This window comes from Heptranchias perlo, chromosome 31 (assembly GCF_035084215.1).
Source record: "Heptranchias perlo isolate sHepPer1 chromosome 31, sHepPer1.hap1, whole genome shotgun sequence".
Taxonomy (NCBI): Eukaryota; Metazoa; Chordata; class Chondrichthyes; order Hexanchiformes; family Hexanchidae; genus Heptranchias; species Heptranchias perlo.
Window position 1 is genome coordinate 981,670 of NC_090355.1, and position 72,089 is coordinate 1,053,758.

Genomic DNA, 72,089 nt, shown 5'->3' on the forward strand with positions numbered 1-72,089 from the left:
AGGTTCACCAGACGGATTCCTGGGATGGCAGGACTGTCGTATGAGGAGCGATTGGGTCGACTCGGCCAGTATTCACTTGAGTTTAGAAGAATGAGAGGGGATCTCATAGAAACATATAAAATTCTGATAGGGCTAGACAGACTGGATGCAGGAGGATGTTTCCCCTAGCTGATGGGGGGGGGGGGGGGGCGCGGAGGGGGGGTCCAGAACGAGGGCTCATAGTCTCAGGATACAGGATAAGACATTAAGGACTGAGGTGAGGAGAAATTTCTTCACTCAGAGGGTGGCAAACCTGTGGAATTCTATACCACAGGAGGCTGTGGAGGCCAAGTCACTGAATATATTTAAGAAGGATATAGATAGATTTCTAGACACAAAAGGCATCAAGGGATATGGGGAGAGAGCGGGAATATGGTATTGAGATAGAGGATCAGCCATGATCATGTTGAATGTCAAAGCAGGCTCAAAGGGCCTACTCCTATACTCTATGTTTCTAAATATTGAAAAGCTGCAGCTCCAGTTCCTGAGGAAACCTGAAAACAGCCAGCTGCATCAATTGCAGCCTCTTAATGCTTATGAAGTACACCAAAATGTAGAGGGTGATACCACCAACAGAATAAGGCAACAATGGGGACTATTACCCAAAGGTCATGTTATCATCTGACCATTAACAAAAAAACATGAAAAAGCAAGAGAGCAGGAACAGACTTCCCGATTCATGGCTATGATGTTTCAGGAGATCACCAGCCTGAGTAGCAAGGACTATCTCATAATGTTGCATGTTAAATCAAAGCTATAGACAATGGAAATAAAGCTCAACCAATTGGTTGCATGCCACACCATATTTACAAAGAAATGAGCCTTAATGCCAGCAAGCATGAAGATTATTCTCCAATTAGTCTGTGTCAAAAGGTAGGTACATTTTTTTTTATTTGTTCATGGGAAGTGAGCGACTCTGGCAAGGCCAGCATTTATTGGGGTGGTGAGCCGCCTTCTTGAACCGCTGCAGTCCGTGTGGTGAAGGTTCTCCCACAGTGCTGTTAGGTAGGAAGTTCCAGGATTTTGACCCAGCAACGATGAACGGCAATATATTTCCAAGTCGGGATGGTGTGTGACTTGGAAGGGAACGTGCAGGTGGTGTTGTTCCCATGTGCCTGCTGCCCTTGTCCTTCTAGGCGGTAGAGGTCGTGGGTTTGATGATGCCATTGAAGAAGCCTTGGCGAGTTGCTGCAGTGCATCCTGTGGATGGTACACACTGCAGCCACAGTGCATCAGTGGTGAAGGGAGTAAATGTTTAGGGTGGTGGATGGCTTGGCAATCAAGCGGGCTGCTTTGTCCTGGATGGTGTCCAGCTTCTTAAGTGTTGTTGGAGCGGCATTCATCCAAGCAAGTGGAGAGTATTCTATCACACTCCTGACTTGTGCCTTGTAGATGGTGGAAAGGCTTTGGGGAGTCAGGAGGTGAGTCACTCGCCACAGAATACCCAGCCTCTGAACTGCTCTTGCAGCCACAGTATTTATGTGGCTGGTCCAGTTAAGTTTCTGGTCAATGGTGACCCTCAGGATGTTGATGGTGGGAGATTTGGTGATGGTGATGCCGGTGAATGTCACAGGGAGGTGGTTAGAATCTCTCTTGTTGGAGATGGTCAGTGCCTGGCACTTGTCTGGCACGAATGTTACTTGCCACTTATCAGCCTAAGCCTGGATGTTGGCCAGGTCTTGCTGCACATGGGCACAGACTGCTTCATTATCTGAGGGGTTGCGAATGGAACTGAACACTGTGCAATCATCAGCGAACATCCCCATTTCTGACCTTATGATGGAGGGAAGGTCATTGACGAAGCAGCTGAAGATGGTTGGGCCTAGGGCACTGCCCTGACGAACTCCTGCAGCAATGTCCTGGGGCTGAAATGATTGGCCTCCAACAACCACTACCATCTTCCTTTGTGCCAGGTATGACTCCAGCCACTGGAGAGGTTTCCCCGATTCCCATTGACTTCAAATTTACTGGGGCTCCTTGGTGCTACACTCAGACAAATGCTGCCTTGATGTCAAGGGCAGTAACTCTCATCTCACCTCTGGAATTCAGCTCTTTTGTCCATGTTTGGACCAAGGCTGTAATGAGGTCTGGAGCTGAGTGGTCCTGGCAGAACCCAAACTGAGCATCGGTGAGCAGGTTATTGGTGAGTAAGTGCCGCTTGACAGCACTGTCGATGACACCTTCCGTCACTTTGCTGATGATTGAGAGTAGACTGATGGGCGGTAATTGGCCAGGTTGTATTTGTCCTGCTTTTTGTGGACAGGACATACCTGGGCAATTTTCCACATTGTCAGGTAGATGCCAGTGTTGTAGCTGTACTGGAACAGTTTGGCTAGAGGTGCGGCTAGTTCTGGAGCACAAGTCTTCAGCACTACAGCCGGGATAGTGTCGGGGCCCATAGCCTTTGTTGTATCATTCTTCACTTATGCTCGAGTGTGATAGAACTAGCACATAGACTCGTGGCCCTCTTTGGATGATGTCTGGTTCAGACAATGCTATCTTTCAGGCAAAAATGAATCACAGCACCATATTATAATTGGCCTTTTCCCATCTGAGTTTGTGCAGCACTGGTGGTGCCAGTCTGTTTGGCATCCAAGAATACCAAGGCCCAATAGCACCAGAGAACAAATTGGTACTTTCTAAAGAGATCCATTTGAATCCCTCCAATTGGGTTTCTGCCCCTTCCACAGCACAAAAACAGATCTAACCAAAGTCACAAACAATGATCTGTGACCATGGTGCAGTATTCCTCCTTGGCCTCTTCCCAGCCATCGACTATACCATCCTCTTTAATGCTTGTGCTCCATTGTTTAGCATCATCGTTCCATTCCTCTGCAGCCACTGTCAGATTGCCTATCCAACATCCAATCATGAATGAGCTGCAACTTCCTCCAGTTAAACACTGGGAAGACTGCAGCCATTGTCTTCAACCCCTGCCAACAACATTCCCCTCAGCCACCATCCCAAGACTCAACAATACTATTCACAACCTGGATGCCCTGTTTGACCCTAAGATGACCTCCCAAACTCACATTCTCTCCATCACAAAGACCATCTATTTCCATCTCCATAACATCACCCACCTCTACCCCTATCTTAGCCCATCGGTTGAAGCTCTCATTTATGCCGGTCATCTCCAAGCTCAATGACTCCAATGGTCTCTTGACCAGCCTCCCATCCTCCATAAACTGCAACTCATCTAAAACGCAATATTCATCAGCAAGTAATATGACCCCCATCGCCACCTTCTCACTAACCCACATTGATCACCAGTCAAATTTAAAATTCTTATTCTAGTTATTAATTCCCTCCCTGGCTTCACTTCTTTCCATCTATATAGCCTCTTCCAGCCTTTATAACCACCTCACTATTCATGATGCCAGGCTCTGGTCCATCCCCTACCATCAGCAGCTGTGCTTTCAGCTTCTCAACTCCCACTTTCTGAATTCAGTCCCAATCTCACCCCTCCTAATTTCTTCTTTGATTTACCCCACTACACTGTGCAACAGGAAAATGCATGGGGAAGTGTACCTCCAATATCACAACAGTCAAAGTGAAATGATTCCTTATACTTTATTTTTTGCCTACACAAAAGGGCCAGGTCACCACAGCAACGTGCAAATAGAAGAGTACGGTAATGCTTGGTTCTGATACTAATACACAACATAGTAGATTATAAACCCATTCAGCTAATTGTTGCTCAGGGCAATTTCATTTCTGAGTGGAAGGAGGAGGATGAATAAAACTTTTTTCACAGCTTCCTGAGTCATTGAAATGCATAAAACATTTTTAATTATTGTTTGGTTCTGAATCACAAGCTGCAACTGCTGACAGTGTCTCTTACTAGGCTCTGCTAAGAAGAATCTTGATATTAAAACTGAGCTGTAGTTCTGCACTAATTAAGTAATCTGCAGCATCTTCTATCTAAGGGGCTACATCTGACACGTCATCCCATCTGGGCTCGCCACAGATCCGATTGACCCGTTGCACCTTTCCAGCATTTCGGTCTTCATTTTAGATTTCCAGCACCTGCAGTTTTTGTGCAGGATATCGCGACACCGTAACACAAGTCTGTACAAGTTTTATTGCGGTCCCGAGGTTGAACACGGTGCCGTTCTGTTTATAGTCGAAGGTGCCGAGAGCTACAGCGTGCCTGGCCACTCCAGGCCCGAACTGCGCCAGCCACCATCACGCCAGTGCGCGTGCGCCGCAGCTAAACCCCACCCCCCCTCGCGCCATTAAACTCGCACATGCGCACAAAGACTCTGCCAGCGCGCGCCTTCCAACGGTCGCCCAACTGAATCTTCGGCTTCACTGGTTAATCGGAAATTTAACGGTCAAAACGCCGCCCTCTCGCGGGAACCACGCGATCGTCCGCTCGGCTCCTCACAGTAACGGCCCTCAGCCCAGGTCGCCCATCGGTGCGATAACCCTCCCATCCACATCAGGCTTCGACACTATTATCGTAATTCATCTCTCGGTGCGCAACCCCCCCACTCCTCCGCCCCGGGTAACTGCAGGGACTTTGGCCCGGAATCTCTGGGCGACTCTCTGGGCGCTCCGCCTTTCTGGACTATGCTAGCGCAGCTCCCTCATCCCTGTGCGTCGACAATACAGACCTTGGCTCCAATCTGGTTACCACACTGGCCAGCCTGGAGATGCACGATCTCTCTCATCTTACCAAGTCTACCTTAACTACCCCAACAACTTCAAAGAACAAACGGCGAAACTGCGATCTTTACGCTTGCGCCACGCTTTATATACCCCCTGCGTCATCGCCGCACTTTCGATTGGGCGGTTCAATACATTTTCTTTCCATTGGTTTAGCGCCATGTCAATCAAACGAAACACCCGCCCATTACGTGGAAAATGTACCCCCGTGGGTTCAATCCGATACTCACCTTTGATTGGCTCTGTCCGGAGTCAGCGCGCGGAGCCTTGGCCGGTCCACGTGGTGAATTGGGTGTGGCGTGAGTCACGTGTTGGGTGTGGGCGGTCGCGTGGTAGTTAAAGGCGCACCGCCCCTGTACACTAGTGTTTCACAAACCTTTATTCATGTATTAAAAACATATTATGCACTTGCTGCCAAACACATTAGTCAACCATGCACTGGGCTCTAATATCCAGATTGAAATCGAGACATAGTTCCCATATCTCTCCTCCCTTCCCTCCCCAACCCAAACATTTTTTCATGAAAACGGTGCCCAATAAAAGGCATGTGCCAGATTGCTATCAAAGATGCTTTGCACGTTTTTAGTTGTTTCTGGTGCCCTGTCACAATACTTTGACAATAGGCTTTGATTTAGGGTAACCCTCAGGTGCCTCCCAGTCTGAGAGAATTTGCAGGCCTCTCCATGTCACTTGGTAATTGCCTCACTTGGGCTTGTTGCCAGCTGCCTGGTCTGTCTCGCGAGCACACTTTCTACAGTTGCAGTTATCCATCTTTCTCTTGTGTCGCTTGAGTGGTCCATGTTTCCTGAGCTGCACATGGGCACTGAAGATCATAAGCATGTTCAAACGAGTTAAAATCGACCCATCATTTGTCTTTCTCTCTGTGTCTAACAGCTACTAGTAATTAGAATGTTTCCATTTTCTAACTGTTAAAACAGAACACGTGATATTAGAGATAATTCTGTCAACACTACACGGGTAATAATCAGTGGTAATAGGAAGCAGTTTGCTTCAAAATTCAACCAATGTTTTTGAAAAATAAACTCAAATTACAAAGGAATGACACTGTATCTCCCTCATCTAAATTCGGAAGTTTATAGAACACAAAATGGAAGTGAGAACAGGTGTGTAACTAATCTTTTTTTCTCACTCATCCACACACACCCTGTTTAAAAAGTCTGTGTAAATAAAAAACTCAGTATAACCTTTACCTAAGTTTTTGAAATTTGTCCTGTAGCGTTTCTTCAAGTAATATTTAGAAACAACTGATCATAAACTGCTAGCAACTAAAGAAAAATATTCCATCAGTACAGCTGATACAATGATACTGGTGAATCCTGGGAAATTATATACACTGCACATGCTCAGACTGCTCAATCCAAATTCAGCTCACAGCTCTGGACAAAATAGGGTTTTGGGAGAGGCTGTGGCCTTCAAGTAAAAATTTTAAGGAAGACAATAAAAGACAATTAAATGGATACTTTTAATAATGTTATTGTGAAATACAATTTTTTGTTTTTTTCAAATTTTTGTTTCAACCCTATTTTGGACATTAGAAATTTCAGTTAAGTGAGAAAAAAACAGGAGTGAAAATTTTTCATATGAAAAACATTCAGAACAATTTGTGACAATGACAGGATTTACATATGTAAGGAGTCGCACAACACCAGGTTATAGTCCAACTGCTTTATTTGAAATCACAAGCTTTCGGAGCTTTGCTCCTTCGTCAGGTGAAGTGAAGAGTTACATAAAGGCACAGCATATATAGTCAGAGAACAATGCCTGGTGATTACAGATAATCTTTCTAACTGCCCTTTATCACACCTCGGCAGAGAGATAATCACAGCAATCAAAGGAGTGAATGGTGTTCAAACAGGTTAGTCAGGGAAACATTACATCCAAGAATACTGAGGTGGGGTCACCAGGGGTCAAATGTAGCAGATGCTGGGGTTTGTATTAAAAACAGATAACTTTTTTTTGCTGGAAATCGCAGCAGGTCCGGCCGCATCTGTGTATGGAGAACAGGCCAACTACGACTTGAGTCTGGATGACTCTACGTCAGGTGGGGTTACGTGTAGCGTGACATGAACCCAAGATCCCGGTTGAGGCCGTCCTCATGGGTGCGGAACTTGGCTATCAATTTCTGCTCGACGATTTTGCGTTGTCGTGTGTCTCGAAGGCCGCCTTGGAGAACGCTTACCCGAAGATCGGAGGCTGAATGTCCTTGACTGCTGAAGTGTTCCCCGACTGGGAGGGAACCCTCCTGTCTGGCGATTGTTGTGCGGTGTCTGTTCATCCGTTGTCGCAGTGTCTGCATGGTCTCGCCAATGTACCATGCTCCGGGGCATCCTTTCCTGCAACGTATGAAGTAGACAACGTTGTCAACCTCACGATGCTCCACTTCTCCAGCTTCCACCCTAACCACATCAAAGAGGCCATCCCCTATGGACAGGCCCTGCGAATACACAGGATCTGCTCAGATGAGGAGGAACGCGATGGACACCTACAGACGCTGAAAGACGCCCTCGTAAGAATGGGATATGACGCTCGACTCGTCGATCGACAGTTCCGACGGGCCACAGCGAAAAATCGCATAGACCTCCTCAGAAGACAAACACGGGACACAACCAACAGAGTACCCTTCGTCGTCCAGTACTTCCCCGGAGCGGAGAAACTACGCCATGTTCTTCACAGCCTTCAACATGTCATCGATGACGACAGACACCTCACTAAGGCCATCCCCACACCTCCACTACTCGCCTTTAAACAGCCACCCAACCTCAAACAGACCATCATTCGCAGCAAATTACCCAGCTTTCAGGAGAACAGCGTCCATGACACCACACAACCCTGCCACGGCAACCTCTGCAAGACATGCCAGATCACCGACACAGATACCACCATCAAAAGAGAGGACCCCACCCACCAGGTACATGGTTCATACTCCTGTGACTCGGCCAACGTTGTCTACCTCATACGTTGCAGGAAAGGATGCCCCGGAGCATGGTACATTGGCGAGACCATGCAGACACTGCGACAACGGATGAACAGACACCGCACAACAATCGCCAGACAGGAGGGTTCCCTCCCAGTCGGGGAACACTTCAGCAGTCAAGGACATTCAGCCTCCGATCTTCGGGTAAGCGTTCTCCAAGGCGGCCTTCGAGATACACGACAACGCAAAATCGTCGAGCAGAAATTGATAGCCAAGTTCTGCACCCATGAGGACGGCCTCAACCGGGATCTTGGGTTCATGTCACGCTACATGTAACCCCACCTGACGTAGAGTCATCCAGACTCAAGTCGTAGTTGGCCTGTTCTCCATACACAGATGCGGCCGGACCTGCTGCGATTTCCAGCAAAAAAAAGTTATCTGTTTTTAATACAAACCCCAGCATCTGCTACATTTGACCCCTGGTGACCCCACCTCAGTATTCTTGGATGTAATGTTTCCCTGACTAACCTGTTTGAACACCATTCACTCCTTTGATTGCTGTGATTATCTCTCTGCCGAGGTGTGATAAAGGGCAGTTAGAAAGATTATCTGTAATCATCAGGCATTGTTCTCTGACTATATATGCTGTGCCTTCACTTCACCTGACGAAGGAGCAAAGCTCCGAACGCTTGTGATTTCAAATAAAGCTGTTGGACTATAACCTGGTGTTGTGCGACTCCATACATTTGTCCACCCCAGTCCATCACAGGCATCTCCACATCAGGATTTACATAGGCAGTTTCAATTCTAAATGTGAACACAGAAATTTATAATGGGAATATTGAGAGAAGTGTGACAACAGGTTCTGTAGGCAGGAATTGCATGAAGACATAAAAACGTTAATAAGATACCAGTTGAACTCTCGTAGTGATACACATGGGAAGACCAAATGTAGTCTTCAGATGATGCAAGGTTAGCGGGTGGGTATAATTGGACATGGTACCCAGATGTAATTCAGTTCTCAATTTAGTCATGCATTCCATCTTTATTTTGGTATTTTATTCACTGGATCAAAAAAGGATTGAACAGGTTACTTTCTAAATGGTAAAAAGTTAAAAACTGTGGATGTCCAAAGGGACTTAGGGGTTCAGGTACATAGATCATTAAAGTGTCATGAACAGGTGCAGAAAATAATCAAGAAGGCTAATGGAATGCTGGCCTTTATATCTAGAGTACTGGAGTACAAGGGGGCAGAAGTTATGCTGCAGCTATACAAAACCCTGGTTAGACCGCACCTGGAGTACTGTGAGCAGTTCTGGGCACCGCGCCTTCGGAAGGACATATTGGCCTTGGAGGGAGTGCAGCATAGGTTTACTAGAATGCTACCCAGACTTCAAGGGTTAAGTTACGAGGAGAGATTACACAAATTGGGGTTGTATTCTCTGGAGTTTAGAAGGTTGAGGGGTGATCTGATCGAAGTTTATAAGATATCAAGGGGAACGGATAGGGTGGATAGAGAGAAACTATTTCCACTGGTTGGGGATTCTAGTGGGGGGCACAGTTTAAAAATTAGAGCCAGACCTTTCAGGAGTGAGATTAGAAAACACTTCTACACACAAAGGGTGGTAGAAGTTTGGAACTCTCGTCCGCAAACGGCAATTGATACTAGCTCAATTGCTAAATTTAAATCTGAGATAGATAGCTTTTTGGCAACCAAAGGTATTAAGGGATATGGGCCAAAGGCAGGTATATGGAGCTGGATCACAGATCAGCCATGATCTTATCAAATGGCAGAGCAGGCACGAGGGGCTGAATGGCCTACTCCTGTTCCTATTATAAAGTCCTATGTCCAAACTTACAATGGAAACTTGTCATGCGGTAATTCCATCCTCTGCTACCGTAAGGACGTCATTAAAAGAAAGAACTTGCATTTATCTCGGGACGTCCTAAAATGTTTTACAGCCAATGAGGTACTTTTGAAGTGTAGTCACAGTTGAAATGTAGGGAATTCAGTAATTAATGCACAAGAAATTACATGGTTGTTTCCATTATAAATGTAGACATTGGAATTTATATTGGTAAAAGTTTACAGGAAGTGCACATAGACATAAGATTTGTAATCTATTTCCTGTGGTATTGCACACGAATATGGTTTCTCTTACCTGTCTGTTGTCTTCGTGTTGCCATTTCTGGCTCTCCCCTTCTGTTTCTCTTCTAACTGCTCTAATACTTTCTTCCTCGCGCCTTCTTTTTCTGCTTCTCTTATGCTTGTGTGCTTTCAGATGGGAGGTTGAGTGGTGTGGTGGGGAAAAGGGCAACAGCTGACTTTGGAGTGGGGTTGAGGGAAAAATGTGGTCCTCAGTGATTCCATTCCCACCCCCTCACTCCCATTGCATCCTTTACCCCTTCTCATTCCCTTCCTATCACCTTTATTTACTGCCAATACTACTCCTAACTCTTCCCTTTTGAATTACCTACTCAACCCATTACATCAAATCTCCAGCACAAAAACAGGCCATTCGGCCCAACTAGTCTATGCTGGCATTTATGCTCCACACGAGCCTCCCCCCTATTTCATCTAATCCTATCTGTATACCCTTCTATTCCTTTCTCCCTTGTGTGTTTATCTAGTTTCCCTTTAAATGCATCCATGCTATTTGCCTCAACTTCTCATGGTAGTACCTATCATATTCTTACCACTCTATGCTCCCCTCCACCCTGCTGCCACTCGCCTCACCCTAAACCCTCCAACCACTTCCCCCATGGCCAAATAGAGAGGCCAGAGGACCCCTCACCTTGTTTCTCGTCTCTCTATTTGTTTCCTTCAGACTTAGATTGCAAAATTCAACTTTTAAAAAATTCAAATTTGAATGAGAAACACTCTGTGTTTCTAACTATGTTTCCCTCCCTCCCTGTCTCATCAGTGTTAATTACCTTTTCTAAGTGTCAGCAAAACACAGGTGAGATAATGAAATGGCTTCAAAATTTACCTTTTTTTTTAAAGATTAAACATTAGCTTGAGAATGACTCGAAAGACGCTCACTGAGTTCAGTGTCACTCGGTTTAACACATTTTCTGAAGTTTATAGCTATGTGTGTAATCAGTAGTCATATTTTCCTCACGCTCACATTCTGTTTAAAAGAAACCCAATACAAACTTTACTTCAGGGTTCGTATGGCCTACTCCTGCTCCTATTTCTTATCAAGTTTTTTAAACTTGTCTTTCAACTTTTCTTCAAATAATTTGAAAAACAGACCAGAAACTACTGGAAGCTAAAACATATTCTATCAGTCTGAACGACTAATGCATCCTGCAAAATTGCACATGCTCAAACAGCACAACCCAAATTCAGCTCACAGCTCTGAGTAAAAATATGAAGTCCGAACCTAAGCTTTTGGGAGAGGATGAGGGCCTCAAGTAAAAACTTTTTATGAAGGCAGTAAAAGACACAAAAGACATTTCAATGGATACATTTTAATCACAAATTATGTCATTAAAAATATATATTTTGTATAAACTGTTCTTTTGGACAAAGAAATTTCAGCTATTGAGGAAAAAAAATGATGGATCAAAAATGTTCATGACAAATGTTTAGAAAGCATTTTGAATGGCCTGTGGGAAAAGTCACCCAGTGACCAGATTATGTAATTGCAACGTGATGAGTTTACATTGCAATTTCCATTATAAATGTAGATATGGGAATTTATAATGGAAAAATATAATAATATAATATATTGTAGGCAAGAAGTGCTTGCCGACATAAGATTTTTATTAAGATATATATGGATATAGAATAATTTTTCAAATTATTCTATAATGTTGTAATGTTCCCTACATTACAACAGTGACTACACTTCAAAAGTACTTCATTGGCTGTAAAGTGCTTTGGGACGTCCTGAGGTCATGAAAAGCGCTATATAAATGCAAGACTTTTTCTTCTTATATCTATATAAATCTCATTAAAAGGTTTGGGATCATTTCAAGGTTCATCTATCATCCTCTATTGCTCTGTATGTCTGTACCAATTGTAATATAACTAAAATATCTTCATTTAGTTACCTTACATTTTATAGATCTTCAATTTGGCCACGGATCATCTGGAGGTTGGGGATCTCTCATTAGATAATACAAACACATTGGGTTCAAACTTTAAAAACAACACTCCAAACAAAACTGCATTGCAATTATTTAAATTTATTCCCTTTCAAAAGTAGCATTTGATATCAAAACAAGAAAGTGCAGAATGGCAATAGAGGAAATGCACTTCCGAAGCTTTGCAGATAATGCACAATATATAGCTTAATTTTCTTCTCCGCCTAATTCTTCCTCTTCAGCTTCCTCTCCAGATGTGGCATCCTGGTATTGCTGGTATTCAGATACCAGGTCATTCATATTACTCTCAGCCTCAGTAAATTCAGTCTCTTCCATACCCTCACCAGTGTACCAATGCAAGAAAGCTTTCCTCCTGAACATGGCAGTAAACTGCTCAGAGATGCGCTTAAACAGCTCCTGGATGGCTGTTGTATTGCCAATGAAGGTGGCAGACATCTTGAGGCCTCGAGGTGGGATGTCACAAACAGCAGTCTTAACATTGTTGGGAATCCACTCCACAAAATAGGTACTATTTTTATTCTGTACATTCAACATCTGTTCATCCACCTCTTTCATGGACATACGGCCTCGAAAAACAGCAGCAACGGTCAGATAGCGGCCGTGCCGAGGGTCACAGGCAGCCATCATGTTCTTGGCGTCAAACATCTGTTGGGTAAGCTCAGGTACTGTGAGGGCACGGTACTGCTGGCTACCACGGCTGGTCAAAGGAGTAAAACCTGGCACAAAAAAGTGCAGTCGGGGGAAGGGGACCATGTTCACTGCTAGTTTACGCAGGTCAGCATTGAGCTGACCAGGGAAACGTAGACAGGTTGTTACACCACTCATGGTGGCTGACACAAGATGGTTCAAATCACCATAAGTGGGAGTTGTCAGTTTGAGGGTACGGAAACAGATGTCATAAAGGGCCTCATTATCAATACAGTAAGTTTCATCAGTGTTCTCCACAAGCTGGTGGACAGATAGGGTGGCATTATAAGGCTCTACAACGGTATCTGATACTTTTGGCGAGGGCACAATACTAAAAGTGTTCATGATTCTGTCGGGGTATTCTTCTCGGATCTTGCTAATAAGGAGTGTGCCCATACCAGCACCAGTACCACCACCCAGTGAGTGGGTGAGCTGAAAGCCCTGGAGACAATCGCAGCTCTCAGCCTCCTTTCTCACCACATCCAGAACAGAGTCCACCAGTTCAGCGCCTTCAGTGTAATGGCCTTTGGCCCAGTTGTTACCAGCACCGCTTTGACCTGCAACAAACGAGAGCAAAATAAATTCTCACAGCTCTTCACAACAATCCATCATATTTCTATATATCTGCATTATATGATTTTTTTGTGAATAATGGTCACATTTGAGTGTTGGGGAAAGGCACCCAGTGTTAGCATTAACTGCTCCAAGGTCAGGTATACCATGGTTAGATGCAGAGTAAAGCTCCTTCTACTCTGGCCCAACAAAGTTCCTTAGCTCTAATCACAGAAGAGCACCCCAAACCCATAATCCCGTTCCTCTCTCAATGAGATTATCAGTTGGTGCTGAGTTTAAGAGCAATTTTGTGTTGTAGGGCAATGATCACTAGGAACTGGACTGAGACGGCCAACACTCATTTCATGTAGAAACCCATCATCAGTAGAGTTTCATTCCATCAGACTGGGCTGAATTTATCCCTAGATGTGAAAAGCCAATGTTTAACCCACTGCACCACCCAGTCCCCACAACAAATCTATATCCACATTAATAAAAAAAAGTGCTGTAACCTTTGAGCCAGCTTAATCACATGACCATCCTGATTGCTCTGTGTTTGATTGACAGCTATGGATAAATGCTAGTAAAAATAGCAAGGCAGGAAATCACCAGGCTTCAGTGCATACAAGAAGCTGCACAAATACTGAGGAATCCACAACTCAGTAGTGAGATTGGAGTTTGTAACAATAATGACCATGTGTTAATGTTGCAAGCCGCCCTTCCCTTTGCCAGAATCACCATCATTTGGCACTAGGCTGCCTCCAGGGGTATCTAGGGAACAACAGCTGCTCCTGAATTGTTATACTCTTACTGTGGCATCACCCACTCTCGATGGTGATATGGTGATGTGGTGAACATGTGCTGAGCACTTATAAAGGTTTGTTTCGTTGTACATGAAATGCAAGAAAGGCAAAGCAACTGTAGCAGAGACAATAGCAGAGCAGAGATGAACACAGAAATAGCCCTGGACCGAGAGGGTGTGTGGTACAGAACAGAGAAAGCTGCAGTAGCAAGAGCATAGTAGAGCTAAGACAGACACAGCAACAGTCCTGGGCACACAGTGAAGGGCTGGGATGTAGAGTAGAGAAAGCACATAACCTGCCTTAACCTGGGAACGGCAGTAATGCAGCGGAAGATGCACTAAGCATATTGCAGAAGTTTAATGCCACCCTCCCACACTGCTTGGACATATTGGCCTGGAATTTCCTCAGCTGTTCTCCAGCAGGAGATTGGGAGTAGCCCCTGGAAATCCAGGGCCAATTTAGCCAGCTCTCTCTCCACATTTGCCTAAAGAAATGTACTGCACTGCAAGGAGCACACAAACATTTAAATATTCACATATGGGAGTTAGCATGAGAAGAGTAAAATAATAAAAATCTGCTGTAATGGATTTACCACAAGCAATATTCTGCTACCTGCATTCAGAGTAAATTCCACTCTGAGGTGTACGTCACAGCAGCATTATAGAGGTCCCTGACACTGCACATTGTTAGAGTAAGTTTTAGCTGCAATTGCTTTCTTTCACTATGTTGAGTTGACCATACAAATCGGTTCTCTATTTTGTAATGTAACATCTCACTAGGAATTGACTCACTACACATTTGTAGTTTAGTTTGCTTACCAACATGCACTTTAAAAAACATGCTTCTCAAAGTCAGGTTTGGTACCTTACCTCCTCCCAACCCCGTTACTAATTACTCCCCTCCTCTTTCATGAAGGCCTCGATTCCTTCCTGGGATATGGTTCCACAAGTACCAACTCCTCGTATAGTCATCCAAGTGGCCACTACTCATAGTGTTGGCAAGCTATTCAACACATGAGGGCCTCACAACAGAGCCTGATCCAGTCCTCAGTTGTTTTTCACATATGCACATTTCCAGCAGGGATTGCTGAATAGCGAACGCTATTGGAAACCTGCAGTGATTTCCCCCTCCCTAATGGCAGGGCACGGAATCAAACCGTGGCACGTCTCCGGCACAGCTCAGCACACGCCGGGAACCCTATCTGGGATTCTCCTGGTCTGTCCTGTTCTGCCACACACTTGATAAACTCATTGAGACACTGGGAGAGAATTTATTTTTAAACACCACATGTAGTCTGCCTTGTTTCCACATATAAATTGCTATTAGCCCAAGGGGAAAAATCACCAGACAAATTGCCCCTGAAGATAACCTGCACCATCAGTGCAAGGGGGTCATTTGCTTACACTGCTGAATCATAGTCTCACTTTGAGGCAGGCTTCTTCGTCCACAGAAGGTAATAGCAAGAGCACTGAGTTATAAAACTAATGCAATTTTACAATTAGCAATGAGAAAACACTTGACAGTAAAACATCTTCAACACACACCAGGGCAAAGAGAACACATTTGGGACAAACTTCTTTCAGAAAATAGGAGTGCACCCAAGTTAAGTGAACTATTACTATTCTACAATTGTTCAACCTACACATACAAGTAGGAAATACCTTAAAGTAGCACAAACACTAGCTGTGGTTACATTTTCAGGCCAGCTCAGATGATAACGGCAGTCAAACACTTGTTCTTCTCAGCTGCCCAGAGACTGATGCTTGGTGAAAGCATGTACAGACAGCTGCCTTGAAAATAGCATAAAAGGAACCCCCGGAGAATACTGTAAGCTCAAACTTCCCACGATGGGTTCTGCCATGATGGGAAGATACTCTTCATTACCAGTTTGCTAATTGTTTGGCATTTGGTTTTTCTCAAGTCTCAGTTCCACAGTAAACAAAGTGAGACTATGATTCAGCAGTGTAAGCAAATGATCACCCAGTGCCAGATAGCTATTTACATAAAGTGTCAGCTTGGCTCGCTGGTAGCACTCTAGCCCCTGAGTCAGAAGGTTGTGGGTTTAAGCCCCACTCCGTGAGCTCAGCACATAAGGCAGGCAGTACTGAGAGGGTGCTGCATTGTTGGAGGTACCATCTTTCAAATGATATGTTAAACCAAAGCCCTGGCTACCTGTTCAAGTGGATGTAAAAGATCCGATGACACTATTTGAAGAAGAGCTTGGGAGTTCTCCCCAGTGTCCTGGCCAATATTTATCCCTCAGCCAACATCACTAAAACAGATTAACTGTCCTTATCTCATTGCTGTTTGTGGGACCTTGCTCTGCGTAAATTGGCTGCTGCATTTGCCTGCAACACTTCAAAAGTACTTCATTGGCTGAGAGGGGCTTTGGGATGTCCTGAGGATGTGAAATGTGCTTTACAAATGCAAGTTCTTTCTTACTTTATAAACTTTACTTACCAAACACAAAGTTATCTGGTCTGAAAATCTGCCCAAATGGTCCAGAGCGAACAGAGTCCATAGTACCAGGCTCCAAATCCATGAGAACAGCACGAGGCACATACTTGCCACCTGGATCAAAAGACTAAATGTAAGTAACCTGTCAAAACTCATATCGAAGGCTAGAAATTTGTCAAAGGAAATTTACCCAAAAATTCCTGGTAAAATTGAAAAATAAATCACTCGCTGAATGTAACAACAGTTTATTGCTGTTCACAGCACTCCTGCAACCGGCAGAAAACTGCATAATAGCTCAAATATATGGCCTCGTATCCAGTCAGTCCGAGCCTCGTACTCCGTCAATCTGAGCCTCGTACTCCGGTCAGTCTGAGCCTCCTACTTCATCAGTCTGAGCCGCCTACTCCTCAGTCTGAGCCTCGTACTCCTTCAGTCTGAACTTCGTTTTGCTTCAGTCTGAATCTCGTACTCCTTCAGTCTGAGCGTTGTACTGTGTCAGCCTAATCTATAACCTGACACGCAGATCATGCTACAGCTGAATGGAAGTTTAAGTACGATGGGAGTTTAAGATTCCTTCTTAAAAGTCAGAAATCGACAAAGATAGCAACAGACTTTTAATGATAAGGTTGAAATTTTGAAACTAGGATTTGTACAGAGAGCCCAGGAGTCTGCAAAGGCAGCCTGAAAGTTGTGCGTTTCACTATGCTGGCTGCACATATGACACGGAGCAGTAAAAATCCAGTTTGTTCCAATGCCACCAGATTCTGCAAGATAAGCAGTAGCAGCTACTATGGTAACTCTACCTGAAAGTAACTGGTGTACCCTGTAACCTGGCTTTTCCACTTGCATTAATCCAGTGGACCCAACCAGAAAACTGGACAGGGTTCCTTGGTATCAGATCTCGCCGACCTTTGTCCCCACTCCATTGTCCACTACCATTTCCAGCAGCCACAGGAAGTATGTGGCCTTTTTAGGTGAGCCCATGCAACGGGGCTAAAGTCACATCATGATTCCCATTTTCTATTATTTCTGCCTCATTTGCACAGTTTCCCCACTTATCCTGTACAGAACAGGCACACAGGGTTGCTAGGTACTATGGAGAACACAGAGGAGCATTTTAAGAGCCTAGCATCAATGTTAATAGCCCCAGTTTAAAGCTTATTTTTAACTCATCCTTGGTGGAAGGTTTGTTTATTTGCTGTCATCAGTTACTTTGACATCTGTCTTTATGACATTAGTTGTGGGCCTGCCATTCCCCCCCTCCCCACCATTTCAGATAGGGCACATTGGTTTCCCATTGGGAATTCCTCTGCATCTTTGCTAGTTGGAAGAGGAGGAGGAGAAGCAAAGGAGTGATACCATGCTGGTCAGACAGTCCCAAAGGCACGCAGTATCCCACATCCAAACACATAACTCCAGTTGTGCCAGGAACATTACCGTCAAAGGCTTCACTTTACTAACAAATCCATTGCTGTAAGCACCACTACATCTCATCTCTACCACAAGTACCTCGCTGCTAGGTCACAACCACCATTAACTTTTATGCTACGGAGTCATTCCAGGCTGTCATTGAGGACATCACTAACATTAGCCAATTAGCTGTGCACAGATGCATTAAACATGTCATGAATGTATTGTTTGCTACAGCAAGCAATTTCATCTCCTTCCCCGTTGACAATCAGTGGCTGGGTAACAGGGTGATGCAATTTTAGAGTTACAGGATACCCGAAGGTCCGAGGAGTCACAGATTGTACCCACGCGGCCCAATGTGCTCCCTTGTTAATGCCCCTACCTGCCAGAACAGGAAAGGATTCCACCGTTATGCAATTGAATCCTTACTCTTCTCTGGAGCAGCAACAATGCCTTCGTTTTAAGGGAGTGCACTGTGTCAGCACTTTTTGACCCAGAAGCTAATCCTCAGTGTGGCTCCTGAGATACCAGGGATTTCTTTGCATCCATAGTTCCTGACACTTGTCTGGTATCCCAGGGCATGAGTTGACCACCGATATAATGAAGTCCATTTGTGCAACAGAGTAATAGTTGAGCACATCACTGGCATGTTGAATACATGCTTCAGATTTCTGGTTCAATTTTGGGACATTCTACAATACAGCTGGAAAGGGTGTCAAAGATCATGGTTGGAGGCTACGTGCTGCATAACTCTGCCTTATAACTAGGCCTCATTTTTGAGGCCCTGGAGGAAGAGCAGCAAGAAAACCAGAGCAGCTTGAAGAGGACGTGGAAGACACCCCACTGCAAGGGACATTAGTGCCTGTCTCATATAGGACACCTTCCAAATCTGGTCACTGCATTAACAGTTCTGTTTCTTTCTTCCTCTTCAAAGATGTCATCAAATACAGACCCTTCTCTGTGTGCAACAACTCATGCAGCTCCCATTTATGCCAGCAGCTGAAAACAACTTCCAAATCTTTTCAAGAACAGTATCTTTAAACACAACTACTTTAGTGCAACCATAATTTTAATTAGAAATCAGATTGTGCGTGTGCCTCATGCTTCTTGCCATCCTGCTTCCCCTTAATATCAGTGCATCAAAGATGGGCTCCTTAACCCTAGCCTTATACTTCTCCTAGGCGCTATCTCAGTGGCAGAAGTGTGTGAGATGACTGGCTGTTGTGTTCCAGTAGGAGCCTTCCAGCACTGATGTGGAACATGTCTAATGGCAGCAGAGATGGACATTCTGTGGGCTTAGCTTTTTATGCTGCTGCCTGGGAAGCATAGCGCTGCATCCTCCTCTGACAGATATACAGCCATCAAAGGGGCTGGCACGGTCGCCATATTCGCTTCCATCCTAACAGGAAACATTGTCACCAGTACCCATTCCTGCCATGCCAATAGTACTGGGCATTGGCTCATCATGACCGCCGACCCGTGGGAAAGCAGACAAAATGCCCAATGAGATGAGTGAAGCCCTGTGTAATGCTTATCTGAAATCCAAGCTGCAAGAGACAGCCTCCTCCATTCTCGCACTCCAGGCCTTGAAGACAGCTATCTCAGCATCCTTTGAAGAGGCACAGCCCACTCTTGGAGCCTTTGTCAGGAGCCCTCCACTACAGATGAAACCTGGAGCTGCCAAATGTTCCATGGTGGACTGCAGAGTTGGGAATCTGTACTCCATTGCCCTGCGTATGCTGTAATGGACTCCTCCATCCCAAACCACCACCTGCAGTGCATTGTCCCCAAATCTGCACCAACACTTGATGCTCTGCAGGCACTGTTCTTTTAAAAGCAGGACGGTGAGATTCAAATGCCCAGGCTCTTCATCCAAGGGAGTACACAATTTGATTCTCTGGCCAACAACACCTTCCTCCTCATATGCCACAGGAGCTCCTTCTGCTCATTCATGCTGTGTGTCATTGGTGTTCTCCTCTCTGGTTCACATGAGGAAGAACCCATATGTACTGGGTTCTTCCTCAGGCCAATAGATGGAAGGATAAGAGGTTACAGTGGTTTCCTGGAGTAGAGTTCACATGTAACAAGTGACAAGAGACCATCATAATATGGTTTTCTGACAGTTAATTGATTGAGAGGCAGGAGACAGAAAGTAGGGATTAAGAAATGGACTACAATTGGCAGGATGTGACAGGTGGAGTTCCCCAGGGACCCAGCTGGGGTCTCAGCTTTTCACCATGTATATCAATGAAGGAATAGAGAGTTGCATATCCTAGTTTGCAGGTGACATTAAGTTAGGAGGCTCAGTAAGTTGTGTAAATGAGAGCAGGAGGTTACAAAGAGACATAGACAGATTAAGTGAGTGGGCAAAATTATGGCAAATGGAGTTCAATGTGGGGAAGTGTGAAGTCATCCACTTTGGACCCAAGATAGATCACAGTATTTTCTAAATGACGAGAAGCTAGGAGCTATGGAAGAACAGAGAGATTTAGGGGTCCATGTACAAAATCACTAAAAGATAGTGGATGGGTACAAAAAGTAATTAAAAAGGCTAATACTGTTGAGGTAACAATCCAACCAGTCTTACTTGAGGGCTAGTATCATGAATGCTGTACCATGGCGTGATGGGACATTGGTCTGCACTTGTAATTCCCTGAACAGTGAGCTTCTGATTTCAATCATGCTGCTGTGGGCTGCTGCTAAGTTGAGGCCATGGAGTTCCCCATAGTAAGAGGAAACAAATATCAGGATGAATAGTTCTACTAAATACTTCTGTATTAATGGGACCCTTTCACTTGTATGGAAGCTGGGATAGCCCTTTCTCTTACTACTATTCCCTTATTTCCTTTTACGGAAGAGCAAGAAAAGGAGAGGGAACAGCACTGGATCCCAACTCTGCCAGCATTCCATACCCCAGATATGTGTATATGATAGGAAACCAGATACACATGGTGCAGCAAGTCTGTTGAAAGCCACCATCTAAGAGGTTGGTACAAATGGCCCCAGGGCAGTATTATGAGTATTACTGGCCTGTGGTTTCAAAAAAAAACTTCAGTTCAGATTAGATTCATTCCTTATCACAGGATTTGGAAAAAATTAGTTTTGCATAACAGGTTGTTTTGTGTAATTTTAGGTTGTTGCAATCGTTAACTTCCAGGTTTAAACAATATTGTGACCTATGCTTTACTAGCATCATTTATTTATATTCCATCATAGTTCTGCTTTAATAATCTAATATATTATATAGTTCTGATTTACATTTATATTGGAGAGATGATTAGTAAATTGATTATGGAAAATATGGCTATGACTCTTGTTGGTTATGCACTGTCCCTATGTCAGAAATTGGAGTGCTAATTCTTAGCAGCTGGAGGTGGGTAAGGCTCTGCAAGTGGATAGGGAAAAGGAAAATTGACCAGATCTGCTGAGGTAGAGGAACAAAGACAAAGCTCAAAGTGATTGATTAATTCAAACAATTTTATATCCAAAGAAACTATTGTAGCATTGGAAAGGGATGATGTAGTTGAGGGGTTAAAGACAGAATCTATTTGGTTAGAATTAAGGAACAATAGAGGAGCTATTACACTACTGAGTGTATACTATAGGCCACCAAATAGTGGGAAGGAGATAGAGAACATTTGCAGGCAAATTACAGAAAGATGCAAGTAGTATAGAGCTGTGATAATGAGGGACTTCAATTATCCCAATTTAGACTGGGGCAGTCATAGTGTAAAGGGCAAAGAGGGGGAGGAATTCCTGAAATGTGTTCAAGAGAACTTTCTGCAACAGTGAGTTTCCAGCCCAACCAGGAAGGAAACCGTGCTGGATCAAGTTCTGGGGAATGAAGTGGGGCAAGTGGAGCATGTTTCAGTGGGAGAGCATTTGGGAAACAGTGATCATAATATCATTAGGTTTAGAATAGGAAAGGACGAGGAACAATCAAATGTGAAAATGTTTAACTAGAGAAGGGCAAATTTCAGTGAGTTAAAAAGGGATCTTGCCTAGGTGGATTGGAATCAAAAATTGGTAGGCAAAACAGTAATTGAGCAATAGGAGGCCTTCAAAGAGGAGTTGAGGGTACAGAGTCGACACATCCCTATGAGGGGGAAAGGAAGGGCATCCAAAGCTAGAGGTCCCTGGATGACTAAAAATATAGAGATTAAAATGAAACAGAAAAAGGAGGCTTATGATGAATATAAGGTTCATAATACAGTAGAGAACCAGAATACAGAAAGTACAGAGGAGATCTAAAAAAGGGAATAACAGGGGCAAAGAGTGTATGAGAATAGATTAGCGGCTAATGTAAAAGGGAACCCAAAAGTCTTATATAAACATATTAATAGTAAAAGGGTAGTCAAAGGAAAAATGGGACTGATTAGGGACAAAAAAAAATCTTCTTGTGGAGGCAGAGGGCATAACTAAATGAACACTTTGCATCCGTCTTCACTAAAGAGGATGCTGCCATTGTAGCAGTAAAGGAGGCGGTAGCAGCGATATTGGATAGGATAAAAATAAAGAGGAGGTACTTAAAAGATTGACAATACTCAAAAGTAGAAAAGTCACCCGGTCCAGATGAGGTGCATCCTAGGTTACGATAGTGGAAATTGCAGAGGCTCTGGGCACAATCTTCCAATCCTCCTCAGACATGGGAGTAGTGCCAGAGGACTGGAGAATTGCAAATATTACACCCCTGTTCAAAAAAGGGGAGAGGGATAAACCCGGCAATTACAGGCCACTTGGCCTAATGTCGGTGGTGGGGAAACTTTTAGAGACAATAATCCGGGACAAAATTAATTGGCACTTGGAAAAGTATGTAATAAATGAAAGTCAGCACGGATTTGTTAAAGGAAAATTGTGTTTCACTAACTTGATTGAGTTCTTTGATGAAGTAACGGAGAGGGTTGATGAGGGTAGTGCGGTTGATGTGGTGTATATGGACTTTCAAAAGGCATTTGATAAAGTACCACATAACAGACTTGTTAGCAAAATTAGTGCCCATGGGATTAAAGGACAGTGGCAGCATGGATACAAAATTGGCTAGGGGACAGAAAGCAGAGAGTAGTGGTGAATGGTTGTTTCTCAGACTGCAGGGAAGTATACAGTGGTGTATTGGGACCTCTGCTCTTTTTGATATTTATTAATGACCTGGATTTGGGTATTTTTTTTTATTCGTTCATGGGATGTGGGCGTCGCTGGCGAGGCCGGCATTTATTGCCCATCCCTAATTGCCCTTGAGAAAGTGGTGGTGAGCCGCCTTCTTGAACCGCTGCAGTCCGTGTGGTGACGGTTCTCCCACTGTGCTGTTAGGAAGGGAGTTCCAGGATTTTGACCCAGCGACGATGAAGGAACGGCAATATATTTCCAAGTCGGGATGGTGTGTGACTTGGAGGGGAATGTGCCTGCTGCTCTTGTCCTTCTAGGTGGTAGAGGTCGCGGGTTTGGGAGGTGCTGTCGAAGAAGCCTTGACGAGTTGCTGCAGTGCATCCTGTGGATGGTACACACTGCAGCCACTGTGCGCCGGTGGTGAAGGGAGTGAATGTTTAGGGTGGTGGATGGGGTGCCAATTAAGTGGGCTGCTTTATCTTGGATGGTGTTGAGCTTCTTGAGTGTTGTTGCAGCTGCACTCATCCAAGCAAGTGGAGAGTATTCCATCACACTCCTGACTTGTGCCTTGTAGATAGTGGAAAGGCTTTGGGGAGTCAGGAGGTGAGTCACTCGCTGCAGAATACCCAGCCTCTGACCTGCTCTCGTAGCCACAGTATTTATATAGCTAGTCCAGTTAAGTTTCTGGTCAATGGTGACCCCCAGGATGTTGATGGTGGGGGATTCGGCGATGGTAATGCCATTGAATGTCAAGGGGAGATGGTTAGATTCTCTCTTGTTGGAGATGGTCATTGCCTGGCACTTATCTGGCGCGAATGTTACTTGCCACTTATGAGCCCAAGCCTGGATGTTGTCCAGGTCTTGCTGCATGCGGGCTCGGACTGCTTCATTATTTGAGGGGTTGAGAATGGAACTGAACACTGTGCAATCATCAGCGAACATGCCCATTTCTGACCTTATGATGGAGGGAAGGTCATTGATGAAGCAGCTGAAGATGGTTGGGCCTAGGACACTGCCCTGAGGAACTCCTGCAGCAATGCCCAGGGGCTGAGATGATTGGCCTCCAACAACCACTACCATCTTCCTTTGTGCTAGGTATGACTCCAGCCACTGGAGAGTTTTCCCCCTGATTCCCATTGACTTCAATACATGAAACTCAGAAATGAAGTAAACAATATGGAGAATAGTAACAGAATTCAGGAGGACATAGACTGGTGAAATGGGCAGACACATTGCAGATGAAATTTAACACAGGGAAGTATAAAGTGATACATTTCGGTAGAAAGAATGTGGAGAGGCAATATAAACTAAATGGTACAATTTTAAAGGGGGTGCAGGAAGAGCACATACATACATACATCTATGCCTCTATCTGGGCACATACACAAATCTTTGAAGGTGGCAGCTCAAGTTGAGAAGGCTGTTATAAAAGCATATGGGATCCTGCACTTTATTATTAGAGGCATAGAGTACAAAATCAAGAAAGTTATGCTAAACCTTTATTAAACACTGGTTAGGTCTCATCTGGAGTATTGTGTTCAATTCTGGGCACCACAATTTAGGAAGGATGTCAAGGCTTTACAGAGGGTGCAGAAGAGATTCACTGGAATGGTACCAGGGATGAGGGACTTCAGTTATGAGGAGAGACTGGAGAAGCTGGGGTTGTTCGCCTTAGAACAGAGAAGGTTATGGGCCGATTTGATAGGTGTTCAAAATCATGAACAGTTTTGACAGAGTAAATAACGAGAAACTGTTTCCAATGTCAGAAGGGTCAGTAACCAGAGGACACAGATTTAAGATGATCGGCAAAAGAGCCAGAGACGACATGAGGAAACATTTTTTTTAACGCAGCGAGTTGTAATGATCTGGAATGCATTGTCTGAAAGGGCGGAAGCAGATTCAATAATAACTTTCAAAAGGGAATTGGATAAAGACTTGAAGGGAAAAAATTTACAGGGCCATGAGGTAAGGGCAGGGGAATGAGACTAATTGGACAGCTCTTTCAAAGAACAGAATGGCCTCCTCCTGTGCTGTACCTACTACGATACTAATAGAATATTGGCCTTTATCTCAAGGGGCCTGGAATACAAAGGGGAGGAAGTGATACTTCAGTAGTACAGAGTCTTGGTCAGACCCTATCTGGATACTGCGTCAATTTTTGTGGTGTGAAATTATGTAAGGATATGGGTGCCATACTGCCTCATGGGCATTGATGGTAAGCAATCATCTCTGTGCGCAACCATCTTCAGCCAGCGGTGCCAAGTGGATGATCCTGAGGTCCCCACCATCACAGACACCAGTCTTCAGTCCATTTGATTCACTCCACATGACATCAAAAACTATCTAAAGCAAAGGCTAATCCTGACAACATCCCGACTGTAGTGAAGACCAGTTTCCAGAACTAGCCGCACCTTTAGCTAAGTTGTTTCTGTACAGCTATGACAATGTGGAAAATTGCCTAGATACGTCCTGTCCACTAAAAGCAGGACAAATCTAACCCAACCAATTAACTGCCCCGTCAGCGTACACCTAATCATCAGCCAAACGATGGCAGGACTAATCAAAACTTTATCGAGTGGCACTCACTCACCAATAACCTGCTCACTGATGCTCAGTTTGGGTTCCGCCAGAACCTCTCTGTTCGAGACCTCATTACAGCTTTAATACAAACATGGATGCAGCAGCTGAATTCTAGAGGTGAGGTGAGAGTGACTGCCCTTGGCATCAAGGCAGAATTTGACCAAATGTGGCACCGAGAAGCCCTAGTAAAACAGAAGGCAATGGGAATCGGGGAAAACTCTCCAGTGGCTGGAGTTATACCTGGCATAAAGGAAGATGGGTGTGGTCATTGGAGGCCAATCATCTCAGCCCCAGCACATCGCTACAGGAGTTCCTCAGGGCAGCCTCTTAGGCCCAACCATCTTCAGCTGCTTCATTGATGACCTTCCTGCCATCATAAGGTCAGACATGGCTGTTCGCTGATGATTACAGTGTTTAGTTCCATTTGCAATTCCTCAGATAATGAAGCCGTTTGTGCCCACATGCAGCAAGACCTGGACAACATCTAGGCTTGGGCTGATAAATGGCAAGTAACATTTGCAGCACACAAGTGTCAGGCAATGACCATCTCCAACAAGATGCATTGTAGAAACTTGTCAAGACTTCTTCGGCAGTATCTCCCAAACCCACGACCTCCACCACCTAAAAGAAGGGCAGTATGTGCATGAGAACACCAATGCCTCCAGGTTCCCCTCCAAGTCACACACCATCCTGACTTGGACATATATCACCGTTCCTTCATCGTCACTGGATCAAAATCCTGGAACTCCCTACCTAACAGCATTGTGGGAGCTTGATATCCACCTCTCCACCAGCACACTGTGGCTACAGTTTATCTACAGGGATGCAGAGCAGCAATTCACCAATATTATCTTGAAAGCACCTCCCTATTCTGTGACCTCTACCACTGAGAAGGACAAGAAAAGCAATATTGTGAGAATGCTATCACCTCCAAGTCATAGACTATCTTGACTTGGAAATATATCAGCCGTTCCTTCATCGTCGCTGGGTTAAAATCCTGGAACTCCCTACCTAACAACATTATGGGAGCACCTTCACCACACGGACTGCAGCGGTTCAAGAAAGCGGCTCACCACCACTATCTCAAGGGCGATTAGGGATGGGCAATAAATGCCAGCCTTGCCAGCGACGCCCCAACCCTGAGAATGAATTAAAAAAATTATAGATTCCTGGAATGTTACAGCACAGAAAGGTTTGTACTGGTGTTTTTCTCTACATGAACACTAACATATGTGAGGGGAAGATCACTGTAAGGGGATTAACATGCTAAGTACTGTACATTCTTCTTGCATGATGTGGCTGGCTCCCATTATCTTGCTGGACCTGGAAAGGTCATTAAACTTCTTTAATGCAACACCTCGATTTTAAAATTCTTATTGTTGTTTTCAAATCCCTCCATGGCTTCGCCCCTCCGTATCTCTGTAACCTCCTCCATACAAAATATCTGCGTTCCTCCAATTCTGGAATCTTGCGCATTCTCAATTTTAATCACTCCACCGTTGGTGGCCGTGCCTTCAGCTGCCTAAGCCTTAAGCTCTGGAATTCCCTCCCTAAACTTCTCCGCCTCTCTCTCCATCTTTCCTCCTTTAAGATGCTCCTTAAAACCTACCTCTGACCAAGCTTTTGGTCACCTGTCCTAATATCTCCTTATGTGGCTCGGTGTCAAATTTTGTTTGATAACACTCCTGTGAAGTGCCTTGGGACATTTTACTACGTTAAAGGCTCTATATAAATGCAAGTTGTTGTTGCTTGGTTATGCACGAGGTGGTTGCATTGCCTCTTATTGCCCTGGCTAGCTCTTCCTGCGGTGCTCTGTGCCAAAAAGGATCCCCCTCCTCTGCTTTACTTCCTGCAACAGTACTTCTACTGCTACTTCTGCAAACTTAGGAATTCTCTGCCTCCTGCCAGACATCTTCTCTGAACCATACTTTAGCAAAAGTAATAATGATGCTTGTCTTTTTAAGCTGCTGAAAGCCTTTAAATCCTAATGGACAGATTCCCAATTGGAGGCGTTTCTGACACATGATGCTGTGCAAAGTATTATAATAGTGCTAACCCCACAAATTTCCCCGGCTTCAGTGCTGACGACATTGAGTACGCACAAATTGTGCTCATAGGAATTGCTACATGAATAAAGATCAAGGTCCATCTAGTTCGCCTCCCAACATCATGGTAGTCACATGATACTACTCACTTCCTGTCAGGCTTGTGCTCAATCAGAATATCCAGGCTTTTGAGTCAGCCCTCAAAGCAATAGGTTCATTAAGTAGGTCCCTGAATGTCTGTCAGACAGATCAAGCTCAGCCAAGGGAGATATTGGTAAATTTAGGAGAATATGTAGAACTGTACAAGTATAATCATTATTTGTTAGAGGGTAATGTAAGCCATTGAATCCAAAGGAATGTTTCAAATTGTATGGATAAGCTAAAGAACAGACTGCTTGGTTTTCATGGGAATGTAGTTCTTGAGGAAGGTCATCTTGTGATTTTTGTGGTTGCCTGTCTCAGTGGTATCTTCAATAGTGCTACAATTGGAAAAGGGCAGAAATGCCTTGAGCTCTAGAGTAGGAATGGAAGGATTGGAAGTAAGGGTAAATACCAGGCTATCTATAACTTTCTGTTTCAAATTTGCTAACCAGACAAGAAGTCAATATTGTGGAATAGATATGCCTGAAGGGGTTTGGAGGTTAAACATATCTTGAGAGCCTCTTCTGAGGCAATCCATGTCTGAAATAGAAGCTGAGCCATTTGTCAAACAGGCAATCGTGTTTCTGGGTATCTTAATTATAGAGCCTTAGAGATTGACCTTTATGAAGGATCTAACCTTAACAAAACAAGAAGTAGCATGACTAGTAACTTGGGGGTAGAAATTCGTGCCTGCCCATTTTGGGCGTGCAGGGAGGGATAAATGCAGGGTAAAATCCCTGCGCCTGAATGGTGATGCCCGAAGTCCCCAATATTGGGCCTTGGGTCTCATTAGCATTAAGCCGGCTTAGCGCGAACAGCTAGCTGGCGAAGAGTAAAAGAAGATTGGGCCGTTGCTAGCATCACAGTTGCCCTCAGGTAAGTGAGGGCTGGGGGGGGGGGGGAAAATCGGCGGCCCACGTTCTCTAAATATGGGGTCGCGATGAGCACTCTTGCTCCTCCCGGCTCCAAATTCAGGTAAGCAAATTTCAAAAACATACCCATTTGGTAGCAGGCAGTCCCAGGGTCTAGTTTTACCGAGGGTAGCCAGCGTGGCTGCCTCAGGGCAAACTAATCTTCCAATGGGGGCCTCAAACAGGCGTCAGGCCCCTTATTTGCACCTGGAATGGGCCTAACGCCTGTTTCAGGAGTGGGCAATATACAACATTTTTTTTCTGCCTGCCATATTGGAGGCTTAGTAGGATATTTAGTGCCCGAGAAACGGTGCTGTGCGGCTGAATTTATAGGCCTTCCTCCTCTCCTGCGGATGACCTTCTGCACTTGTTTAGACTTAGATATGTTTTAAACAGATTGGTGCTTCTGTTAAAATAGCAGACAAAGGAATGTTATACAAACCCATTAAGCGAATATCGAAACCAGTAATTTCCTGGTTTACATTAGTTATAAAAAGCCCTTTGGGGCTGTTATGAGGTGGGAAGAGGTTTTAACGCCTGGAACCTCCTTTCAAAGTATGCCATCCAAGTTTTAAAAAAACTTCTCTGAGCTTGTAGGCTGTTGATCTAACCCACAAACCAAAAGATTTCTGTCACCAAGCCTACTGAGCTTTCATTTGTGATTATTCAGCAGCCTATTAACAAGTCGATCTGAGTTTTGGATGGTGTTTCCTATATTTTGCCTGTAGGTTTTGTGTACTTGCACACTGTTTCTGTTACCAATACCAATAACAAAAATGATTCCTGACAATGTCTTGTGGAAACTGGGGGTTGGGGGTGCGGGAACCTGTCAATATTTCCAGGGGGACCAGCAGATTGAAACAGTTACATTATGGGCCGTTATGCTAGCTTTGCAATAACACAATCAATCAGTGATTGCTACTGAAAACATGCCTCCCTGTGCTGATAGAAAGCCAACATGATGTTATGCATATTTAAATCCACTGCTATCAACAAATTTGTTTATGAAATTCTACTTTTTAAGATAGTACAAACTTAAACTTGCAGTGCACCAGGAGTACTTTAATGTATCACCTGTAAAGTGGGCTGTGTGCCAAACTCCAGCTGATACAATACAGTACTACAGAGCTCTCAATCTGGTACCAATGCTCATGTTTCCACTATTTTACAGGGCAGAATTTAAATAGCAAATTTGCTGGAGGCAGAAGAATTTTTTAAAAATGGGATTGATCACAGGATGCCACGTTGGGAGAAATCACTGCTCTTATCCATATTATACAACCTAAAATATGTAAAATATGCCAATTAATACCTGTCGCCTCATTATAATAGACATTAATTCTCTCCAGTTGGAGATCACTGTCTCCATGGTAGGTTCCGGTAGGATCGATGCCATGCTCATCACTGATAACTTCCCAGAACTAAAAAAAGTATAAAGTCAACATTAACATATGTAAATTAGTTAAGCATGTTTAAGAGGACTACATAAGAACATAAGAAATAGGAGCAGGAGTAGGCCATCCGGACCCTCGAGCCTGCTCTGCCATTCAACAAGATCATGGCTGATCTTCTATCTCAATGCCATTTTCCTGCACCATCCCCATATCCCTTGATGCCTTTAATATCTAGAAATCTATCGATCTCTGTTTGTACTCAATGACTGAGCCTCCACAGCCCTCTGGGTTAGAGAATTCCAAAGATTCACCACCCTCTGAGTGAAGAAATTTCTCCTCATCTCAGTCCTAAATGGCCTACCATTTATTCTGAGACTGTGACCCCTGGTTCTAGACTCCCCAGCCAGGGAAAACATCCTCCTTGCATCTACCCTGTCGAGCCCTGTAAGAATTTTGTATGTTTCAATGAGATCACCTCTCATTCTTCTAAACTCTAGAGAATACAGGCCTGGTCTATTCAATCTCTCCTCATATGACAATCCCAGGTCTAGTATGCAATGGACACTATCATTAATGGACATACATTCATTCCAGATCCCTGGAGGATTTTTGCTCCTTTAATGTAGTTTACTTTTAACACCACCCCACTTCATTCTTCAAAATAAAAAGGAACGGGGCTGAGGTTCAGGGTGGCAAGGGGCACAGTTAGGCAGTGATACCATTAAGTATTTTATTGCACAGCTGGAATAGGTTTCCCATCGGGAGGCTGAGGTCAGAACACTGGACTCCTTTAAGAAACAACTAGATGGGAAGAGGGTAGGGATGGTATTTTGAAAGAGATCAAAAGGACTGAAGAGCTTTCTTAATCCAAACCTACCTCATAATATGATGAAACAAAAGCCCAACAAGTAACAATGTATAACAATTTTCTGAATTTGACAGTAACAAAGAAGATGACGACACAGAAAAAACTGAGGTGAAATTATCAAATTCCGTTTAGGTGACAACACACATGGGACACTCTCCTTACTTACTCAGCAACAACCTGCTCACCGATGCCCAGTTTGGGTTCCGTCAGGCTCCAGATCTCATTGTAGCCTTGGTACAAACATGGACAAAAGAGCTGACTTCCAGAGGCGAGATAAGAGTGACTGCCCTTGACATCAAGGCAGCATTCAACCAAGTGTGGCACCAAGGAGCCCTAGTAAAACTAAAGTCAATGGGGATCAGGGGGAAAACTCTCCAGTGGCTGGAGTCATACCTGGCACAAAGGAAGATGGTTGTTGTTGTTGTTGGAGGCCAAACATCTCAGCCCTTGGACATCACTGTAGGAGTTCCTCAAGGCAGTGTCCTAGGCCCAACCATCTTCAGCTGCTTCATCAATGACCTTCCCATCATAATGTCAGAAGTGGGGATGTTCACTGATGATTGCGCAGTGTTCAGTTCCATTCGCAGCCCCTCAGCTAATGAAGCAGTGCGTGCCCGCATGCAGCAAGACCTGGACATAATCCAGGCTTGGGCTGATAAGTGGCAAGTGACATTTATGCTAGACAAGTGCCAGGCAATGACCATCTCCAACAAGAGAGAGTCCAACCACCTCCCCTTGACATTCAACGGCATTACCATTCCCGAATCCCCCACCATCAACATCCTGGGGGGCCACCATTGACCAGAAACTCAACTAGACCAGTCACATAATGCCATGGCTACTAGAGCAGGTCAGAGGCTGGGTATTCTGTGGCGAGTCGCTCACCTCCTGACTCCCCAAAGCCTCTCCACCACCTACAAGGCACAAGTCAGGAGTGAGATGGAATATTCTACACTGCCTGGATGAGTGCAGTTGCAACAACACTCAAGAAGCTCGGAACCACCCAGGACAAAGCAGCCCGCTTGATCGGCATCCCATTCACCACCTTAAACATCCACTCCCTCCACCACTGGTGCACCATGCAGTGTTTACTATCTACAGAATGCATTGCAGAAACTCCACAAATTCGCCACCTCTACCACCTAGGACAAGGGCAGCAGATGCATGGGAACACCATCACCTCCAAGTTCCCCTTCAAGTCACACACCATCCTGACTTGGACATGTATCGCTATTTCTTCATCGTTGCTGGGTCCAAATCCGGGAACTCTCTACTTAACACCACGCAGAGTGCAGTAGTTCAAGAAGGCAGTTCACCACCACCTGCTCAAGAGCAATTAGGGATGGGCAATAAATGCCCATATTCCAAGATTGAATTTTTAAAAAAATCCTGTTATCATTGGAATAGAACCCCTGGGATTATAACATTAAGGATGTCTGTCTGAAAAACAACCACTAAAGTTCTATGGACCATAATCATTAGGTTTCCTAAAAATCATCAGGAATTGCACCAAAAGGACCTCAGTTAGTAACCTTTCCTGTTGAATAGAATAGACAGACCCATCGTAGAAAACACTGCTGAAAATCGGAATAGTTTCCATCTCTCCGGGTAGAACAGAAGCCATGTCCTGAACCAGTATTGAGATTTACTAATATTCAGGAAAGATGTCAGACAAAATAATTTGCAGGGCCATTATGGAATTGTTAGAACCATTTCTCCTTAATGACAGGAAAAGGCCCACTAGTCCATCTAGCTTGTCCCATGTTGTTGTGATGCCCAGTGTATCACAGTACAAACACTCCCCACCTTCCCAATAACCATATCTCTCTCTCCTGAGAGAGGCAAAGTATCAGATTAAAACCCCAGTCTAATTAGAGGAAAAAATCTGGAAAATCCCTCTCCAACCCCCTTTAGGTGGTCGAAACCAGATCAGGAGATCGCATAGATCCCGATTTATATTATAGGATACATACCTCTTGTACGAGGTGATCTCTGCCCCAGCCAGAAATAGGTCCAGCTCTTTCTTGAAGGAATGCAATAAGTCAGCGTACACTGCACGAGCCGGCAACATGTTCCACAGGTCCACTATTCTCTGGGAAAAGAAGATCTGCCTAACATCCAACCTAGTTCTGCCCTTACATAACTTGTAAGCATGATCCCTGGTCCAATCTAACCTATTCAGTTGAAATAATTGGTCTATATATAAACACAATCTAGTCCCTTCATTATTTTATAAACCTCAATCAAATCTCCCCTGAGTCTTCACTTCTCTAAATAATAGACCAGCTCTTTGAGCCTATCTGGGTAGATCAGATGTTTTAAACTGGGTATTAATCTTGTGGCCCTCCTCCGCACCCTTTCCAAAGTCCCAATATTCCCCACCATGTGGGGAGAGGAGGTCCTGGAGGGTCAAGCATGGAATCTATTTGGTTAGAGTTAAGAAACAATAGAGGTGCCATTACACTACTGGGTGTATTCTATAGGCCACCAACTAGTGGAACAAATTTGCAGGGAAATTACAGTGAGGGGCAAAAACTAGAGAGTAGTGATAACAGGGGGCTTCAACTATCCTAATATAGACTGGGATAATACTAATATAAGGGGCAAAGTGGGGGAAGAATTTTTGAAATGTGTTCAGGATAACTTTCTTGACCAGTATGTTTTCGGCCCAACCGGAAGGAGGCACTGCTGGACTTGGTTCTAGGGAATGAGGCAGGCCAAGTGGAGCAAGTGTCAGTGGGGAAGCATTTAGGGAGCAGTGATCATAGTATAATAAGGTTTAGAATAGATACGGAAAAGGACACGGACCACTCTAAAGTAAAAATACTCAATTGAGGAGGGCCAATTTCAGTGGAATGAGAATGGATCTGGCAGACAAAACTGTAATTGAACAGTGGGTGGTCTTTAAAGAGGAGATGGTTCAGGTACAGTCTAGGTACATTCCCCAAGGGAGAAAGGTAGGGCAACTAAAGCCAGAGCTCCCTGGATGACAAAAGAGATAGAGAGTAAGATGAAGCGGAAAAAAGGGGCGTATGACAGATGTCAGGTTGATAACACAAGTGAGAACCAGGCAGAATACAGAAAGTTCAGAGGGGAAGTGAAAAAGGAAATAAGAGGGGCAGAGAGAGAGTATGAGAATAGACAGGCGGCCAACATAAAAGGGAATCCAATAGTCTTCTACTGGCTTATAAATAGTAAACGGATAGTGAGATGAGGGGTGGGGCCGATTAGGGACCATAAAGGAGATCTACTCATGGAGGCAGTGGGCATGGCCGAAGTACTAAGTGAGTACTTTGCATTTGTCTTTACCAAGGAAGAAGATGCTGCCAGAGTCTCAGTAAAGATATAGTTGAGATACTGGATGGGCAAAAAATTGATAAAGAAGAGGTACTAGAAAAGGCTAGCTGTACTTAAAGTAGATAAATCACCTGGTCTGGAAGGGATGCATCCTAGGTTGCTGAGGGAAGGGTGGAAATTGTGGAGGAACTGGCCATAATCTTCCAAACATCCGTAGATACTAGGGTGGTGCCAGAGGACTGGAGAATTGCAAATGTTACACCCTTGTTCAAACAGGGTGTAAGGATAAACCCAGCAACTATAGGCCAGTCAGTTTAACCTCGGTGGTGGGGAAACTTTCAGAAACGATAATTTGGGATGAGTGTGGATTGATTAGGGAAAGCCAGCACAGATTTGTTAAAGGTAAATTGTCTTTAATTAACCTGATAAGAGTTTTTTGATGAGGTAACAGAGAGGGTAGTTGAGGGCAATGCAGTTGATGTGGTGTATATGGACTTTCAAAAGGCATTTGATAAAGCACCGCATGGTAGGCTTGTCATCAAGATTGCGGCCCATAGAATAAAGGGGGCAGTAGCAACATGGTTACAGAATTGGTTAAGTGACAGGAAACAGAGCAGTGGTGAACGGTTGTTTTTCGGACTGGTGGGAGGTGTACAGTGGTGCTCCCCAGGGGTCGGTGCTGGGACCACTGCTTTTCTTGGTATATATTAATGACTTGGACTTGGGTGTACAGGGCACAATTTCAAAATCTGCAGATGACACGAAACTTGGAAGGGTAGTGAACAGTGAGGAAGATAGTGATAGACTTCAAGAGGATATAGACAGGCTGGTGGCAAGGGCGGACACGTGGCAGATGAAATTTAACGCAGAAAAATGCGAAGTGATACATTTCGGTAGGAAGAACAAGGACAGACAATATAAATTAGAGTGCACAATTCTAAAAGGGGTACAGGACCAGAGTGATCTGGGGGTATATTTGCACAAATCGTTGAAGGTGGCAGGACAGGTTGAGAAAGTGGTTAAAAAAGCATATGGGATCCTGGGCTTTATAAAGAGGCACAGAGTACAAAAGCAAGGAAGTCATGATGAACCTTTATAAAATACTGCTTCGGCCACATCTGGAGTATTGTGTCCAGTTCTGGACACCGCACTTTAGGAAAGATGTGAAGGCCTTAGAGAGGGTGGAGAAGAGATTTATGAAAATGATTCCAGGGATGATGGACTTTAGTTATGTGCATAGACTGGAGAAGCTGGGGTTGTTCTCCTTGGAAGAGAAGGTTGCGAGGAGATTTGATGGAGGTATTTAAAATCATGAAGGGTCTAGACAGAGTAGATAGAGAGAAACTGTTCCCATTGGAGGAAGGGTCAAGAACCAGAGGGCATAGATTTAAGGTGACATGTGGAAAAACTTTTTTACACAGCGAGTGGTTAGGATCTGGAATGCACTGCCCGAGGGGGTGGTGGAGGCAGATTCAATCATGGCCTTCAAAAGGGTACTGGATAAGTACTTGAAAGTAAAAAATTTGCAGGGCTACGGGGATAGGGAGGGGGAGTGGGACTAGTTGGATTGCTCTTGCATAGAGCCGGCATGGACTCGATGGGCCAAATGGCCTCCTTCCATGCTGTAACTTTTCTATGATTCTATGAGACCAAAACTGGACACAGTATTCTAATAACTGAGGCCTAATCAAGGTCTTGTGCCAGGACAAAATGGTACGCTTTGTTTTATAGTGAATTGTCCTATGAGTACAACCTAGAACCCGGTTTGCTTCAGCTATAAGCACTTTGCGTCAGTACTTACAGTAGAGGAAGAGGATAGCATGCCGGTCGCCTCAAGGAGACTAATTTTGAATCAGGGATGGGGATTTGCCATAATTAGCATAAGCAAATTAACAGTAATGAAGAATATAATAGCACTAAAGGGTGACAAATCCCCAGGACCAGATGGTTTCCATCCCAGAGTTTTAAAGGAAGTAGGGAGAACACTGCAGAAGCCCTAACTATAATCTTGCAAAGTTCTCTCGATTCAGGAACCATTCCTTTAGATTGGAAAATTGCACGTCACTATGCTATTTAAGAAAGGTGAGAGAGGGTAACTAGGGAATTATAGACCAGTTCGCCTAACATCTGTTGTCGGGAAATTACTAGAATCTATAATTAAGGATAGAGTGACTGAACACCTTGAAAATTTTCAGCTGATTGGAGAGAGCCAGCATGGATTTGTAAAGGGTAGGTCATGCCTGACAAACCTAATTAAATTTTTTGAAGAGGTGACTGAAGTAGTGGACAGGGGAATATGGACGTTGTTTATATGGACTTCCAGAAAGCATTCGATAAAGTCCCTCATAAGAGACTGTTAGCTAAAGTTGAAGCTCATGGAATTGAGGGCAAATTGTTGACCTGGTTAGGAAATTGGCTGAGCAGCAGGAGACAGAGAGTAGGGATAATGGGCAGGTACTCAAATTGGCAGGATGTGACCAGTGGTGTCCAACAGGGATCTGTGTTGGGTCCTCAATTATTCTCTGTATTTATTAATAACTTAGATGATGGGATAGAGAGCCACATATCCAAGTTTGCCATTAAAAACAAAGATAGGCAGCATTGTAAACAGTGTAGATGGAAGCATAAAATTACAGAGAGATATTAATAGATTAAGTGACTGGGCAAAACTGTGGCAAATGGATTTCAATGTAGGCAAGTGTGAGGTCATCCACTTTGGGCCTAAAAAGGATAGATCAGAGTTCTTTCTAATGGTGAAAAGCTCGAAACAGTGGCAGTCCAAAGAGACTTAGGGGTCCATGTACATAGATCAGTCAAATGTCAAGGACAGGTACAGAAAATAATCAAAAAGGCTATTGGAATGCTGGCCTTTATATCTAGAGGACCAGAATACAAAGGGGTAGATGTTATGCTACGGCTATACAAAGCCCTGGTTAGACCACACCTGGAGTACTGTGTTTGTTCTGGGCACCGCACCTTATTGGCCTTGGAGGGAGTGCAGCGTAGACTTACTGGAATGATACCTGGACTCCAAGGGTTAAATTATGAGGAGAGATGGAACACACTAGGGTTGTATTCCCTGGAATTTAGAAGATTAAGCGGTGATTTGATCAAAGTTTTCAAGATATTAAGGGAAACTAATGGGGTAGGTAGAGAGAAACTATTTCTGCTGGTTGGGGAGTCTAGGATTAGGGGACAGAGCCTAAAAGTTAGAGCCAGGACTTCCAGGAGTGAAGTTAGGAAACACTTCTACATGCAAAGGGTGGGAGAAGTTTGGAACTCTCTTCTGCAAACAGCAGTTGATGCTAACTCAATTGTTAATTTCAAATCAAGATTGATAGATTTTTATTAACCAAAAGGTATTAAGGGATATGGGACTAAGGCAGGTAAATGGAATTAGGTCACAGATCAACCATGATCTCACTGAATGGCAGAACAGGTTCAAGGGGCTAAATGGCACACTCCTGTTCCTATGTTCCCAACAACTACATCTAAATCAGTAATGAAAATAGTAAATAGCAATGGTTCTAACACCGATCGCTGCAGGACACCACTGGTAACCAGTCTCCAAACAGATCCAAATCCATTCACTACAACTTTCTGCCAACAGGTAATCAGGTAGTTCTCCATCCATTGCCACTAATTCCACAAGAGAAACCTCCAAGGCCTTAGACAGTGTGAAGAGATTTACTAGAATGGTGCCAGGAATGAGTCTTCAGTTAAGTGGAGAGACGGAGAAGCTGGGATGGTTCTCCTTAGAACAGAGAAGGTTAAGGGGAGATTTGATAGAGGTGTTCAAAATCATGAAGGATTTTCATAGAGTAAATAAGGAGAAACTGTTTCCAGTGGCAGAAGGGTCGGTAACCAGAGGACACAGATTTAAGGTGATCGACAAAAGAGCCAGAAACAACACGAAACATTTTTTAAACAGCGAGTTGTAATGATCTGGAATGCACTGCCTGAAAAGGGGGATGGATGCAGATTCAATAGTAACCTTCAAAAGGGAATTGGATAAAGACTTGAAGGGAAAAAAATTACAGGGTAATGTGGAAAGAGCAGGGGAATGGGACTAATTAGATAGCTCTTTCAAAGAGCCGGCATAGGCACGATGGGCCAAATGGCTTCCTCCTGTGCTATACCTACTATGACACTCTATTCTGACTATGATAGATCCTTGACCACAGCAAAAAGTTCAGATACTCAGCATTTGGAAACAAGAGCTGTAAAGTGATTGTTTTGTATGTATGAAAGCTAATGTCACATTAAGATCAAAACAAGAATAGACCGGTTTGAGATAAAGTATGGGGGAGGAGCTCGTGTGGAGCGTGAACACTGACACAGATCCTTTGGACCGAATAGCCTGTTTCTGTACTGTAAACTTCTATGTAACTGTATGAACAATGTTTTGATCTGATTGGGGATTTTTTTTAAATGTGAGAAAAAGAGCTTGCATTTATATAGCGCCTTTTATGGCCTCAAGATGCCCCCAAAGCACTTTACATTTCAAAAGTACTTCATTAGCTGAAGTCACTGTTGTAGTGTAGGGAAATTGTAATTTGTTCTTAAGATGTGGGTGATGCCCACAAGGCCACATTTATTGCCTTCAGGTCAGGATGGTAATGGTGTTCCCACAATATTGCTTCTTTTGTCCTTCTCAGCGGTAGAGGTCACAGAGGAGGGAGGTGCTGTCGAGGTAATATCGGTGAGTTGCTGCTGTGCATCCCTGTAGATAAATTGTAGCCACAATGTGCTGTTGGAGAGGTGGAGATCAAGTTCACTGGCAGGGGAACTGATCAAGCAAACTGCTCTGTCCTGCAGACCTGAAGAACAAACAGTTCTATTTTCCAACCTCCCTCAATAAATCACAATGTATCGAATACAAAAGCAAAGAAGTAATGCTAACCTATACAAATCACTGGTTGGGCCACAGTTACAACATTTCATCCAGTTTTGGACACACTACTTTAAGGAGCATATCAAAGCCATAGAGAAGGTGCAGAAGAGATTTACCAAGATGTCCCCAGGCTTTAGCTTTGAGAAAGACTGAAGAAACTGGGGCTCCTTTCATTACAGCTGAAAAGGTTAACAGGAGATCTGATAGGATGTTCAAAAGGTTTTGATAAGGTAAGTAGGGAAAAATTATTTCCACTGGTTGATGAACTGGTGGCTAGAGGGCATAAATTTGAAATCATCACCAAAAGAACAAAGGTAAAGGTTAGGAAGAAAATCTTTACACAGGTTATTGGGGATATGGAATACCCTACTAGAAATAGCAATGGATGCAGAATCCAGAATTGTTTTATTTTGTTCAAAAAGAGAAGTGAATAAGTATTTGGCAAAGAATAAAATAAAAGGGTATAGGGAAAGGGCAGTGGTATGGTGAATAGCTCTTTCAGAGAGCTATGGGCTGAATAACTTCCTTCTGTGCTGTAAGATTCTAAGATGTCATGTCTCTAATGAAACTTTATGGAGCAAGGAAAGACCTGTGGAAAATGGTTGGAATCTTACACCCTGACTCCATCCCCTACAGTTTGTGAGGACTGGAGGAGAGCAGGGCAGTCAGTCCAGACTCGGCTGCCTTTACATTTCTCGGGCGTATGTCTTCTGTGCTGTCTTCCAGGATGCAGCTGGTGGCATAATCTGACCACCAGCTTTTAAAGAAATGTATTCTTGGGCAGTGGGCATCACTGGTGAGGCCGGCATTTATTATCCATCCCTAGCGGGGCCTTCTTAAACCGCTCAGTTTGTTGTTCTTTGTAGTGGATTGATACAATGGAGTGGCTTGCTAGGCCACTTCAGAGGACAGTTAAAAGTCAACTACATTGGTGTGGAATTGGAGTTACATACAGGCCAGACTGGGTAAGGACCGCAGGTTTCCTTCCCTAAGCGACATTAGTGAACAGTTGGGTTTTTATGACAATCCGATAGCTTCATGGTTACCTTTTTACTGATACCAGCTTTTTATTTCCATATTTTTTAAAAACTGAATTCAAATTCTCAAACTGCCATGGTATGGATAGAGCTTTCTCTGCTATGCATAGGTGTGGGTCTGCATACTGGCATTTTTAACAACATGCTGTTGGAGGATAGATGCATCAAGGAGTCATTTTGAGGTTCTGGATTGACTGGAAAAGGAAGAAGGAACATAGGAATTGCCAGACAAAAAAAGACTAAAGTCCATCTGGTTGGCCTGCCAGCATCCTGGTAGTTGCAATGTACATTGATAATGGAGTTGTTGACTAATCATAGCAATCAATCTCTATCAATTAGTCTACAACAGACCCAGACATGAGGAGAGGAAAACGCCAGTGGTGAAGAGCTTTGGGAACCACAGGTCCAAAGTCACCTGTTTCTCCCAAGCCTGCTACACACTTACCATGTCATCTCTCAAATTACTCATATACTGTATCACAAAATATTATTTTCTGAAAGAAATCTATCTAATTTGCATTTGAATGAATCAATACTAACTGCTTCCAGCGTCTCCCTAGGGAGCTGTTCCACAGATGGACCACTCACATTGGCTATGATTTTAGCATGGAACTCAGTGGGTGGGTAATTAGTTGCGTGGGAAACTCGGAAATAATTTGAGCAGGTCAGATTGAGCGATCGCAACTCAATTGAACTAACCAGGTCAGGATAAGTGAGTACATTTGCTGATTCACCCGCATCCTGTGTTGGTCAGCCTCACTGAAAACAATGCATTCATACAGTGAATACATCATATTCAGTCACTCACAGATCTGTTGTTTATCTCCTTGTAGGAGGAGAATGCATAATCTAAGGGAGAGGACTAGAACTGGAGGTGGTCCACTACAAATAGTCCAGTTGACAGATGCAGAGGAGGACACGATGGACATCAGTCGGACCGTTGCATCCCTATCCGTCAGAGATAGAGAGACTGGCAACAGAACTTTAACATCTTTCACACACAGGATCAATTGATTTTATCAATGTTTGAACTGTTTCAGACCTCAGTATGGTCGTTGGAAAGATTGTCACTTTTTCAATGAATAATTAATATCAGTTTCTGTGTCTTCCAGGGCCTGCATGCCTTCAAGAAGAACCTGCCGACATGGAAGAAAGCAATGCCTCAGAGGATCATTTCTTCTGAGGGTGCACCATCACAGGACATACAGCCATGCACCAGCATTAATACTCGCACTTCAGTTAGTCGGGTTATCACCCGGTGATTCATCACTCAAGTGAGCATGAGCAGACATTGGTGGCAGGGGCAGCTATGCAGCTATCATGTGGGGTGGGGCGGGGGGGGGGGGGGAAACGGGGAACGACGCGATCCTCTCCAAACTCTGCTCAGCTGGACACAAATGCTGAACCCCGGGGGCCATTGTTGAGAAGGAGAATGATTGAGGTGCAGCAGCACTTTGTCCATTACCTCGCAAAGTTATCACGCACACTCTCCACAACAGCGGATAGGACGGAGGAGTCCAACTCCATCGCTAGTGGAATGTTGTCGTAGGTAAGTGCGAGAATGTCTACGATGGAGAGAATAGCAGCCTCCATTGAGCTTCAAGCACGGATCTCTAATGAGTCTATGCAGACTCTGGATGCCTTGAACAGGCTGACTGATACCTTATCCGTGGCCTTACATCGCAGCACATCTGCTCACCAACCTGCTGTCTCAACAGGGTGGTGGGAGTGATGTTGCGCTGGCCCAGGAGAAGGATGATGGCGAAAGGGGACATGGAAGCGGGGACTCTACTCAAAGTGCTCCCACATCTCACCCGTTGCCCTCCACCCTCCTCAACCAGTACTCGTAATGCTGCTTCCTGTCCCGATGGCAGTCTGCCCCTGCACAGGTGCACGTGGAGCAATCTTTGGTGGGGCCCTCACAGGCTCCAGAACCCAGAGGTCGTAGACCAAGAGCATCTCAGCAGTCAGGGCAGGGATCTGAGCAACCTGCTACTACCTCTGCTGAAGCCACAGGGGATACACCAGATAGCAGCAGTAGGAAGAGAAAGGCTAAGCAATTGTAATTCACCAAGCGTATGCATCAAGGGTGTTTGACAAAATGGCATGTTGCTCATTTATATATTTTGTTTGTTGTGGCACATTAAATGTAATCATTATCACCACTGCCACATCTTGGCCATTATTGCGTCGTGTGTGTGAATTCACCCTTTCATTTACTTCATCATGAATGCTGAGACACGCGACACCCATTGGGTGGGTGTGTAATGGGTGTATGCGTGATTGAAGGACTGTTTTGTGCAAAGGGAGGTGCGGGGTGGTGGTGCTGGCGGCAGTAACTCAAAGTCTTCAATTTGCACATCTCATTATGAGAACCGGTGAGAGATGACGGAATCCCTGGCATCGCGGGCAGCAATGTGCGCAGCTGCTCTGGCGATGGGTTCCCCATCTTCATTTTCCTCCTCCTCCTCCTCCTCTTCGATGTTGCCGCCAACTGAGGATGCTTGATGAGCGCATTCGACCTCCTCCACCTGTAACCCTCTCTGCTGCGCTATGTTGTGCGGGACGCAGCACACGACGATTATTGTGGACATCCTCGCTGGTGAGTTCTGAAGGGCTGCCCCAGATCTATCCAGGCACCTGAAGCGTATCTTCAACAGGCCTACGGCTTGCTCAATGACACACATGGTGGTGATGTGGCTCTGGTTGTACCACTGCTGTGCTTCGTTGGTACAGTTTCTCACAGGTGTCATGATCACAACTGCTGGGGGTATCTCTTGTCTCCAAGGAGCCAGCCCTTAAGTCTATCTCCTGTGTGGAAGGGGTCCAGGATGTTGGACTCGCGCAAAATGAATGAATCGCGACTGCTGCCAGGCAATCCGGCAAACACTTGCAGAAATCTCTTCTGGTGGTCGCACACCAGCTGTGCATTGATGGAGTGATAGCCCTTTTGGTTGATGAACAGTCCTGGTTCATGTGGAGGTGCTTGGATGTCTACATGTGAGCAATCGATTGCACCCTGCACCAGTGGGAAGCCAGCCAGAGAATGGAAACCCACTGCCCTCAGTCTGGCTGATGATGTCGCTGGGGAAGTAGTCAGATGACCTGGCAAACAACCCATCCGTCACCTGTCTTATACACTTATGTGCAGACGATTGACACACCCAGGAGATAGCACCAGTGGCACCCTGGAAGGATCCAGAGGTAAAGAAATTGAGGGCAGTTGTGACTTTTAACTGCGACAGCAATGCGTGTCCACCAGGCTCAGCCGAGAGCAGCTCTTCATGAAGCAGCGTGCAGATGTCTGCTACCACTTGGCAACTCAATCTCAGCCTGCAGAGGCACTCAAAGGTCCAGGAAGCTCAGCCTCTGTCTGTAGACTCTCTCATGTGGGTAGTGTCTCTTGCAATCTCAGCCCCTCCATTGGTCCCCTCTCTGATCTTCTCCAGGTCCTTGTTGTGCACCTATCTTGAGCAACTGCAGATTCCAGAACTGCACAACGTGCCTGCCGCGGATGGTGATGTGCCTCCTCCTCAGATGTACTGTGGACTACATCCATTGCGGCCCCCATCCTGATCTCGTCTCTTTGAGGGGCTCCAAAATGTAGGTAAATTTGTCTGAACACAAGAATTCTGAGTCTCAACAAAGAAATCTCAGTCTTAACACAAAGAACTCTCAGCCAACCATTTGTCAGAGTGCCCAGCTGCAATACCTCACCTTTTATTGAGATGTGTCAATCATGGTTTAAACAGCCAAATGAGCTTCGGCTGCAACTCGCCTCCATTTCTTTGGCGTGTTTCAGAAGCCACAGGAAACACGTTCAGGAGTCGTTAAATCCGTTTCTGTTGCAGAATCCACAAAAAGTTAAGTACCTAAATTGTTTCAGCTACCTGAATTGGCCCACTGGCTTTAAGTGGAGACAGGACTTCCGGGTTTCTGTTGTGCGTGTGTGCGCATCCTGACCCGTCTGGGTTAAACCCGGAAGTGGGCGCGTTGGAGCCGGGATGTGTTCCCGCTCCAAAAAGCTGCTGCTTTAACCTCCTACCCGCCCCCCCAACCCACCCATTCTTGGGGGTTAAGCTTACCCCCATTGTTTCCACAGATTAGTTTTGAATTTACCCCCTTTCTAGCATAGGCCGCGTCACCTCTCAACCTTCTCTTTTCCAATGAGAACATGCCCAATTTACATAATCGCTCCTCATAATCCAATCCCTCCATCCCCTCAATCACTCTGGTTGCTCTCTTCTGTATTCTTTCAATAGCTGCAATATCCTTTTCGTACTGTGGCGACCAGAACCTTACACAGCATTCTAAGTGCGGTCGCACCAATGATTTATAAAGTAACCCCACTCTTTTGGCTCAATACTGATCTTTTAATACATCCCAATATCTGATTTGCTTTACTCACTGCCACTGAGCATTGTTGCAATAGTTTCAGTTTATTATCAATCAGGACCCCCAGATCTCTTTCATTTTCCATGCACAGCATTTACATTCCATTTAAGTAATAGGCCCTTTCTCGATTTTTCATCCCCATGTGAAGCACTTTGCATTTCCCAACATTGAATTTAATCTGCCAACTGTCTACCTAATTCCCAGGTATATTCAAATCCTCCTGCAGCTCATCCTGTTCAGCTTTAGAGTCTACCACTTTCATTAGCTTTGTATCATTTGAAAATTTAGCCACTGTGCTTGTGACTCCTAGCTTCTGATCATTTATAAAGATATTAAACAAAAAAGATCCCAAATCAGACCCCTGTGGGACCCCGGTGGTAACATTCTCCCAGACTGGTGACAATCCCTGTACCATCACCCTCAGGGTTCTATCGGTCAACCAGTTACTTATCCGTTGTAAAATATTTCCACTGATTCCTGCTTTCTTTATTTTCAGTACCGGCCTTTGCAGAGGAACTGTATTAAAGGTCTTACTGAAATCCAAGTAACCACATCCACTGCCTTTACCCCTATCAAGCTCCTTTGTCACACCCTCAAAGAAAATCAGTAAATTAGACTGACAAGACCTTCCTTCATGTACCCATATTTTATGATTTTATTTCTATCCAGATGCTCCACGATCTTATCTTTAATGAGGGTTTCCATAACTTTACCCACAATGGACTCACTGATCTGTAGTTTCCTGGGTTACTTTTGCTACCTTTTTTTAAAAATAGGGGTAACATCTGCCTTTCTCCAGTCCCCAGGCACCTCTCCAGTATTCAGTGATTTCTGGAAGATCTGTCCCAGAGTTCCTGCAATTTCCTCCCTTATTTCCTTAAGGTTCCTCGAATGCATCTTATCCAGCTCCTGAAATTTATTCACCTTAGGTTTGTACAGCTGTTGGCAACCATGCTGGTAGTAATGTGAATAGTGTCACAACTCACCTGTGCAACACCTTCTAGTTCCCTTTCCAGATCAAATTAAGTTACCTGTCTCCTCCTTGGTAAAACGGAGGCAAAAAACTTATTTAACACTTTTGCAGCCTGTGTAGCATCACCCAATCTCAATTTCAGTGGCCCCACTCCATCCCTCGTTTTTCCTTTTCTCTCAGTATAACTAAAAAAAAACTTCCTTCACTTCTCTTGCCATATTCAATTTAAAAATTTTCTTTGCCATTTTGATGCCCTTTTTACACTCCAGGTATGCCTTGGTATTGAATCTGTCTTAATTCTGTACCATTTTCCTTCATGTGCTTAAATGCTTTTTGCCCCGCTTCGCTATGTGTTGCTTGGTTGTCCCATTCAACCAAGAAGGAGTGCTTTTAAGCTTGGTACCTTTGCTTTGCATGGGTACACATTGGTTCACTGCATTCAGAATCACCTCTTTGAAGGAATTCCACAGATCCTCTACTCTCCCAGCTACATTTAAACCTTCCAGGCCCACTCTGACAAGACTGGTCAAGCATTTAAAGTTGGTCCTCTTAAAATTTGGCAATTTTGTTTGGGTTTTAGTAACCACTCCAATTCTCATTATGTCATATGTGACATTATGATCACTGGTATTTAAAAGCTTCACCCACCCTTGTGTTGGAGATTTGATCATTCTTATTACTCAATCAAATCCAGCATGTTTTCTTCCTTTGTTGGCTCTTCTACAAACTAAGTCATAAAACAGTTTTCCATTAACTCTAGAAATCCCTTCCCTGTCCTACCAGTAGAGACGTGGGGCCAAAATTTGTTGGCAAAATAAAATGAATTTTATACACACGCGTTATTAGTGTGTAGATCATCCAGCAATTTGTGGCGAGGAAGAGAGTTGCAGATTGCTGGATAATTTGCCTCACTCCGCGTTAGCCTTGCAAAAACTGGAGCTCGCCGTCAATCTCCCCATGAGTTAAGAAATTGCTGCATTTGCGCAATAATTACAAATTAAGCTCACTGCAGAAAGGTAGGGCTGGTACTTAACAGTGTAAAGAACCCTTTTAATGATGAGATTTATGTTCCTGAAATAACACTCAACCTCTCCGACCTAGAAGGGAACAATTGAAACTGTGGAGTCTCATTCCTGCAGGTAGTAAATTGTTCTTAGAGATTTTTACATTTTCTGCTTGTTTTTTTCTCTCTTAATCCAATCTTTCTTTCCCTCTCTTTCTGTACCCGATTTGACTAATTCACCCAATTTCCTTCTCCGTTGTTCCTGTTTCTTTCTTAATCCTTAAATCTCATTGGTTAAGGAGATAGACTGTTGGCCCCGTTGTTCACCAAGGTCCCAGATGCCCGTTATCAGCGTGCACTTCCAGCATTTTGTGGCGCAAAAAATGTGAGCTGAAGGGTGAAGAAAAAAGTCTAACTAATGGGGCATGCCGTGAGATACCCCGCTCCAGCAAATTCTGGGCCATTACTGTCCCAGTCAATTTCTGGCAAGTTTAAATCTCAAACTACTATAGTTGGTCCCTTACCAGTTGCCTTCCTTATCTCATTCCTTATCTCATTCAAGGCTTTCAATTTGGCTTTGGGGTCTATAGAATACCTCCAGTAATAATTTTACTCTGTTACCATCCATTAATTCCAACCAAAATGATTGTGTGTCTGCCATTTCCTTTTTTATATCCTCTTTCACTTGTGCCTCAATACTGGAGTTTATATAAACTACCACACCACCTCCTTTTCTCCTGATTCAGTCTCTTCTAAACAAGTTATATCCTTCCAAATATGTTTCCCATTGATTGGAATTATTCCATCATGTCTCTGTGACACTAATGATATCCAACCTATCAAACTTTGCAAGATCTTCCAGATCACACATCTTATTTGTCAGACTTCTTACATTAATGCAACCACAGCTCCAATGCTTTTTACCTTTCCCATTTACTTTATAAACAAAGTAAAAATGTTTATATCGCACTATTGTAATTAGACTTATTAAACTTTGATTTGTGTTTTCACTGGTACACCTTAAAGTTTGCTCCAATCGGTACAGGTGTTCTCTTACACCTACCACAACCACTCCACATCTAGTTTAAACACCTCCCACCATTCTATCTATCCTACCTGCCCACACCTCTACCTCCCTTTTGTTCAAGTAGAGCCCATCCAGTCTGTATGGGCTCCCCCGATCCAAAAAGGCATCCACTGTTTGAGAAACCAAAATCCTGATTCCCTACACCAAAGCCATAGTCACAAAGTGCCTGTTTACCCTCTGTCTCTCTTCACTAGAACGTGGAAAGGGTAGTATTTCAGAAAATACTACACTTGAGATCCTCCCCTTAAGCTCCCTTCCTAATGCCCTAAATTTAGCATGAAGGACCTCTGGTCTACCTCTACCCATGTTATTCATTCCCACATGGACGACAATTGGTTCCTCACCTGCTCCCTCTAGCATTCTGTCAACCTGGGATGTCAGATCCTCGACCAGTGTACCCAGGAGGCAACACACCATTTGTTTTTCTGGGTCTAGTTTGCACAGAATTCTATCTGTAAACAAAATGATTGCATCTAATATCACAACTTGTCTGCTCTTCTTTCTTTTTCCCTCCTTCCCTGACAGGCTGCTGGATTGCCCCAGTGCATGGTCTATCCTCGCCCGAGACTGCTGGATTGCCCCAGTGCATGGCCTATCCTCGCCCGAGACTGCTGGATTGCCCCAGTGCATGGCCTATCCTCGCCCGAGACTGCTGGATTGCCCCAGTGCATGGCCTATCCTCGCCCGAGACTGCTGGATTGCCCCAGTGCATGGCCTATCCTCGCCCGAGACTGCTGGATTGCCCCAGTGCATGGCCTATCCTCGCCTGAGCCTGCGGAATTGCCCCAGTGCATGGCCCATTCTCGTCTGTCGCAGTCACCTCCTCTCCACATCACCTCTCTTCAGAGGAGAGAACCTGTTGGAGAGCATCAGGAATGACTGGCTCCTGCCTCACTACCTGACCATAACTTCTCGCCCCCTTTCTAACAGAGACTCACTCTCCTCCTCTAGGTACTGGGGTCTCCTCTTCTACTCCAACCACCAGTGTGGTCTTCTCTTAATACATCATCTATAAAAACTTCTCTCTCCCTAATATTTTGATGCATGTCCAGTCGCTCACTAAAGCTGACCACTTCAGCCTTGAGTGCATTGACCAGTTTGCAGTTGTTGCAGATGAAACCCTGCAGAAATTGGGCCTGGAGGCAAACATCTCAACTTCTACAATGCACATCTTTGTGCAACTTTAAAGTTTGAAGATTGTTTGAGGAAAAAAGACCCGAGGAGAAAAAAGGCAAAGACAAGCCTCCTTCAATTTAAATTCCTTGAATTCCCCCTCTCCCTGTTTCTCTTTTTCTTTTGACCCTCGGTTAAATTACTTAGCACTTCCTTCCCCCTCTGCAACTAATTCCCATTCTCAAATTCCTGTTTTAAGGTCCTCACTCTGCTGTGGTCTAGCTGTGTGCTCTTGTAGATAGGCCCTCTAATACCTTTCAGGAGGCTTCCCTCTCGACACTATTGAGACATGGGCAAAACTCGTGTCAACGTCTTCTGTCAAGAGCCACAAAGGGATCGATAAAGAAGTGGGACTCTGAGATCAGGCGGTTGGAGAGAAGGTGCTTGAACTGAAGTCCAACTCAACCTCGCCACTGAAGATCTGACCCTGCAGCAGGCGTATGAAGAGAAGAACGGCACGCTACACTGAAGGACCTATGACTAATTGGGTCCCGAGGCACGTTTGTCAGTCCACATCTCCAGGTCCTGCGGGACCTGTCTGTGGTTCGTCCTTCTACTCGCTGGAGAAAGGCAGGGCCGGTCTGTAAACAGTTCAGTGGGCTGACAACGAATCCCTCGTCACAGATCCAGAGGGAATCAATATCAAGGCCTGTGACTATTATGCTACCCCTTTCTCTCAGGAACCGACCAGCAAGGACACCCTCAGGGTTTTGTAGGAGGTCCTGTCAAGGATCACGCTGAGCAGCTCAAGGTTTCTGCTAACCTTTGTAGAGTTGTCTGGTGGCCTCCACCAACTGTTCTGGAATAAAGCTCTAGAACGATTACACACAGGTCTTGGGGGATGCACCAGCAACTGGGAAGATGACTCTCTCTTGGCACAGGGCAAGAAGGGGGAATTCCCATCTCCTGAAATACTGGTGTCCAGTCTCCCTCCTCAGCATGGATTATAAAATCTTTGCCGGGACTATTTCTGCTCACGTTGGCTTTGTCCTGGTCCACGTGATCTACCCTGACCAGTCCTACATGGACCCAGGCTGCTCAACTTGTGATAACATCCACGTGGTCTGGGATCTGCTCCACCTGCCCCAGAGGACCGGTCTGGAGAGCACGTTCCTTTCCCTAGATCAGGAGAAGGTGCTCGACAGGGTGGATCACGGATATTTGTTTGGCACTCTGCGGGCGTTTGGGTTTGGAATGCATTTTGCTGCCCGGATCCACTTTCTATATGCCGTTGTGAATTTTCTGATTATAGTTAACGGACCTTTGACGGCCCATCCTCCCCTTTGCTTTGGGAGAGGATTGTGTCAGTGTTGATGTTTTCTCTGCAGCCAATGCGGGTTCAGCAACATCCAAATGGACATGGCTGGATTTCTGGAACTTAGCCATCATCTGAGCTCAGTTGACAGCACTCTTGCCTCGGGCAGTAGGTTCAAGTCCCACACCAGGATTTGAGCATATAATCAAGGCCAAGATCCACTGGAGCATTGAGCGAGTACTGTAGAGTCACAGGAAACAAAGGCCCCATCTCTCCAGTCAGGCATTAAAGATCTTATGGCACTATTTGAAGAGCAGGGATTTCTCCTGATGTCCTGGCCAACATTCCACGCTCAATCAGCACCAAAAAGAGATTAATTGATCATTCACCTCGCTGCTAGTTATGTGATTTTGTGTGCGCGCAAAAAGATTGCTGCATTTACCAGTAATTAGTTGTATATGAAGCACTTTGGAATGTTTCTCAGCATCATATAAATGTAACTCAACAATCTGGTTCTAAATAATGTCAAACAAGTCACACATGTTTAGGCATTGATAATCAATGGACTATTGTATTTTGCACAGTACGTATGTTAGTGCAGGCACAGTGACCCAACCACAAAGTACAGGAGATGTATTAAACATAAGAAGATTAGGAACAGGAGTAGACCATTCATCCCCTCGGACTTGCTCTGCTATTCAATTAGATCATACCTGATCTGCAACTCAACTCCATTTTCCCACCTTTTGGGGGAAGAGAGTTCCAAATTTCTACTCTCCTTTGTGTGAAAAAGTGCTTCCTGATTTTGCTCCTGAATGGCCTCGTTTTAATTTTAAGATTGTGCCCTCTTGTTCTTGATCCTCCACCAGAGGAAATAGATTCTCCATATCAAATCCCTTTATCATTTTAAACACCTTGAACAAATCACCTATACTCAAGGGAATAAAAGCCAAGTTTATGTAACCTGTCCTCATAATTTAATCCTCTAAGCCCTGGTATCACTCTAGTGAATCTGCATTGCACCCCTATCCTTCCTGAGGTGCTGTGCCTAAAACTGAATGCTGTTGGGGTTTGAACAAGGCTCTAAACAACTGAAGCATAACAAATTGAGAAGAGATTTCTTTAGCCAGAGTGGTAACAATGTGGAACTCACCATCACAAGCAGTTGAGGCGAATAGCATTTAAGGGGAAGCTAGATAAACACATGAGGGACAAAGGAATAGAAGGTTATGTTGATAGGGCTAGATGAAGAGGGGTAGGGAGAGGCTCATGTGGAGCATAAACACCAGAATGGATCAGTTGGACCGAATGGCCTGTTTCTGTGCTGTACATTCTATGTAATTCTATGTATGCCAGCCCCCTTGAGATAAAGGCCAACACTCCATTAGCCTTTTTGATTGCTTCTAATGCCTGTATACTGGCTTTTAATGATTTGTGTACTTGGACTCCCAAATCTCTTTTCTCCTCTATAGTCCCTAGTTTCGCAGCATTTAGAAAATACATTGATTTATCTTTCTTGCGTCTAAAGTGGATGACCTCACACTTGCCCACAATGAACTCCATTTGCCAGTTTTGCCCGCTCACTTAATCACTAAGTCCCTTTGCAACTTCCTGCTCTCAACTGCACTACTTACTGACTCTCCCAACTTAGTGTCATCTGCAAACTTGGCTATATAACTCTCTATTCCTTCATCCAAGTCATTAATTGTGAAAAGCTGAGGTCCCAGTAGAGTCCCTGGGGAACTCCACTTGTCACATCCCACCAATCAGAGTACTTACTCTTTATCCCCACTTTCTGTCTCCTACCTCCCAACCAATTTCCAACCCAAGTCAAAAGACTACCTCCAATCCTGTGGTCTCTCATTTTTACTAACAGTATCAAATGCCTACGGAAATCCATATAGATAACATTCATAGACACTCCCTTATCTGTGACCTCCTCAAAAAATTCAACTAGATTAGTCAGACATGACTTAATCTTAAAGTCATGTTGGCTCTCTCTGATCACAGAAACAGGAGTAGGCCATTAAGCCCCTCGAGCCTGTTCCACCATTCAATTAGATCACGGCTGATCCGTATCTTAACTCCATCAACCACCTTGGTTCCGTAACCCTTAACACCCTTGCCAAACAAAAATCTATCAATCTAAGTTTTGAAATTTTCAATTGACCTAGTCTCAACAGCTTTTTGGGGGAAAGAGAGTTCTAGATTTCCACTACCCTTTGTGTGAAGAAGTGCTTCCTGACATCACCCCTGAATGGCGCAGCTCTAATTTTAAGGTTATGCCTCCTTGTTCTGCTCTCCCCTACCAGAGGAAATAATTTCTCTCTATCTACCCTACCAACTCCTTTGATCATCTTAAACACCTCAATTATATCAACCTCCCCCCCCCTTAATCTTCTATATTCAAGGGAATACAAATCTAGTTTAGGCAGCCTGTCCTCGTAAGCTAACCCTTTTAGCCCTGGTATCATTCTGGTAAATCTGCATTGCACCCCCTCCAAGGGTAATATATCCTTCCTGAGAAGCAGTGCCCAGAACTGAACGTAGTACTCCAGATGGGGTCTAACCACTGCTCTGAATAGCTGTAACATAACTTACACCCCTTTGTACTCCAGCCCTTGTCTACCACGTATTATCTCAATAAATTCAACTAGGTTTGTTAGACATGACTTATATTTCACAAATCCATGCTGGCTCTCTCTAGTCAGCTCATATTTGTCCAAATGCTCAGTCACTCTTAATAACAGATTCTAGTAACTTCCCCACAACCGACATTAGACTAATTGGCCAATAATTTACTAGTTTATCTCTCCTACCCTTCTTAAATAATGGAGTGACATTGGCAGTTTTCCAATCCAAGGGGACAAGTCCTAAATTCATGATTCATTTGGAAGATCATGACTAATGCATCAGCAATTTTCTCACCTACTTCTTTTAATACCCTGGGGTGGGAACTATCGGGTCCTGGAGATTTGTCTATGTTTAATCTCATTAGTTTCACTATTACCATTTTTTATAACTTATATTGAATTTAGTTAGCTCATATTTGTTCACGTGCTCAGTCACTCTATCCTTAATGGCAGATTCTAGTAGCTTCCCCACAACTAGCGTAATACTGAAAGGTCTGTAGTTACCTCAACATCTGACTAATCTAAATTACTTGCACTGAGAGTTTGGAGACATTGTCCTAAGTTTTTGGAAACACTGAGGAGCAAAGAACATTTAGCCAGGGAAAATTGAACTGGCACATACCCTGGAGCTCTATCATACAACCACACATAGCACATTATGCCATGAGAACATTTTCTACAAACTGAGTATGTGGTTTTTGCAGAACCTATCAACTTAGGCTATAATTTTATTCATGGAAAGTACAGAATCCATCTTTATATTAAATATCTTGTGTCTGGGCCACTGTGCAACAGATCTGCAGGGTCCCACTTCCCCAGAGATGAACACATTTCCCATTACTACAACCATGTTTGAAACCAGGATCCTCTAGCAATCATAATAAACAATCAGGAATCCCTTTTGAGGAATCTCACTGGGCAAGAGTGATCACGTGAGTTTCGTTCATGTCACTTTCTATAATCACAATGACACTGGTAAGCACACAGCTAACTATCTTCCCAAGTACCACACCAACATCCTCACCAAGGCCTCCCCCGTAGCTTCTGTAACAAGTGACTCAACCTCAATGATTGAGGATCGACATGGAGTCAATGGGCCGAATGGCCTCCTTCTGTGCTGAATCAGAGACTTAGGGAGACATTAAAATGGTCAGAGATCACCTTACCAGCAACACCACCCTCTAACTTCCCCAAACCCCACTACCCTCACCCAGGAAAAAAAATCCCCAGCCCCCTCATTAATCTAAACTCTCAAATGCTTCCATCCCAAGGGCTTTAAAAAAAAATTCGTTCATGGGATGTGGGCATCGCTGGCGAGGCCAGCATTTATTGAGGTGGTGGTGATGAGTCGCCTTCTTGAACCGCTGCAGTCCGTGTGGTGAAGGTTCTCCCACAGTGCTGTTAGGTAGGGAGTTCCAGGATTTTGACCCAGCGATGATGAAGGAACGGCGATATATTTCCAAGTTGGGATGGTGCGTGACTTGGAGGGGAACGTGCAGGTGGTGTTGTTCTCATGCTGCTAACTGAAGTGCACCTGGCACATTACTGGCCGAGTCATTCATCAGCTTGGCTGCTTGTCGCTTTTCTCTGCTAAATTCTACTACTTCAGGATCATCCTGGGGGGCAAGGCAACCCAAGGCTCCTGTTCTCCATGGGAAACTGCCTCCTCAAACCTCTTCCTCCCCGCGTCAAATGCAAAGAGATCGCAAATTTCTTAAACATTTGAGATCATCTGTGCAGCTGCCACTGCCACTACCTCCCCACATTCAACCTTACGTTCAATCCCCGGTCACACTGCAGTTTCTCTCCCATTTCCCCCTCTACTCTCTCCAAACTCAACTCTTCTATGACAACCATCTCCTGTTCCCTCAATCCTTTCCCAAGCCTCAATACCCTCTCCCCCCACCCCCCCCAGCCTCCATGCTTACAGGCATTGCTAATGACTCCCTTTGCTCAGGCATCATCCCCCATCCTTTCAAAACCACTGTCACTATTCTCTCCTCAAAAAGGCCCACCTCAAAATCTACCTATCCTCTCCAAATACAAGCCCATATCTAACCTCCTCAAAACATGTCATCACCTCTCAGCTCCATGCCCATCTTTCCCAAAACTTCCTGTTGAAATCCCATCCTTCTGGCTTCCACCCTGCACAGCACTGAGACCATCCCTACCAAAGTCACCAATGACAGCCCCTAGCTACCATGCATTATCCTTACTTGTTCTCAATTTCTCTGCAGTATATGATCAGCCATTCTCCTCCTTCACTCCTGTTCTGTTGTCCAGCTTCATGGGAACAGCTTATCTTCCCATCCTGCATGGAACTTGGTTCCCTCATCTTCCCCATGTACATGCTGCCCTTCAGTGACATCTTCCACAGGAACAGGGTCAGCTTCCAGGAGTATGCTAGCAGCTTCCGGTTCCACCTGTCTATCATTTCCCTTGACCCCGTAGATCAAATCATCAGGAAGACCAAAGCCATCATTTTCAGCCCCTATCATAAACGTCATTTTTTTGCCACACAAATTATTACCTGCTCTGCTCACGTGTTTAGTGCAAAATCTTGCTGTCCTATTCATCCTAAATCGCTCATCCTATCCATCACCAAGATCTCTTATTTGTAGCTCTATCATTTGTCTCCATTCCATTGCCACCAAAACCATAATCCATGTTTTTCCACAATGTCATCCTTGCTGGCCTCCCATCTTTCATAAATCCAGGTTGTTCAAAACTTAGCCCATATCCTGTCCTGCGATAGGTCCTGCACACCCATTCTTACACCTTGGCCTCAAGGACTCAAACTCTGTCCCTAAACTCATCCACTTTAAATCATTCTAAAAACCATCTTTTCGACCAAGCTTTCAGTTACCTCTAACTCAGCTCAGCATCCATTCCTTTTATCTATATTTCCACCTCCCTTTGAAGTGCTTTGAATGGTTTCTACATTAAGGGCATAATATAAATATCAATTGTTGTTGTGACCTTATTGTTCTGCACTTGATCCTCTCACTGAAATCTTTTCAGAATATCTGCACGGGTATTACAAGGATTATGATAGCTGACTTCACCATCCATAACAACACCTTTGAGATTTTAAAATCCTGGCAGTGAAAAAAATCTAAGTGTAAGATGTTTTCAGCTGCTGTCCATTCTGTTGCTACAGATGCTGCTCTGTCATTTCATGCATCTCTGATCCAATGACAGTAAAAGTAAACCAGGCAGAGGTATAGCACAATCTGACTTTGCTGAACTTACTCCCATCAACCCAGCTGCACTCTAAAGCCTTGGTTCCCACAGCTCCTCTGATTCCTTGCCTGCTTAATACCAGCTCCAGCTTTCTCCCCACTCAGTGCCAGCTTTCCATCATTTTAACCTTATCTCAGATTAGCAAGAACAACAGGCCATTTGACTATCAAAACTCATCCCTTCAGTACTCCGGCTCATGTAGCGCAACATGCACCCGCATACTGAACCACCCAGTCTTTGATTCCATCACCTTACGTGGTAGATTAATTCAACATTTAATCTTCCTTTCCTGAGCAAAGAATTTTTTCCACAGGACTTGCTGAATTTCATTTTCACTAATTTAAATTTAGGTTCTCTTATCACACTGAATCACCTTGAAATGTTCCGGTGCACCTTATCCGTATACCATTTTATACTTTCACTGGAACTTCCTCGGGGTCCTCCCAATCAGCCCTACGTGACTTCAGCGGAAGATTGGACGACACTCCAAATACATACGCAAATAGGGTTTCCACCGAAGTTCTGAAATTCCCGGCATTAATATCTACCTCACTAACATACCCTTCTTCAACAGTACGCCCCCTGCCCACCCCCACCCTGTGTACTGTAAATCTTCTACACAAATTCAGTATTCTTATTAGAAAATAAGGGGATGCACACACTAGCCTTTTGGATGGGTGGAGGAAGAAGACTTGCATTTATATAGCATCTTTCACAACCTCAGGATGTCCCAAAGCACTTTATAGCCAATGAAGCAATTACATTTTTAAAAAAAAAGTAAAGTCACTGTTATAATGTAGGAAATATGGTAGCCAATTTGCACACAGCAAGATACCACAAACAACAATGTGATACCTATCTATTTTTTTAAAGTGATGTTGATTGAAGGATAAATATTGGCCAGGACACTGGGGAGAACGCCCCTACTCTTCTTTGAAATTCTTTGGTTTAACATCTCATCCGAAAGATGACACCTCCAACTCCTTCAGCACTGCACTGGAGATACTATACACAAGAGATGCTACATGACATATTACTGGGGTTTGTGCTCAGATTCCTACCTGTATCTAGGTCACTTAGATAAATAATAAACAGGGCTCCAAAGCACGATCCCCTGCAGCACTCCACTCAGCACCTCACCTAGTCCAACAATACCCTCCACAAGTACCATTACACTTGCTATTTTAAAAAAAATCCTTATCCAATCTCACATTTTAACCCAGATTTACACCTGAAATATTAACTCCTGTCCTCTCTCCACAGATGCTGACTGACCTGCTGAGCCTTTCCAGTATACTGTGTCAGATTACCAGCATCAGCAGGTTTTTTTTTGGTTTTCACATGGATGTTAGTTTGATTAGTCTCTCGCGGAGATCTTGCCCCATTCAAAGGCTTACTGTAAATAATTAAAAGGCGGCGGAAAGTACCACAGGTCGCCGTTGCCGCGCTTATAAACCCTGGGCTGAAATCGCGCATGCGTGCACCGGAGCGCGCGCGCGCACACAAGATTTTAAAACGCTCGAGAGCGACGCCGGCCGCCATTGAACACGACGAAGAACCAGCGGTGAGTTCCGCGCTAACGGTCGGCGCGGCCCGCTCACAGAGCCCAAGCGGCCTCCACAAACACTGGTCTTTAATCGGATCCGGCGTTCGGCCCCACGCGGCGGCTCTCTCGCCGCAGCGCGACACGGGACCGCCCGGCCCCTTGCGTTCCCCCCCCCCACCCACCTTGTCACCACGGATAGCGCCCGATTTCCCCACCTCGGATGTCCTACTTTTCCTAATCCTAATGCGGCTAACGGTACAGACCTTGGCCCCGATCTGGTTGCCACACTGGCCAGCCTGAAGATGCACGATCTCTCGCATACCGAAAGCTCTGCCTAAACTACTCTAGCCGGGATAACTGATCGCTCAAATGAGCTCGCAACCCCCGCATCAATTGTTTATATAATTCTGCGTCATCGCCGCACATTTCCTATTGGACAGCCCCCGTGTCAATCAACCGGATCCGCATCCCATTGGTTTAATTCAACGGGGGCGTTGGCTTGCTGGTCTTTGATTAGTTTTGAGTGGCTGTTGCCTGGTAACCGCTGTACCCCAGCCTGTCACAATAACTGCTGTGACTTCACAATATCCTTTTCACCGTGTCATAAAGCAACTTAACCGCCTCAGTGTTCAAATTGTCAAAACAAAATAATACTTTAAAAATGACCATTAGTTTGTATGGTTTACACCCCTGGCAGCGAGTTAGGATGTGATGTGAAATGGTGTAGTGTGAAAGGCCTGCTGGCGCAGGTCACATAACACAAGTCTGATTGTTTCCAGGAGTTAAGAGGCTATCTTCACTGAAATGGGAATACATTGAGCCACAAGATATATGATATCAGAGCTACTAATTAGTATATGAATGTTGAGGCAGGAATCAAAACGTGTTTTTTGGGAGTCTCAATATCCATGAATATCTCTGCGCCTACATAAACTTACTGCATCTAGTATTTTGCCCTCCTAGTGTTTATCCATTTTGCTTTTCTATTGAACCAACTGAGACAACAGACCTATTGCACCACACACAATTTCTGGGTAGCACAGGTTTGCTACATAACTATTTAGTGAAGACAACTGAGTGGCTGCATGACATCAGGAATGTGAGCTGCTGACCTTCCAGCCCCACTCCCTGGCAGACCTCCTTACATATGAATTGCTACCTAGCCTACCCAGAATTTATGACCACTTTGCAATAAACAACATTCTGAAACAATAATAATAGCTGATAGGTGTTTAGAATTCATGCAAATCCTTTTTAAATGTCATGTTTCTAACATACCTGGACTTTCCATCATGAACAGGTTACTAGAGGCAGAACAAGTAGTTAGTTTCAACTGAGGGGATACCAGGTTTAGTGGCACCAAAAGGAACTGTACTGTGTGTGCCAAAAAATACTGCTGGGTACGGGGTAAGATTATTTGTTGCATACCAATCGCTTCTGATTATCAGACCAAGCAGCTCTGACTAGGCTTTAACTAATCATATTTAGTGGGACTTTTGTTTTCCTTCCATAAATTTATTTTTAGTGCAGAAAATGGTCATTACCAAAAGTAGAGTCTTATTCACTCTGAGTGAAAATCAACCTCCATTTTCAGTTAGGAACTGCTGTAATTCCAAGGGAGAAAGTTACAATCCTTTCAACAAAATCATACCCTGGGTGTCATGACCCTCCTCTACCTTCCTGTATCATATCTTCCACCCGAGTGTCAGCTTGGCTCAGTTGGTAGCACTTTTCCACCTTAGAACGTTGTGGGTTCAAGTCCCATTCTAGGCTTTAAGCACATACTCTAGCCTGACATTCCAGGGCAGTACTGAGGAAGTGTTGCATTGTTGGAGGTGCCATTCTTTGGAATTAAGTGTTAAACAGATGCTCTGTTGACGTACTCATGTGATTCAGGTGATGTTTAATATCATGACACCATTATCAGGAGCATGGAGCACTCCCAGAGTCCTGGCCAACATTTCTCCCTCCACCTCCAAAAAATTGCTATGATAGTCAATCTGATGTATTCTGTGGGTACATCAGAAATGAAAGCTGTGTCATCTTGGTGCCTTTGATACACATTCTGCTGGTAGCTTGTGTCATTAGTTAAGGAGGCAATAAATGATGGTTACTTTTTACTGTTATTACACTAAGTTAAACATGGGAACTAATGGCACACATGTTGCACGTGTTTAACTACAGCAACAACATCCTGGGAGTATCTGGCACACAGATACCAAGCTCTGTCACTGCTGACTGGAAAAATTAGGTGATTGTTTGGGAAGAGCAATGACAATGGACTTCGCGCACACTGGAGACACCTCACGTGGCATGGCCCAACACTTGTGGCAAGGTTGCAGGAAGGTCCAGTGAGGTGGCTTCCTCATCCTCCCACTCTAGCCAGACCACACCAGGGATTGAGCCAGCGACAGATAGCGAGCAGGCATTATCAGCCACCGCATTGTCATGTGTGGCTTCCGCTGTTGCAGGGACATCTAACGCCCTTGTGTCCAGAGGATCAGGGCCATGACCATTCCAGGAGACTTGCAGCACCCAAACTCTACCCACCACTGCAGCCGCACCTCCCACTCGAGGAACACTTAGGCACAGTGTACGGTTCAGAAGTAGATCGAGTACAGCTTACACAATCACTAAGGGGTGTAGGAAATACTGTGGGAGCTTTTCCACTAGGAGCATAGCAGTAGTGTATCTCGAAATGTGCTGGTACATATCACACTATGGGCCCGAAAGGGAACATCCCAGATTCTGCTGGTCCCCTCATTTAAATATTCACCAAGCACTCCCAGTCCTGATTGGGCCATGGGAAATCTGGTAAAAGAGCTCTTTCTGTTGTGGTTAAATATTTGCTGTTTGGCAATTATTTTTAGCCGGATCTTTGGATGTCTAAGAAGGGTGCAGGGAGGAGAGAGGGCTGTTCCCTTTTCTAACAGATCCTTAGAGGTAATGCTCAAGGAGGTGAGCCAAAGGTTGGTTTGGAATCTTTGGCTCAGCAGAACACTCTTCTCAAAGGTAGCTGTAAAGACCACTTGGGCTGAAGGGGTGTTGCAGCTCAATGTGATGTCTGCACGTAGGAGATCGGCAGCCCAGATGAAAAAATATCTTATCACCTTGAATAAGTTTGCCAAGCTGAGACTTATCTCTTCATACTGCTTTGTCCAGTATGGCAGCAACATGCACTTCCACCTCAACCAGTTGTATCCTCACATGGAACACTTAGTCACAGTTATGAATCCTTCGGCCTGACACAAGGCAACCCATATTTAGACACTACACATCTTTTACTTTCCAAGGAAACCTTTCATTGATGGTGGATAGAGCCACTTGCATGCTGCATGTTCCTGCAGTCTTATTTAGGAAGGCACAGTGACCAACTGCACAGCAATGTCAGGGCTCATCACTTCACTAATCTCTTCACAATTACAGGAAAACGAAGTGTTTTGACACAGTCGATTTCCTCCACCACTTCTCCTTCATGGTCCACTTCACCAGGATTACCCTCCGTGGTTCCAGTCCTGCCTGTCCCAGTGCAGGAAATGCATCTTCAGAAATGGTGTCTTCTCCAGCTCTTGCACAATCACTTCTGGAGATCCCAAAGGATCCATCCTTGGCCTTCCTCTTCCTCATCTACATGCTGCCTCCTTGGTGACATGGCTCAGGACTTTATTTGCAAAGCACATTTCTCAGATGCAGTCATGGATCAGCTCATTGATGTTGTTGCCACTAGAGGAACTGATCTTTTCAGCACAGCAGATGTTTGCACCACCTTCCCCTGGCCCATTGTAGGATACCTTAGCAGGAGGCACTGCCTAGTGACCTAGCCTTGTTAACCTTAAAGGAGTATGGAAGAAGCTTGACAAACTCAAGAAAAACATCAAGGTAAGCAAATAGGAGCACACTGAGGAAGTCTTTGAGGTCAAATGTACAGATGATGGCCAGCTAATGGAAATATCTATATCCTGTTACAATGTTTTTATTGGTCAAATGTTGCAGCTGACATTCCAAATGCTGATGACGTCCTATACACGTGTTAATGTACTTTGCTTTTCGTTGCAATAATGTTATACCCCAAAATAATCCATTGACTATCTAAGGGAAACAGAACTAATACATATGAGGAGGGGTGTGAGTAGCTGCTCTCGACATCAAATCAACATTCAACCAAGCATGGCGCCAAGGAGCCCTGGCAAATTAGAAGTCAAGGCCTTAGAGAGGGTGCAGGGGAGATTTACCAGAATGGTACCAGGGATGAGAGACTTCAGTTATGTGGAGAGACTGGAGAAGATGGGATTGTTTCCCTTAGAGCAGAGAAGGCTAAGGGGAGATTTGATAAAGGTGTTCAAAATCATGAACGGTTTTGATAGAGTAGATGGGAAGAAACTGTTTCCAGTGGCAGAAGGGTCAGTAACCAGAGGACACAGCTTTAAGATAATTGGCAAAAAAATCCAGGGGTGAAATGAGGCAAATTTTTTTACACAGCGAGTTGTAATGATCTGGAATGCACTACCTGAAAGGTGAATTTGATATATACTTGAAAAGGAGACATTTACAGGGCTATGGGGAAAGGGCAGTGAAGTGGGACTAATTGGATAGCTCTTTCAAAGAGTCGGCACAGACACAATGGGCTGAATGGCCTCCTTCTGTGCTCTATGATTCTATGATAAGTCAATGGGGTCAAGAGAAAACCCTCCAGTGGCTGGAATCATACCTGACACAACAACAATAACTACAACTTGCATTTATATAGTGCCTTCACATCAGCGATTATCAAACAAAATTTGACACCGAGCCACATAAGGAGATGTTAGGACAGGTGACCGAAAGCTTAGTCATAGAGGTAGATTTTAAGGAGCATCTTAAAGGAGGAGAGAGAGGTAGAGAGGCGGAGAGGTTTAGGGAGGGAATTCCAGAGCTTAGGGCCTAGGCAGCTGAAGGCACGGCCGCCAATGGTGGAACGATTAAAATCGGAGATGAGCAACAGGCAAGAATTGGAGGAGCACAGAGATCTCAGAGGGGTGTAGGGCTGGAGGAGGTTACAGAGATAGGGAGGAGCGAGGCCATGGAGGCCTTTGAAAACAAGGATGAGAATTTTAAAATCGAGGCGTTCTCGAACCAGGAGCCAATGAAGGTCAGCGAGCACAGGGGTGATAGGTGAACAGGACTTGGTGCAAGTTAGGACATGGGCAGCAGAGTTTTGGATGAGCTTAAATTTATGGAAGGTGGAAGATGGGAGGCAGGCCAGGAGAGCATTGGAATAGTCAACTCTAGAGGTAACAAAGGCATGGATGAGGGTTTCAGCAGCAGATGACACAAAGGAAGATGGTCGTGGTTGTTGGAAGCCAGTCATCACAGCCCCTGGACATCACTGCAAGAGTTCCTCATGAAAGCAGCCTTGGACCAACCATCTTCAGCTGTTTCAACAATGACCTTCCCTCCATCATAACGTCAGGAGTGGGGATAGATGCTGACAATTCCACAATATTCAGCTCCATTCACAACTCCACTGATAATAAAACAGTCAGTGTGAGCCTGCAGCGGGATCTAAATAACATCCAGGCCTCGGCTGACATGGCAGGTAACATTTGTGCCACCCAAGTGCCAGGTAATTTCTTAGACGAGAGAAAGGCCAACCATCAACATCTTGGGGGGTCACCAGTGATCAGAAGCTGAACTGGACCAGCCATGTCAACACTGTGGCTGCAAGAGCAGGGCAGAGGCTGGATAATTTGCGAAAAGTGGCTCACCTCCTGACCCCGCAAAGCATCTACAAGGCTAAATTCAGGAGTGTGATGGAATACTCACCACTCGCGTGGATGGGTGCTGGCATAACACCCAGGTCAGAGCAGTTCACTTGGACTCAATATCCACCACTATTGCACCATGGCTGTAGTATGTATGGCCTGCAGGATGTACCCCAGTAACACACCAAAGTTACTTCAACAGCATCTCCGTCCACTGCGACCTCTACTACTAAGAAGGATAAGGGTAGCAATGTCGTGGGAACACTGTCACAAGTTCCTCTCCACGTCACACACCATCCTGATCTGGATATATATTGCCATTCCTTCATCGTCATTAGGTCAGTGTTCTGTAATCCCCTATCTAACACCATTATGGGAGCACCATCAGCACAAAGACTGCAGCGATTCAAGGAGTGGGCCCAGCACACATTCTCAGGGCAACTAGGGCTGGTCAATAAGTGCAGCCTTGCCAGCGACAGCCACATTCTGACAACAAATAAAAAAAGTGGGATTGGGAACTTTCGTCAAGAAGACTATGTGCCCCTGGGAAGCACACCTGATGTAGTTTATTGGCCCTGAGATTCTCCTAGGAGTCGTTCATTTTGATTTTGGAGGTCTGAGCAGGTACATTAGTAGGTCCAGCAGCAACACTGTTTGTGAGATGATGGTTTCACTGTTCAGCAAAATATCCCTAGCTGCAAACTGTGTCTACCCACACAATAGAGACAGTTATTGGTACGACAGTTCAGAGCGTAAACATGACGCCTGTCATTCATAACATCACATCTGTTCTCTCCACAAGAAAAAGGGAGCCAAGCACGAGCCAAAACAATACCTAGGAAGAACATTCAGCACAGGACTACTACTGGGCAGTCTGCAGATCACCTAGTATCAACACAACAACATCAGTCTTTCAACACATAAAACAGGATTCACCGGTGAAGAGCTTAGCACTACCGGGACAAGGGAACAACAGAGAAAGGTTTTGGAATGCTACGGAGTACAGGCCCTGTTTGCATGTGCCCTCTCCTCTGTTTCCTGCAGATAAGAACTTGTTGAGGCAGTTTTTGAAGATACTATACATGGTGGATCCTGCTGTGTCACTTGGCACCAAAAGAGGGCATTAGAGGCAAGCTTGGGTAGTTTGAAGGAGTCCAGCACTCAGATATGGACCATTTTGTCCAACCTGGCTACTGTAAAGGAGTAAGGGTTATCTTGACTGCAGCCTGTCAAGACAAATGTCAGTGGATGTGGCACCTACGCTTCAACCTCCATTACTCAGGCACAATTGAAACAGCTCTAGTGACACTCACACTTGCTGCTATGGCTGTGGTGCACACCAAACTCCAAGAGGCAATATGAGCTGCACTTGACTCTCTTTGGTATGTACAAGAATGTCGAATAGATTTACAGCACTCATCACTGTCCAGAAGGCTTTGCTCACAGGAATCAGCGGAGAACCTGAAGATGTGCTCTCCAGTAGCATCATGCATCGGGTAGCGTCGGATGTGTTGGGTTCACACTTAAGTTGACAGCACAGCTGAGATACCACAAATCGCTACACAGGTGGCACATAAGCCTCAGAAAGCATAGAGTTTGAGGCAGCAACATCTCAAGAGTATCAACACAGATGCTGGCCCGTTAGGCACAGGTAGATACTGTTCTGGATCCTGTGTCATCACTCTTTCATTCCCCTAAATATGGGCCTTCAGCAAGTCAGGCCGATACAAGCAGATGTCAACAGGAGTGAATGAGTCACAGGGGCATGGCAGAGAACACTCTCAAAATAAAATAGTACATTCAGATGCCTATTTACCTAGAACTCAGCATGACACTATTGAGGCCCCTACAAATGATGACACCCAAACATTAATGACACATTAGTGGCATACATACTGCCATAGACATATTGCCAGGCAGTGACACACATACTGCCATAGACATATTGCCATAGACATATTGCCAGGCAGTGACACACATACTGCCATAGATATCATCAGGCAGTGACACACATCCTGCCATAGATATCATCAGGCAGTGACACACATACTGCCATAGATATCATCAGGCAGTGACACACATCCTGCCATAGATATCATCAGGCAGTGACACACATACTGCCATAGATATCATCGGGCAGTGACTGAAGTGCTGACATGGATCCAGGTACAGTTATGGGCTGTATGTTAGTGTACAACGTTGAAGTTATGAAGCAATAATTTTATCGACCTTTTAGATATCATGAAGTCAGTACTTTACTGGTGTAAAACGCCAGATAAACATTTGTGCGGCCAATGCTATGGGTAGTGCAGTCGGTGTGCAAATCTCTCATACCAAGCAATAAGTCCCAAATGCAGAAGATACTAGAAGACATCAGTGATCAGCTCTCGATCCCTCAGTCTCATTTGCTGCTACTTTTTACCCACTACTCCATAGTTCCTACTTTAATACCCAGCTGAAAACATAATGATAAAGGTCAAATGTGCTATAAAATTACAAGAAGATAAAAATTGAAATATGAAATGATTATTTTCCAGAAGTATTTACTGGATAGAATGAGAGATCTGCATTTATATAGCACCATATCATATCTCGGAGAAACACCTCAGAGTGTTTTACACAAATTACTTTTGAAGTGCTGTCAATATTGATATGTATACAAATGTGGCAGCTAATTTGCACATAGCAAGATCCCACGCCATGAGATTTGGTGATGTTGGTTGAGGGATGAATGTTGGTCAAGACACCAGAAGAAACTCCTTGCTCTTCAAAAAGTGTCATGGGATCTTTACAGTCCACTTGAACAGGCAGACAGGGCATTGGATTAATTTTGAATTAATTGCTATCCAATTGCTGTTGCACCTAAATTCCAGTTTCTCAGTATCCTGGAAAATGTTGATGGTAGCATGACGGAGGTACTTGATAAGTTAGGGGGACTCAAGGCAATAAATTGCTGAGCCAGATGGTATATATCCTAGATACGGAGATTAGGAAGGAAGTTTCCAGGGCACTGGGCCTCACTATGTCGGAAGCATTGGGCACCACTGAGGTTTTACAGGACCGGAAGAAAGCAAACAGAGTGATGCAGAAGACCACCCTTAATCCAGTGTGAAGATTACTATAAGTAGGTTACTGTTAATCCCTAAGACACACAATTCAGCAGGGCCTGTTTACTGTAAAAGTACAGCTGGCTGGATTGCAGGGACAAAGTCCACTTACAGAAACTGCTGTGAGCCATTGAAAGAGAAAATGGTTATTCAATAAACTAAGATTGAAACTCTACATAAATGACCTGGATAAGTGTAATCCAGTCAAATTTGCTGATAACACGAAAATAGGCAAAGCAACAGGGATAGATAATGCAGCAAAAGATTTGAAGAAGGTTTCGATTGATTGTCCACAAAGGTTGCAAAATGGGCATCACAGCAGCTATATTTAAAAAGGGGCGTATCTGGCCTAGGCAATTACAGGCCCATAAACCTGGTAAATAACAGGTGAAATGACACAATTCATCCTAAAGAGTGGCTGGAGGAATACCTGTGTAGCAGTAACTCACATTCAGCACAGATTTACAAGGGGAAGGTGTTGCCTGACAAACCTCCCTGAGGATGTTAGACATGGACTAAGTAGTGGAATTTCCCATGGTATACAAAGAATGGAATATAATTAGTACTGGAGAGATGTAAAAATGGGCTTGCGAGTAACAGCAAACACATCCCAGGGTGAATTTCCTCAGGGCTTCTCCTGCTGCACCACCGTAAGTTCAGCAGAAACCCCGTTTACACACGTAAACGCAGCATAGCGGGAGAGGCCCGAGGAAATTCACCCCCATCATCTTCAATGCTAAAACAATGTGGTGAAGTAATTTAATGGATGGGATACAATGCACTGTTAAGACCACCTTGGAGTATGGTGTTCCGTTCTGGTCACCTCCCCACAAAAGGGAAACACGGGCATTGGTGAGGGTGCAGAGAAAGAACACATGGAGAAGCTCAAGCTGTACAGACTGGAAAGGAGACAGTTGGAGGGGGAGACCTCCTCAGTATACATAAGGCAAACCCAGAATATTACTTCAAAGTAAGCCAGGAGAATAGGATCAGAGGAAGGAAATGGAAACTAATGAAAAGTAAATGTAAAACAGAGAACAGGAAGAATTTCACTCGCAGTGTGAGAAATGTTTGCAATAATCTGCCAAGTAGGAAAGTAGAGACAAAGATACTGGGGGATGTTTAAAATACATTTCAGTGTTACGGTGGGTGAGTTAGGATATTAGACAGTTGAGCTTCGATGGGCACAATGGCCTTTTCTCATCCCTGACTTCTTCAGTTCGAACATTACTCACACAGTGAAACTGATCCACCCTCTGCCTCTTCTCACTTTCAGTGCTGGCGTTACTTTATTGAAGGTGCCAACTCTGGGGCAGCTTCAACTTCAGCAGCAGCTTTCGTTGATTCTTCCCATCTCCCAATTATCCAGTACTATAGAGCGGAAAGTAACTATCCTCAATGGGAGAATCCACATAATGGACTCCCATACATGTGGTAAAGGGACAGGATTGCTAACTGAGCTTGTGTGCAGTGCACAATACCTGGGATCACATTGGATTTAAATGACTCCCACCATTCAATTATATCTGCCAATAATGTATATATTTTTATAAAGTTAACTTCTTGTTTCATTGTTGATAATGATTGCAGCCTGATGATACCCTCCCAGTGCCTATTATTGTACAATTCCCCTTTTTCATGTTGCAGAAATCTGGACCAATAGCACAGTTGGGAAGGGGCAGCCAGATGCTGTGTTAACTCTTTGCTGAATCATGGAGGAGTGACCTCACCTGGGCAGGATTGAGTTGCCAGAAAGATAGCCTGTCCAGCGTGAGCAATTGGTGCTGGAAGTTTGTGTCAAAGACTGGAAGGTCGATATGCACAGTGAGACCAAGGAGGCAGAAGAACAGCTAATTAAATGTCTTAAAATTATAGAAAAGCTACTAGAGGTTATATTAGGAAGAAAAAGTAAAAGATAAAACAGAAAAATGGAAAAGAGAAATGATGGAGAAGCGATAATAGTGGAGAGAGAAAATAGGGCTTGGACAAGTACTTCCCAAATTTATTTAAAATTGTTTTTAGGAATTTATTTTTATAATTTTGGGTAATAGTATTACAGCAATAAAGCAACTGCTGAGAGTTGAGCGGTTCTATTATTTTTTTTTATTCGTTCATGGGATGTGGGCGTTGCTGGCGAGGCCGGCATTTATTGCCCATCCCTAATTGCCCTTGAGAAGGTGGTGGTGAGCTGCATTCTTGAACCGCTGCAGTCTGTGTGGTGAAGGTTCTCCCACAGTGCTGTTAGGAAAGGAGTTCCAGGATTTTGACCCAGCGACGATGGAGGAACGGCGATATATTTCCAAGTCGGGATGGTGTGTGACTTGAAGGGGAACGTGCAGGTGGTGTTGTTCCCAAGTACCTTCTGCTCTTGTCCTTCTAGGTGGTAGAGGTCGCGGGTTTGGGAGGCGCTGTCGAAGAAGCCTTGGCGAGTTGCTGCAGTGCATCCTGTGGATGGTACACACTGCAGCCACTGTGCGCCGGTGGTGAAGGGAGTGAATGTTTAGGGTGGTGGATGGGGTGCCAATCAAGCGGGCTGCTTTGTCCTGGATGGTGTTGAGCTTCTTGAGTGTTGTTGGAGCTGCACTCATCCAGGCAAGTGGAGAGTATTCCATCACACTCCTGACTTGTGCCTTGTAGATGGTGGAAAGGCTTTGGGGAGTCAGGAGGTGAGTCACTCGCCACAGAATACCCAGCCTCTGGCCTGCTCTTGTAGCCACGGTATTTATATGGCTGGTCCAGTTAAGTTTCTGGTCACTGGTGACCCCCAGGATGTTGATGGTGGGGGTTCGGTGATGGTAATGCCATTGAATGTCAAGGAGAGGTGGTTAGATTCTCTCTTGTTGGAGATGGTCATTGCCTGGCACTTTTCTCGCGCGAATATTACTTGCCACTTATCAGCCCAAGCCTGGATGTTGTCCAGGCCTTGCTGCATGCGGGCTCGGACTGCTTCATTATCTGAGGGGTTGCAAATGGAACTGATTACTGTGCAATCATCAGCGAACATCCCCATTTCTGACCTTATGATGGAGGGAAGGTCATTGATGAAGCAGCTGAAGATGGTTGGGCCTAGGTCACTGCCTTGAGGAACTCCTGCAGCAATGTCCTGGGGCTGAGATGATTGGCCACCAACAACCACTACCATCTTCCTTTGTGTTAGGTATGACTCCAGCCACTGGAGAGTTTTCCCCCTGATTCCCATTGACTTCAATTTTACTAGCGCTCCTTGGTGCCACACTCGGTCAAATGCTGCCTTGATGTCAAGGGGAGTCACTCTCATCTCACCTCTGGAATTCAGCTCTTTTGTCCATGTTTGGACCAAGGCTGTAATGAGGTCTGGAGCCGAGTGATCCTGGCGGAACCCAAACTGAGCATCGGTGAGCAGGTTATTGGTGAGTAAGTGCCGCTTGATAGCACTGTCAACGACACCTTCCATCACTTTGCTGATGATCGAGAGTAGACAAATGTAAGGAATCTTACAACACCAGGTTATAGTCCAACAGTTTTCTTTGAAAATTACAAGCTTTCGTCGGCTTTCTCCCTCGTCCTTCTCTTTCTCCTTCCCTGCCACGGCAACCTCTGCAAGACATGCCAGATCATCAACACAGATACCACCATCACACGAGAGGACACCACCCACCAGGTACATGGTTCATACTCCTGTGACTCGGCCAACGTTGTCTACCTCATACGTTGCAGGAAAGGATGCCCCGGAGCATGGTACATTGGCGAGACCATGCAGACACTGCGACAACGGATGAAAGGACACCGCGCAACAATCGCCAGACAGGAGGGTTCCCTCCCAGTCGGGGAACACTTCAGCAGTCAAGGACATTCAGCCACCGATCTTCGGGTAAGCGTTCTCCAAGGCGGCCTTCGAGACACATGACAACGCAAAATTGTTGAGCAGAAATTGATAGCCAAGTTCCACACCCATGAGGACGGCCTCAACCGGGATCTTGGGTTCATGTCACGCTACAAGTAACCCCACCAGCGGAAAAAAAAGTTATCTGTTTTTAATACAACTGGTCATTCTCTCTCTCTCTCTTTCTTTCGGATGTTTCTCTCTCTCTCTCTCTCTCTCTCTCTCTCTCTGTCTGTCTTTGGTTCTAGCTGTTTGTATATTCAGTAGTCTTGTATCTAATGTCTCTCTGTCTGAACAATATTCAATTCCTTTGATTGCCTTGATAACGGGCAGTTGGAAAGATTATCTGTAATCACCAGGCATTGTTCTCTGACTATATATGCGGTAACTTTCAAGGAATCCCACACACACCTGACGAAGGAGAAAGCCTCCGAAAGCTTGTGATTTTCAAATAAAACTGTTGGACTATAACCTGGTGTTGTAAGATTCCTTACATTTGTCCACCCCAGTCCTTCACCGGCATCTCCACATCATTGAGAGTAGACTGATGGGGCGGTAATTGGCCGGATTGGATTTGTCCTGCTTTTTGTGGACAGGACATACCTGGGCAATTTTCCACATTTTCGGGTAGATGCCAGTGTTGTAGCTGTACTGGAACAGCTTGGCTAGAGGCGCTGCTAGTTCTGGAGCACAAGTTTTCAGCACTACAGCCGGGATGTTGTCGGGGCCCATAGCCTTTGCTGTATCCAGTGCACTCAGCCATTTCTTGATATCACGTGGAGTGAATCGAATTGGCTGAAGACTGTCTTCTGTGATGGTGGGGATATCGGGAGGCGGCCGAGATGCATCATCCACTCGGCACTTCTAGCTGAAGATGGTTGCAAACGCTTCAGCCTTGTCTTTTGCACTCACGTGCTGGACTCTGCCATCATTGAGGGTGGGGATGTTTGCAGAGCCTCCTCCTCCCGTTAGTTGTTTAATTGTCCACCACCATTCACGACTGGATGTGGCAGGACTGCAGAGCTTTGATCTGATCCGTTGGTTGTGGAATCGCTTAGCTCTGTCCATAGCATGTTGCTTCCGCTGTTTAGCATGCATGTAGTCCTGAGTTGTAGCTTCACCTGGTTGGCTCCTCATTTTTAGGTACGCCTGGTGCTGCTCCTGGCATGCTCTTCTATACTCCTCATTGAACCAGGATTGATCCCCTGGCTTGTTGGTAATGGTAGAATGAGGAATATGCCGGGCCATGAGGTTACAGATTGTGCTGGAATACAATTCTGCTGCTGCTGATGGCCCACAGCGCCTCATGTATGCCCAGTTTTGAGCTGCTAGATCTGTTCTGAATCTATCACATTTAGCACGGTGGTAGTGCCACACAACACGTTGGATGGTGTCCTCAGTGCGAAGACAGGACTTGATCTCCACGAGGACTGTGCGGTGGTCACTCCTACCAATACTGTCATGGACAGATGCATTTGCGACAGGTAGATTGGTGAGGACGAGGTCAAGTAAGTTTTTCCCTCATGTTGGTTCGCTCACCACCTGCGGCAGGCCCAGTCTGGCAGCTATGTCCTTCAGGACTCGGCCAGCTCGGTCAGTAGTGGTGCTACCGAGCCACTCTTGGTGATGGACATTGAAGTCCCCCACCCAGAGTACATTCTGTGCCCTTGCTACCCTCAGTGCTTCCTCCAAGTGGTGTTCAACATGGAGGAGGACTGATTCATCAGCTGAGGGAGGGCGGTAGGTGGTAATCAGCAGGAGGTTTCCTTCCCATGTTTGACCTGATGCCATGAGATTTCATGGGATCCAGAGTCAATGTTGAGGACTCCCAGGGCCACTCCCTCCTGACTGTATATTACTGCACTGCTATTATTGTAGTAGTATTTGATCTAACAACTGGCATTTATACGGCGTCTTTAATATAGAAAAACATCCCGTCATAGAAACGTAAGGAGAAAATAGACACAAAGCCAATGAAAGTGATCGTAGGAAAGGTGGCCAAAAGCTTGGTCAACGAGGTAGGTTTTAAGGAGGGTCTTGAAGGAGGAGAGGTTTGGGGAGGGAATTCCAGAGTGTGGGGCCGAGGCGGCAACATACAGCTGCCACTGGTGGGGCAAGGGGAGGGAGTGTACAC

At 44.7% G+C, this 72,089-nt stretch overlaps 2 protein-coding genes across 3 annotated transcripts in view; both read right to left on the reverse strand.

Moving 5' to 3' along the window:
• Positions 1-4,749, reverse strand: part of LOC137300367 (tubulin beta-4B chain-like) — an 8,786-nt gene extending 4,037 nt beyond the window's left edge. Inside the window, exon 1 of the mRNA XM_067969450.1 lies at positions 4,659-4,749. Coding sequence (XP_067825551.1) covers positions 4,659-4,715 — 57 coding nt within the window. The 5' untranslated portion in view covers positions 4,716-4,749. The remainder of the gene's footprint in view (positions 1-4,658) is intronic.
• A 7,195-nt stretch (positions 4,750-11,944) lies between these two features.
• LOC137300368 (tubulin beta-4B chain-like) lies at positions 11,945-57,565 on the reverse strand. 2 transcript variants are annotated; one of them, XM_067969451.1, is made up of 5 exons: positions 57,509-57,565; positions 29,760-29,868; positions 17,758-17,766; positions 16,261-16,371; positions 11,945-13,002 (listed from the first exon to the last, which is right to left on the reverse strand). In XM_067969451.1, the coding sequence occupies exons 1-5, from the start codon at positions 57,563-57,565 to the stop codon at positions 11,945-11,947; spliced, it is 1,344 nt and encodes a 447-aa protein (XP_067825552.1). The 2 variants fall into 2 exon arrangements, with proteins under 2 accessions (XP_067825552.1, XP_067825553.1); XM_067969452.1 differs by lacking the exon at positions 17,758-17,766.
• Between the last annotated feature and the right edge of the window lie 14,524 nt (positions 57,566-72,089).

Bases quoted from the DNA above. Each gene is read 5' to 3' on its own strand.
- LOC137300368 (XM_067969451.1), bottom strand. From the start codon at position 57,565: ATGCGAGAGATCGTGCATCTTCAGGCTGGCCAGTGTGGCAACCAGATC. The intron at 29,869-57,508 runs GTCTGTACCGTT...TACTTTTTTTAG, and splicing joins GCAACCAGATCGGGGCCAAG to TTCTGGGAAGTTATCAGTGA. The intron at 13,003-16,260 runs GTAAGTAAAGTT...CGTTTGTTGCAG, and splicing joins ACCAGATAACTTTGTGTTTG to GTCAAAGCGGTGCTGGTAAC.